Source organism: Herpailurus yagouaroundi, unplaced genomic scaffold (genome assembly GCF_014898765.1).
Source record: "Herpailurus yagouaroundi ecotype Mexico unplaced genomic scaffold, PumYag 253, whole genome shotgun sequence".
Classification (NCBI taxonomy): Eukaryota; Metazoa; Chordata; class Mammalia; order Carnivora; family Felidae; genus Herpailurus; species Herpailurus yagouaroundi.
This window is the reverse complement of record NW_024412470.1, coordinates 2,529,334-2,601,422: the sequence shown is the minus strand read 5'-3', so window position 1 is coordinate 2,601,422 and position 72,089 is coordinate 2,529,334. Positions and strand designations below refer to the sequence as shown.

At 38.2% G+C, this 72,089-nt stretch overlaps 2 long non-coding RNA genes across 4 annotated transcripts in view; both read left to right on the top strand.

The window, feature by feature from the left end:
• The window catches only part of LOC121020870 (uncharacterized), an 11,914-nt gene extending 4,405 nt beyond the window's left edge, over positions 1-7,509 (top strand). Inside the window, exons 3-4 of one of the 3 annotated variants that reach the window (XR_005786335.1) lie at positions 1-99; positions 4,740-7,509. The exon at positions 1-99 is cut by the window's left edge and continues 1,416 nt beyond it. This is a non-coding gene — a long non-coding RNA (uncharacterized LOC121020870). Of the gene's footprint in view, positions 1,393-4,739 lie in introns of those variants that run through there. The other 2 variants (XR_005786336.1, XR_005786337.1) reach the window with 2 other exon arrangements.
• A 26,495-nt stretch (positions 7,510-34,004) lies between these two features.
• LOC121020903 (uncharacterized) lies at positions 34,005-50,474 on the top strand. The gene is made up of 4 exons (XR_005786351.1): positions 34,005-34,152; positions 47,258-47,341; positions 47,810-48,002; positions 50,162-50,474. It is a non-coding gene; the product is annotated as an uncharacterized LOC121020903 (long non-coding RNA).
• Positions 50,475-72,089: the final 21,615 nt, after the last annotated feature.

The window sequence follows — 72,089 nt, the reverse complement described above, 5'->3', positions numbered from 1 at the left end:
ATTTCATTTCATCTCATTTCATTTTATTGAGGTGAGACTGGTGGTGTTTCCTGCTTTGGTGATATTACAAAATACCTCCTACTGTGCACTGATTAGCAGGTAAACTAGTAATTTGTCACAATCAGATGTATGCAGTCCCTACTACTTGGTAGCCTTCCTGAGGGGAGGGCACTAACCCCTGAGTTGTTCATAAGTCCAGCTTGCAACACAGTGGCAATTATCATTATGGTTTGGAAGGGTCAAGCACCAGGGAAGGCAATTTGCGCTTCACCTACAAATGCTGCTGCTGATTGTGGATAATCAATCCTCTGGGCCGACTCTCCCGCAGTTGTGCTCTGTAAACTCAGTCTAACATTAGGGCGTATTGAACTTTAATGGCCAAGTACCTGTGTGGGGAAATAGCATTCACCCTGAAGTCGGCTGGGGCCCCTGCCCCTTACTCTTCTAAGATAAACCTGAGCTGGATCTCAATCCATGGGCGTCCTTGGGTTTTTACTTCCTTGTGCTTCTCCCTCTGGGTCTGCCTCTCATGCTCCCTGCCTCCGTTGTCTTGAGAGAACCTGTGAATGTTATAGTTAGCCTTTTTACTGGCTTCCCCCAAACTCTGCTCACCTTCGCCATTTTGTTGTTTCAGTGACACACGGTGTGGCAGGGTCACATTGCTGAGCCCCCGACCTTTTGTTGGTCTCAGCCTTCATCCGTCTCTCTCTCCTCTTCACCTTTTTCAAAGGAGCAAGACTGTTTCTCTCTGTTTCGCCAAGGTCCCTCTCAGGTTTGGTTCTACCCCAAAGACTCATTCGAGTATTTCTCCAAACAAATATTTTCCTCTAAAAGGGAAGTCATGAATATTTTCACATCTAGTTGCAAAACAATAGGAATATGGTACTAAGTACAGTGAGTATTTGGCAAGTATTTGGTTGACCCCTCAACGTAGCCCGTCAAGCTACCCGTGGTAAGTCTTGCCTTCCTGACTGCGTGTCTTTCCAGACAGGACCAGAACCTACCTCACCACGTAACCACAACAGCAGCAACGACAATTTTTTATACTTTGGAGACTGCTTTACTGTGTATTATCTCTCAGGAACTTGTAGATGTAGAGTGGATACCGTGATACCAATTTCTCATAAATGAAATCGTTACTGAAAGAGAGATTAAATACCTTGTACAAAAACTCTGCCCTGCTAGCTTATGACAGAACCAAATTTAACATTTTTATCTGTTTCCAAGGCCAGTGTTTCTGGATTAACATGGCCCATGTGCTCTAACCATTGTTCAGGTCAATAAACATTGAACCTGTTATTTTTTATTAATGTTAAAATAATCTTAAGTAATTCATGCACATGACACAAGGAACAATACCAGTAATTATACATTAAAAAGTAGTTTTGGGGTGCCTGGGTGGCTCAGTCAGTTAAATACCTGACTTCAGCTCAGGTCATGTTCTCATGGCTTGTGGGCTCAAACCCCACATAGGGCTCTGTGCAGACAGCTTGGAGCCTGAGATTCAGCGTGGAGCCTGCTTCAGATTATGTGTCTCCTTCTCTCTCTGCCTCTACCCCACTTGCTCTCTGTCTCTCTGTCTCTCTGTCTCTCTCTCTCTCTCAAAAAAAGGAGCCTTTCCCTTTTCTCTGAATCGGACACCCCCTACAGAGACAATGTCAGAATCTTGTAGATCCTTCCAATGATATTATATTTCATGTAAGTTTGGGTATCTATCCTTTAAAAAATATTTGTAACATTCCCAGACATACTCCTTAACACCTGGATTTTGAACTTAACATCTTAGTAATTGATCTGTATCAGCACATATGAATCTACTTAATTTCTTTTCATGGTTATATATATTCTATCACATATAATTGTCAGAATGTATTTATTCCTTTGGTTCCATACAAGTGTTTTTTTTCCTATTATAAACAGTATTAAAATCTTTGTAATACATATTGGCATACAAATTCAAGTTTATCTAGAAGATTAAAAGGGAACCACTTCTGGTACTATTCCTGGCCATGTACTGGTTCCTCAGCTGGGCACCAACTTTCCCCATTGATCAGAAAGTAGACTTTTAAAAATTATCTATTGTATATTCCATTTTGCTTCCAGTTGATTGAACTTCATTCTGTCTTTCCAAACTAATCTATCTTTAGGTTAGATAGCCAGAATGAGTAATATAGCAAAACATTAGAAAGTTCACTGAGAAGCAGGATGTGGCCAAAGTAAAGCCAAGCCAGCATGGTCAAGGGGCTGGACTCTGGAATAATACAGACCTGGATTCAAGCGGTGGCCCTGCTGATGACTAGCTGTGCAGTGTGGACAGTGTACCTATGCCCTCAGCAGGCTTTTTGCATATTCTGTGTGGCTAATGACAGCACCAACCTCCACAGAATTATGGGGGAATGAAATTACATAATGCTTATAAGTGCACAGTTTCTAACTCATGGTAAGCAGTCAAAAAATCTATTATCACCTATGAGTGTTATCGAAGCTTTCCAGAATCATTGATTAGCTAGCTGAGTCAATATTACACAAAGTTTCATTGTCTATTTTTAATTTTAAAACTATTTACATCAAGCTATTATTTGACAGTTGAGGGTTACTTGGTCAGGGTGACAGCCAGAACAGCCTTTTTAACCTAAAACTGTTTAGAACCATATTATTATTATTATTATTATTATTATTATTATTATTATTGAGAGAGAGTGAGAGCGAGAGAGAGCATGAACAGGGGAGGGGGGCAGAAGGAGAGAGAGAGAGAGAGAGAGAGAGAGAGAGAGAGAGAGAGAGAGAGAATCCCAACCAGGCTCCACGCTCAGTGCAGAACCCAACTCAGGGCTTGACCCTGTGACCATGAAATCATGACCTGAGCCAAAACTAAGAGTTGGACACTCAAACAACCAAGCCATCAGGCACCCTAGAACCATATTATATGTAAGTGTGGCCCAAGATTTACCAACGCCTATATACACATTCTGTGTAAAAGTATCACTGTTAAAGTTAGTATTTTCAACTGAGACCTTTTTACTAAAATATTTTATAGGTGTGAATTCTAAACTGCTCTAAATTATTTTCTTTGCTGCTGGTTTGTCTTTATTTTAATCTTATATTGTTCATTGGAAATGAACATTGTATTATACGTTGGAAATTGCCCCTTCTTTATTTCTTTTACATAGTCAGGGGAAAGTAAAAGAATCAAGTTGCTTTTCTCCCTGATACCTAGCCTGGGTGTAGAGATCTGGAGTCCTTCCTCTAGAATTCTCTATAAGGATTACTCAGATCAAATGCCCTCTGGGATATTTGATTCCCACTTGGGTTGTATCAGCCCTCATCAGAATCTGCAACCTTGCCTCCGGATATTCTACCAATTGATATTTTGGTATAGTTTAGCACAGTGAAAAAAGTACTTGGATTTGGAGTCAGAGGACCTGAGTTTCTGTTTTACTCGGCAGCTTTGCACCCCGAAATGGGAATTGCTGAAGTCAACTTCTTCATCTGTCAGGTGTTATAAAAAAAAACTGACCCTACTTACCTCACAGGAACAAGTGAGGTGATGAAAGTTCTTTGTGAATAGCAGAGCTTGGGGCAAATGTTAGTAATTATTGTCATTATGATCATTACTGATACCGAAAATAATGTTCAGAGTCAGAAATCGTATCTGAGACCAGCAAAATAAGTTTTACCCTGTTGGTGCAGTATCCCTTTTGTGATAGTTCCCTTCTGTTTGGCAAACACCTTTTCAGTGTTTTCAGACCTCTTAGAGTTTTTCTTTTGGCAGAATTTCTCTCTTACTCCAGGGTCCAGCTTGAAGGTTTACGTGTGTGTGTGTGTGTGTGTGTGTGTGTGTGTGTGTGTGTGTGTGTTGACAACAACACTGAATGATTTCCTCACCTTTCTTACCACTCAGGTAGTGTACTTCTAGCTGGCCCAGTGTAAAAGTTTGGTTTCTTACTCTTTAAATCTTTCCATCTTCTCTCTCCTAGCCTGTCTCCCAGGGACCTCCAACAAATCACTGTGTATTCTGGAAATGCTAAATCATTGGAGCAAGAGCCATATCAAGGTGAAATGAGAAATGTAACTTGCTACAAGGAAATGCTATGAAGCTTATTCCTGTTTCAAAGCTAAATAGGTGTGCTTTCTAAATTGGCTGATGGCATGGAGTAGCTAAATTCATAGTCTCCTGTAATATGTTTGATAGTCAAGAGTTATAGGCGTCATTACTGGCTTAATTCTTTTTTTCTCTTAATCCTTCTAAAGCGCTCAGTTGTTTAGAATAATTTCTGACCAATAGATGCAGTCAGATAGTATTTCCATCTTTGCTCCCACCTTTCCTTCATAGCATAACTTGTCTTATGAAGACATCTGTAAATTAAGATTTTTAGTATGATTAGATATAGAGAATAACTATTTTTTAAATTTTTTAACATTTATTTATTTTTGAGAGAGAGAGCACCAGCAGGGGAGAAGCAGAGAGAGAGGGAGACACAGAATCCGAAGCAGGCTCCAGGCTCCGAGCTGTCAGCACAGAGCCAGACGCGGGGCTCAAACTCACAGACTGTGAGATCATGATCTAAGCTGAAGTCGGATGCTTAACCAACTGAGCCACTGAGGTGCTTCTAGAGAGTAACTGTTGAAACGGGTAGATCTTGGAACCCAGATGTCTATTTTGGAATCTGTTAACACCCCTACCGGTTGGTTACCATGTTCATCCATTAACCTGAAGTTAATCTGCTTTTTCTCTTCAGCCATATTGCTTGCCACTAGAGAAACAATAGTTTCAGAATATTTTCCAAAGGACGCAAATGATTACATGGCCCTCTTCTTATTGGCCAGTGTAATCTCAGCTATGAAAGCTTTTCTGTAAGTATCTGATACCTTAATGAGCAGATTTCCTTGTCTTTCTTATTGTTCTTCCGTGTTTCCTATATTTTCTTTCTTTCCTTGGCTTGGAATAAATTACTTAGTTGGACAGAATAACCTTACATTATTCCCAGTCAATACATGACTATATAAAGATAGGTGTTTTCATCTGTAAGGACAAACTCAAAGGATTCCAAGAATGAAAGTGTTGGTGTAGCTGTCTGAAGAGATTTGAAACATTCTTTTAACTTTATTGCAACCATCGCCCACATTGTGAGGAACACTCTTCCTGTTAACTGGAAGGAAAAGAAATTTCTCTAACGTATTTTCCACTCAGCCCTCTTTAAGATAATTCCTTTCATTGCTTTGGAAAGTCATTCACACTAACAGGTACCAGTTTTTCTGTGCCTGCCTTGGGCTAAGTAGAGCAGGTGACAAAAACCCTTTCAGGTTGTCAGATATTAATGTAAAATACCCCTAGACCTCACTACGTATTCATCTTCATCTAGTTGACTAATGCTTTTCCCACGTTCTTACATGTTGGTAAATTAAAGAAACCTTCCAGACAGTTCTGTCAACAGTTTACTGAAATGTACCTCATTAGTGAGGTTGACCTGTCACATGAGTGTAATTTAATCCTATTGAATTATCACTCAAAAATGCCTAAGTGCTGGGTTTTTATACACTGGATAGAAGGTTTGCTACTAACACTGTCATGTTTCCAGTTGATGAGAGAGGAAACAAGCAAAAAATATGCAGGGTCCTCTCTGCCTCCACCTCCCCACGCCCAAAATAGTGATACTTATGTCATCTCCTGAACAGAATATTACATTTCACTGTAGATCAAAAATATCCCTGTGGATCATTTTCTTTTCAAATCTAAAAGGGAAAGAGTGAATGTTGACTGCTACCCCCTTTATCTCCCTGTCCGGTAACAAAAGGAATCTCTGATACAAAGCCCGATCTGAATGAGGAGTTTCAGAATCTGCAGCGTTCTCTAATGTTAATGGGACTCTTTACTGTAAGATATTATTTATGATCTGCTGCGATATTGTGTTTTCTAAATGGCAAAGCAGCACATGAGATTAATTATTTTTCTTCAGTTGTTTCTGTACTGTGACTTTACACTATCCCAAGGTGAGCTGGGTAAGAACTGATTATAAGCAATGAACACAGAATGTGTGGAGCACGCTGGGAACATTTGGTTAATCTCTCCTTTTCAGAACCACACTTGTAACTATTTCCTCAGTTATTCAGATAATTTGATGCCATTGGTCAAGATGTGAGCTTTTTACTGTCGTGACTTGGCAAGTTGATTAGGCCAATCTATAGAAATTGAAGAGACTCTCTTTAGTAGCGAGAGATGAATAGCCAAAAAATACGTAGCTTGACCTAAAGAAATAAGGGAGACATATCAAAGACACACTGATGAAGTATCTGTCATAATCCTAAAGGCTAGTATTTAGTGTGTGCTTACTAGAGACCATGTTCTGTGCTATGCATTTTACATGGATTAGTCTCTTCGTTTCTCTTAACAACCCTAAGCATTTGGCTCTCTTCTGATCACCACGTTATAATTAAGGAAGCTGAAATGAGACATGTCAAAGTGAAGGTTATGGAGCTCACAGATGGCAGAATTTGAACCCACAGCCAATGCCCTTAAGAGCTATGTAGCACTGTGGTCACAACTGTGAAGTCACCGAATCAGAGTTTGATCATTAAGTTCTACAGATTCTAACTCATCATGGCTGTTCTCCAAAAGAATGTTGGCCCCCAGGCAATGTTGGTTCTGTGGTTTGCATTCAGCCTCCTTGTTACTGGGAAGTGAAGGTATACGATTTTGCTCTTGTTGTCCCATTCTGTCACAGTAGATTAGCTATGGTCCTAGAGTGAGATGTCTGTGCACTGCAGTGCAGGTCATGGGATAATGAAATGAGATCCTGTAGCTTTTGGAGGCCTGGCTGGTGCCTCTGTGACAGCATGCTCGACCTTACCTGCTTGCTGTGCTCTTAAGGGCATGAGGATTGTAAATTATGTGGTTGCTTTCTTAGCCTTCTTACCTTCCTCCGTCCTCCTCCACCGACCCTCCATGTACCTGTCAGGCTTCGCCAAAGATGCACTAAATTCTAAATGGTGGAAAACTGACTCTGCATGACGGGTGGGTGAAAAAGGTCATGGCGCTTCATATTCCGATTCAGATGGCAGCCTACTTGGCCTGAGAAATAAAAAGGGAAATGTCTGGGAGAAAAATCACAGAAAGAACGTATATTTTTATTCTCCTTTTTTTCCTCCAAAAGTAGAGCAAACGAACCCAGATCAGATTGGCGAACATGTTGTTTTTCCCGGTGGAATAAAACCTCTAAGCCATCTCTGAGATTGCTATAGACAAAGAACTCTCATTGACCTCAACAGCTATTTTATATGGGAGACACCAGGGCAGGACACCTTTTGGTGATTTTATAAGGTCTTGGAAACCTCATTTGGTAAGCATGAAAGAGGGAGAGGATTTGGGTCAGGAGTGCTGAATCCTCGTCTCACCACTGTTGACTTTCTGCGTAACATAATATTTGAGAGATTACATTGAAATGTCTCAGGATTTATTAATCCCATATGTTTTTTTAAGTTTATTTTTGAGAGAGAGAGAGAGAGAGAGAACGAGCAGGGGAGGGGTAGAGGGAGGGAGAGAGAGAATCCCAAGAAGGTTCCAAGCTGTCAGCGCAGAGCCCCGTGAGGGCTAATCTCAACCTGAGCCAAAATCAAGAGCTTAACCGATTGAACCGCTCAGACGCCCCTATCATGTAAGAAGTTTTAAGGCATTGTGACAGATGTTTTTTAGTTATGATTGATCCAGAACAAGACACTCTTCTGAGAACCTTATCTTTTTTCTGCATTAAAATTGTAACATTGTCTTTTCTTTAACATTTTGTTTCTTTAAAAAAAAAAGCTTAGTGTTTACTTATTTTTGCAAGAGAGACAGAGTGTGAGTGGGGGAGGGGCAGAGAGCTAAGGAGACATAGAATCTGAAGTAGGCTCTGGGCTCTGAGCTGTCAGCACAGAGCCAGATGCGGGTCTTGAACATAGGAACCATGAGATCATGACCGGAGCCAAAGTCAGTCACTTAACTGACTGAGCCACCCAGACACACCAACATTTTATTTTCAAAGAAATAGGAGGATAGCTTCAAAGGGGAATTTATGTTTCTGACATATTTTAATAGCTAAGCATAAGATGCAATTTAAAATTCATGTATGCCCATCAGCTGGCCCAGAAATATCTTTAATTTTCTAGAAAAGTATCACTGTGTCGACATTCCATCTTTGGACACGTCGCCACGTGCTTTTATACAGGAATAGGAATTGAGGGTGATAGGCCAAGTCTAGGAAAGACATTCTCAAGAGCCACACAGTGAAGAATAAGTTGCTGATGTTTCCAAAGCGTGGCTCAGAGTGGAGTCCACACCGAAACAGCAGCACTCATCTTCCTTGCTGCAAACCACATGGAGCCAAACCGCAATTAGTTTGAAAATGGTCATGATTTTCAGACTTTACATTCCCTCCACGCTTTTAATAAAAATGAGCACACTCTGTGACTTTTTAACAAAAAATAAAAACTGATGATACCATGTATTTTAAATAAGAGCGAATGCATCAGTTCTATTCCTTTCAATGTCTCTTCTTTGCCCTATTAGTTTTATTTTCTAAAGAATTTATTTATTTATTGATTGATTGATTGATTGATTGATTTATATTTTAGAGAGCATGAGCGGCAAAGAGCAGGAGAGAGAGAGAATCTCAAGCAGGCTCCACGCTCAGTGCAGAGCCCAACGGGGGGCTCAATACCTCGACCCTGAGATCATGACCTGACCCAAAATCAAGAGTCAGACTCTCAACTGACTAAGGCACCTGGGCACCCCTGTCCTATTATTTTTCTTGGTAAACCAAACAGACAAACTGCATACACATAGTCATTTAGTCATTCGTTCATTCGTTCATTCATTTACAGAGTGGTCACGCATGTTCCCTGTTCCAAACCTTTATCCCGTCGTGCCCGGACAATTATAACCATCTTTTGCTTGTTTTCTCACCTTCTCTTTCTCCATCTTGTGTGTTCACTTCTTCTTTTCCAATCCCATTGTCCTTCATCTGCCCTCAGGATCTTCCAGGTGTGTTGAATTACAAGTGAGAGCAGCCACTCTGCACATGGGTGGGAAGTGTTGGAAGAAAGTACAATTATAAGGTGGGTGGAAAGGAGAATCTGAGACTTTCTCTATTTGAGGTGTCCATGGGACAAATGTGTGGAAATTATTGTCGGTGAAGCTCTAGATCTGAGAAGAGAGATTTTATTTAATAAGGACACACAGATAGTTCAAAGTCAAGATGCTGATTCGATCACTAAAGAGAGAAAGTAAAAGAAAATGAGAACTGGGCATAGAGTGGGTGACAAATAAATATTTGCTGTTTGTGGTGTCTTACCTGGGAAATGTACTACCAGTATGTCTCCTTTGATGGTCATGACCTGTTCCTTTTAGGGTGTAAAACTCTTTCATTCCTGGTATTTATTATAGATTTGAACTCTCCACTTCAAAAGTCATTTTAAAGAGAGGTATTCATAGAAACTTGCTCTCAGATAACCAAATAGCAGTACAATGGACAAAAACCTTCCAAAAGAAATACTTAAAATAGACTTTAACACTTACTCACCTTGAGGTTAAGAAAAGAAGCTTGCTTTTTGTAAAAAGAATATTTAATATGAATCAGAATTAGAGAAGTAAGGCTAGAAGGAATTTCAGAGCATCGTAGCTGAAGCACATATTTGCTAGGAGAGTAAACTGAGGCAGAGAATGACTAAGAAGTTAACCCAAGCCTTCCTGCGTTAATTGGCAGAAATCTCAGCCCCTGTTATCTGAATGACAAATGTAGAGGAAGAATCTTTTCTAGAAATTCTGATAATGCTAGGAGTGCTCCCTGGACCCAAAGCATCAGAATAAAAACCTATTTTACAAATTAAAATGTTAAAATTTCAATTAAATCTCTATTTAGTTGAAAAAGGTAAAACCTAACTGCTTTACTTGGGTTTCATTGTTTCTTCAACTGTTGTTGGTTGTTTTGTTTTGTTTTGTTTTGTTTTGTTTTGTTGTTTTAAAGAAGGGGATGTGGTTTGGAGTGGATAATACTGGGCCACTTTCAGCTCCAAAAACATGGCATTCTATAATTTTTGAATCATAATATATTTGTAGAAGGAATAAGGGAAATGCCAGCAAATTAAATACTAATACTAATACTAATATTTCGTAATTATAAGAAATTCAAAATTCTTGGTCAACACAATAAGTTGTAAAGTGAAGCTTTATTCTGTTTTGTCAAATCATACCAAATAACTGTTTTTTAAATTGCTGTTCATTCTGATAATTTGTATACACAAGTCTTTTAAAAATTGGATTATAATAGATACGGGTGATTTCTACAGATTAAAAAGCCATATTATAACATCCACAAGTAAACTTCAGACTTTCTTTTATTTTAGAAGAGCAGGTACAAAGTAATCATTCCCTCTTTCTTTATACTGTATGCTTTTTTTTTTCTCCAGATAATGAATATTTTAAGTGTGAAAACCCAAACTTCCCAAATACCTATTCTTCTTTTAAAAAGAATTGATATTACCTTCTTCCTCACCACCACCCCCCACCCACACACATAAATTGGGGGCGGTTGGGAGTAGGGGGCTGAAGTTTAGAAATTGAAGAAATGATCATCTCTAATATTCTATTCCATTCTGCAGATGAATCATTGCAACCAATATCAGTGAAACATATTTTATTCGTAGTCAGAATTCAAGAAAATGCCAATTATTCATTCATCTGACATTGGTTCATTTATTTACTTATTCATTCATTCAACAGAAATTTTTGACCCTTGGTTTCTGTGCTAGGTAATCAAGTAAAAATGTGTATAATGTAAAACCAAACCATTGCCTTTGGTGAACATAGGGAAGAAACTCTTCTATCAGACAGTCGGGACTTTTCAAAGGCAATTTGGAACATGATATGAGGAGGCAGGCCACAAAAGGAAAAAGAGATAACACAGTTCTTCCATCATTTCCCATGTTAATCCATTTGTAAAATCACTGAGAATCCCTAAATCTTTTGCCAGATTCACAAGTATGCAAACTGATTCACAATTGTAAGATTAGACGAAGCTTACTATTCAGTAGGAACACAAAACAATGTTTTTATAAATTACAAAGATTTATTTGAATTCCTCCTCTTTCCCCCATATAACACATACAAATCACCCTTTTTTCTGAAAATTGGCCAATAATCAAAGTCACTCAAAGGTTTTGATGCCTTTATTTGCCATCCAGCCATTGTCCTGAGGCTGTAACAGAATAGAACAGTGTAGAATAGGAGCAGAATCCGTGGGGCAGAGCAACCCTAAGAGAAAATCTTGACCCACTGTCCTTCACATACTCAATGTGGTTGTATAGTAATCTATAATTCTAGAGTTATATCATAAGGATGCTTCTGGAATGAATGTTAAACCTTTAGAAAATTCAGAGTACCAACTCCTTAAAGGTGGAGATAATATAATATAGTATAGTATAAAATAGTATAGTATCGTATCTTCATATAGTGAAGAGAATATAGATAATATAGCAGAAGAAAGATTGTGGTTAAAAGACCCAGGCATAAATCCTTCTATAAATCTTAGTCTTCCCATTTTTAAAATAGGCATAATAATGCCTACCATGCAGAATTGTTACGAGAATAAATAGGTAACCAATAAATTGTTATTTATACCGGTAGTTCTAAACTGGAGATGATTTTGTGTCCCTTACTCACCCCCTTCCACCAAGGGGCATTTGGCAAAGGCTAGTGACATTTTTGGTTTACACAACTAGAGAAGAGGTCAAGATGCTGCTAGATAACCTATAATGCATAAAACATTCCTCACAACAAAGAATTATCTGGCCTAAGTGTCAACAGTGTGGAGGGTAGAAAACTTGAATATGTGCAGAGCACATAGCAGGTGGACAGGAGGTGATGGTTATTACTATTACCTGCAATGTTTCAAAACTAGATCTAATGTAAAAACATTGTGTGTGTAGAGTGAATAGACTAAATACTTCTCTAGCCTTTATAATGAATTAACTCCAAGATTTCCTTGGAGATTTGCATAATCAATTACATACTTAAAAACTATTCTCAATAGCTCCAGCGACATTCAAAATGGATCTAGGCTGAAACAGACTTCTGTGCATGCATAAAGGAATTTTCCTGTCAATATTATTGTATGTCAAACAGAAAACCCTTGATATGCAAGACAACTAGAGCAAGAAAGGCATAGTCTGAAAATAAAATTGAAAATAGTTTTCTAACCTTCATTTTCCAATATGTTCTGTTTTGGAGCTCTTATGGTCATCTGGATATTCTATTCCCCTCTTTCTTCCTTATGTTACCATGAACTGAGATCCTCACAAACTTTGGGTCTTGTCCTTCACACCTGTCTTCCCAGGACACTTTGGGGTCTGTGGGGCATTGCGTGCTATCAACAAAATACATTCTAAAGCCTGTGGACTCCTGAAAGTCTTCAATTTTTACTTCTGCGCATTCCTATAAACATAACATTCCTTTGTCTTCTCTATTATGGAATTGTCCCATGGTGTTCCTTTGTAGGAATTTTCTTCCATGATAACATTGAAAAATCACACAGTGCTTGGAATGCATTACAGCTGGAATATTTTTTTTGACATACCATTCAAAAACTCTTTAAAAGCTCAATCTATTAAATCAGATTCTGACATTAGTCTACACTAAATTTTATCTAAGTTTCTTGCTCATCATTTTAATGGTATATTTTAGATCTGACATCCTCATGTAAAACCTTTATTATTTTGCCCTGTGACAATTCAGAAAATCTTCTCTCTTATAACTTCTTTCCCAACTTGCCCCAACTGTCCACAAGACAGTTCAGTTCATCATTTCTGCCTCACAATAACCACTGTGCTTTCTGCATATTACGAAACTGCTCATGTACATTCTTTCATAATCAATGTCGAATATTTATTTACACTAGACTGAAGACAGTGGTTGTTTTAATAATCTTTGTATTTCTACAGCTTAGTGCAATGCAGACATACCATAAACCCCCCCAGTTAATGTTGATTCAATGGATAAAGATTGACACACATCAAACCAGATTATGCCATAGGTATTGCAGATTTCCAAAAATCTGCATTCTTTTTCTTATCAATGCTGCTTTTCTTATCAATGCTGCTTATCAGTTTTCTTATCAATGCTGCTTTGGTTCTTTCTGTTTAATGTTAGAAGCATCATGAACATGTCATAGGTGGAATATATCTTTAAATAACACCAGAACTTAGAGTGGATCTAAGTTTTGGAGCCATGGGGAGGATTCTGAGAATAAGTATTCTTAAGAGCTTGTGTTTGTCTTGAACCCTTAAAGTTCATGAATAAGATAGAACTTTATATCCTTGCTAAGTGTGAAAGAAGGGAGAAGAAATGAAGTTGGGCAAAATCTTAATTATAAATAAAGGAAGCCCCACACTGGTGGCATTTCATTTACTTCATAGTTGTATATGAAATGGCACTGGACTAAAACTTCTTTGCCAAATATTTAATTTTATAACATACTGTCCAAATGAAGGATTTTGGCATTCCAATCTGACTTTCAAATAAGTTATTAATTAAAGCTGAGAAAAAATTTCAGACTTGCCTTCAATTCAATAAATATTTGTTGAATATTTATTATGTATTAGACACTATTCTAGGTACTTGGGACATAGCAGTGACCAAAACTTCGGTTCTTAAAACTTACACTAAATCTATATTCATTTGCAGCTGGAGGAATAAGAACCAAGTAACAGTTTGCTTCCTAAATAAGTTAATAGTTTAATATACTGTTTGCATTTTTCTGATATGTTTATGTGATTATCCGGATTTCATAAGAAAGAAAGAATGCATGAGTTGCTTTTGTATTCATTCCAGGTAGCTGAGACTGAATAGTTTGAAAGCTGGTTCCTAGGAAGCTTCAGTGATGGTTTGGTGAATTCCCAGTTAGGACGATTTTCTACTGTGCTTTGTAATTTGCTGTTTGACTTTCCTAGAATCACTGTTCGTTGTCTTCTAGAAATATAATAACAAACAGTTTTATCTAGCTACCCATTTAGGTGATATGTTGAAGTTTTAACCTTTTATTTTAGGATCAACAAACACAGAGAGTTTGTTCAAGGATGGGGAGAAATAAGGAGAAAAAAACTTACTTCTGGTCGTTAGTGTAAATCCAGTTGTCTGTACATTATAGGGAATTAGTCGCTTTTTAGAAAGAGCTTTTAATTGCCTAATCTAAGTAATGTGGGCAATGGCATACGTGTTTTATTTTAGGGCCTATCTAGCCCACTCAGAAAATGTAATGGACCTAATTTTCATTTAGTATAGGTCTGTGCAGTTCCTAAAACATCTAAATGGCTATTAATTTAATCAGGTAATTTAACTATAGCTCTAGAAAAGGCCACCAGCTAGTTGTCACGCAATGATTATGAGGATGACATTTCTATCCCATGATGCCAGAGGCAGACTTTGATACATCATTTTCTTTTTGAAGGTTAAACTCAGATAACCTGCCTTTGGCATTTAATTAGCTACATATTAAACACTCTTTTAATAATAAAATGATTAAAAATTTTATTGCTTCTCAAATGAGGCCCTTTTAGATAGATTTAATGACTTGGTTCGAGCTCTGTAGTTTGTGAACCAAACCTTACTTAGGCCAGGGTGTAGTAATGATATGCTTTACAGCTTGCAAAATCTGTATTTTATTCAAATGATGGCCATAATCATTTTGGATAAAACTTATAATGCTTTCTTCTGTATTTTTAAGTCTAACTGTTAAATGTCATTGGAAACTAACCAGAAACCCATTGATTCAAAATTTCCAGAAATTGTCAAGTTCAAGATTCATAAAGAGACCATGAAGTCTGCTTAATGTGCTGAATCTTATATACTAATTGTTTACCCTTTGAAAAATCATTTGTCGTCATTGAATGCCTGCAAGAAAAAAAAAAAACTATTATAGAAATGACAGAGAAGTGTGAGTGGCCTACAAATGCCCATCCATATTTTCAGCTAATATTAGCTGTTTAGTGAAAATGGTCATCAAGAGACCATTCGCTGTTCATCCTCAGCATGACTTGGTGGGGGTAAGGGGCAGTTACAATGTCTGTGAAATAGGTGAAAGAGACAGAATGCTGTCACACAAGAACATGGATAACTAGAGTCTGAATAAAGGTGACCATTTTACTTTTATTCCTTTTAAAAGTTTTTACTTAATTTTGAATTTATGTTATTTATGTTATTTATTTTGTTGTATATGCAGCACCTTTTAGCACTCAGTTCAATGAGATTCGACAGAAATGTACACCCATGTAACCACCGTCTCGGTCAGGCAATTAGCTGTCAGACTTCCACATGCTTTCTTTCCCACAACTTCCTTCTGCTTGTTTTACAACATCATGTAGATGTAACCATACAGCTTCTTTCGCTTATCACATTATTTTTTATATTTACTTGGGTGTTTGCACTTGACAGTTTGCAGATTTTTAGAGTTGTACTATTCCATTGTGTGAAGGACCAGTCACCTGTTGATGGAGGTTTGGGTTGTTTCTAGTTCTTTATTCTATTACTCAAGCTATGAACATGCTTTTGTCATTCTTTGTTGAATACATGGTCTCATTACTATTGAGTAAATATCTAAGAGTGGCATCATTGGGTCATTATAATACTTGCCTGTTTCACTTGAGGAGAAACAGCCAATATCTTCACTTTCAGTGTAGTTGTGAATGAGCTAGCATCCACTTCTGTTAGCTTGGAGAGATAAAAGTATTCAGTGGATAATATTCAATGTAATGAACGCTGCAAGTGTGTTTAGAATTGTAATGGTGATTTTCTTCTCTCTGTAGATGTAGAACTTTTCATTTTGGTGATTTGACAGAGAAGTCCCTTCCTCCCCGTTCAAAATCAACAGATTATTGCTTTTATTTCACGTGTAGGTAAATGTGAATCAATATGGTTCTTTGGGGTTTGGCTTGTTAGAGAAAATAAGGGAAAAACCCACCAACACACAAACTGGCAATCAAATTAAGATGAAGAGGCCACCTGTGACTTTGTACCTTAAGGAAATATGTATGTGGCAGAGGGCGATAATTCTGATCATTAGCACCCGGAGTCTGCAACAAATTACCAAGCAGCGTTAGAAAATATTGTTTCTCTTTGCTTTAGAATACAAGATAGCTGGTCCAAATGATGAAGATCCCAGATCTTCCTTTAACTTTTTCAGCATAGTTGATTGCAATTAAGTAAGGTCCCAGGGGGGGAAAAAAAAATTTCCCACACCAGATTTGTTATTGTAAACTTCTTCTGACTTGGGGGTGTGAATTCCTGAGATCCTTGAGTCTAGGGAGAGTACTTTCTATTAACAATTGACTTACTAATATTTTATGGGCATTTCTTCTAAATCCTATGCTAGTTTTTTCCTTGATAAATTGTACATTTGGGTTTCTTAGGCCAAGAGAGATTGTTTTAAAAGGATAATCAATAGATAAATGTATCTTTTTATGTTAAAAGTTAACTGATTTTGTTTTATTAGAGAATAGGTATTTATTGCAGAAAAATTAGAAAATGCAAATATGCAAAAAAGAAAAACTAGTTGTAATTCTGCCACACACAGTCATTAATATCACAGTGAATATCCTTTCAGGTTTTTTATGCATATGTGTATACATGTATATACTTTTTAAAAACAGTAACCTGTTTACAAAAGAATCTATTTATTACCAAAATATAAAAATGTCTCAGTAGTCAGTATTATCTACAAAATAATTTTAAATATTTGACCAATACTATATTGTGTCATATTTATGTAACTGACCTCATACTGTTGGGCATTTAGATTGCTTACAATTGTATTTTCTTATACACAGTGATGAAGTAAACTTCCCTATAGACAGATAATTTTATACATTTTAAATTTTTCCCTTAGGATAACTTTCTGTAAATAGAATTGTACAATTAATAGGTATCCATAATAAAGGTTTTTGCTTGGCAAATTATTTTTATACAGGGAGCAAGCAAACTTGAACATACTATTCTACAATTAATTCTTGTTACTCAGTTGTAACTTTTTATGGAACATTTGTTATTTATAGTACAAAAATACTGAAAAGTTTTGTGGTCTACAGAAATATCCTTGACCTTGGACCTTGTGAAAAAAAACTTTCATTATAGTTAGACTCCATCAGCTGAGAGTAGATTCCTGTTTACATAGAACCTTTATCTTTAGTGTAAGTGTATAACTCCAGTTATACAGGTCTCTCACTAGAAACTAACCAGTTTTGAGTCAAATGAAATTGGTTTCTCTTCAGAAGGCACTTTATTTTAACTTACTCTTAATGATCTGCAGCCCCTTTCTGATGATCTCGACCTATACTGCCCAATAAGATAGCCATCAGCCACCTGAAAGATGGCTGGTCAGAATTGAGATTTAATATAAAAAAATGTAAAGTACCCTATTAATAACTTTCATATTGATTACAAAATGAAATTATAATATTGGAGATACATGGAGTTCAATAAAATATAATATTAAAGTGAATTTTACCTGTTTCTTCTTAGTTTTTTCAACATGGTTGTTGGAAAACGTTTAATTACCCTATGTGGCTCCCATTTTATTTCTATTGGACAGAGTGCATCTACATGTGTATTCCCCTGATACGGAAAATATAAAACAAGTATCTCCACATGTTAATTATGTTTTCATGGCTATGAAAACCATAGTCAAGGGAAGGGGGTTTCAGTAGGCCTACAAAGGCCCCTTCAATGTGATGTCTGATAAGTGAGGAAATCACTGAGAGGAGAAATCTCACACTTGCCTTGAGCACCAGGATTCTACAGATGGCAGACCAGTTCTTCTTAGCAGCGTTACAGACCCTCTCTCTGCTGAAGCTCTGAATTGTTGAAAAGGATGATGTGTTCTCACAAGGGGAATGGATAAAGCGAACAGCATTCCATTCCAAATTCTCTCTGTTTCCAATCTTGATGATCACTTCACATATGCCTAATTTTCATTTATCCTCATGCAGTCTCAACACAAAAGACGTGAGTAAGCTCAAGTGAAGAACCGAACTACCCCCAGACAGCTAGAGACATGAAGTTTGGAAATAGAACTCCATGTGAATTTTTGTTGAGGTACTGCCTATAACTTCAGAATGCAGTGGAGAATTGAGGCATATACCCTTCTCCAAAAAGAATGAACAACAATAACAACAAAAGCTGATAGATAAGTGACTGAATAATTCAGATTAGGCAATTGACTTGAAGCTCTCATATAATTGTCCCCTTGTGTGTATAGACCCTGCCAACTGTGGAAGACCATCCAAATAGAGAAGGGTAATGCTAATGCTGCAACACAAGTCGTGTGGTTTGGAGCCTGCACTCCTGATCACTAAATTATCCTGCAGTAAATGTCTTCTGAATGAATGAAAGGATGAATACATGCATTATGCAGGACAGATTTGCCATAATATTTTCAAGGATTTGCTATCATATTATTATTGCTAAAGCTCCCTTCAAATAAAGCTACTGATCTTCAGGAAAAGATTTTTCTGGAGGAAATCTTGGGATATGATAGAATAAATATGCATATGGTGTTGGTTTAACATACATAGGTGATTTAAAAAAATCTTAACGCTTTATTTATTTTTGAGACAGAGAGAGACAGACCATGAACAGTGGGGGCCGGGGCGGGGGGAGAGAAGGGCAGAGAGAGAGAGAGATTGAGACACAGAATCCAAAGCAGGATCCCGGCTCTGAGCTGTCAGCACAGAGCCCCATTTGGGGCTTGAACTCCTGGACCAGGAGATCATGACCTGAGCAGAAGTCAGACACTCAACCAACTGAACCACCCAGGTGCCCCACACATAGGCAATTTTGAACATGACATGCACTGTGCCTCCAGGGAAGGGTGAGGTTGAAATACACAGTAATCCCATCGAGGGATGAAGGTGAAATGGAAGCCTTGTCTTGGAGAAGAATGGCTCATGCTCTGGAAAGTCAGGCTAGCAGAGAATATGCACATCGATTCAGGCACCAGACTTCCAGCTATCTCTGACCCCTATGACACGTAAGGCAAGCCACTAACTTTTTTGAGCTTCAGTTTCTTCTTCCGAAAAATGATGATGATATTAGTCCTTACTTCCTGGGTTGTTGTGAGAACCAAATGAGATAGATGCGCGTGAAGCACGAAGTATAGTGCCTGACCCACAGCGAGTCAATTAGTGTCTGATGTGTCATTGGTGCTGCGGCTCTAAATCTCCTGCCTATACTCTGCTGAGGCATACTGTCCTCCTATTTTTGGTTTTATCTCTAAAGAATTGTTAGGGAGCCCTCATGTTTTAGTCAGTCTTGAAGAAGAGGTTTATTATAAAAACAGATGTTCATCATCAGGCCGGTTCCATAGGTCACTTGCTTCTTTCTCAAGGCAGGGGTTGGCCAGAAGGCCAATCAGCATTTCCTCCAACTTTCTCTTGGCTTGGGTCAAGTTGCTTCAGTATACCAGCATCTCTCCCTTTGAATCCAATTCTCCTTGCCTCCAACCTATAAATTGGCTTCGGAAAATATTTTTTTCTACAAGTCCATAGAAAGAGAAAAAATAGACTTAGTTTTCCTCAAAGTCCCAGGAGTGTCTCTCTCTGGGACAAAGACAGGTTACTTGTTTTCCAGAGCAATAGGAGGGCCATTAGTGCAACTGTATTGATATACTTCCCTAGTCAACAAACATCCCCAGCCAGGGACCTGGGTAGTGGTAAGATACAAGCCAAATGTGTATTTAATGACTGAGTCCATAATTTTAGTTTCCAATATGACATCTATAAATTGAAGATTTTTTTCTATTAAAGTCAACACGAAATCTTTTTCTGTTGAAGTCTGATGATTGACTTGATTTGTATATGGCAAATAAACAAAATGTAGCTACTTTTTAATGTGAACATCAGGATTGGTTAAAGAAATTGTAATATAGCTATACAATAGAATATGTGCCAGCCATTGATAAAGCTGTCTTGGGAATATATTTATAGACATGTAAAGCTGTTCACCGTGTTCTTAAGTGAAAAAAGGGCGAATTTGTGAAGCAGTATGGTTCCAGGTTTTCAGAAAAACGTCTGAATGTCTAGGAACAAAAGTATTAATGATTGTTAATTTTAAGGTGGTAGGAGGGGCCGCCGGGTGGCTCAGTCAGTTAAGCGTCTGACTTCGACTCAGGTCATGACCTCACAGCTTGGTGAGTTTGAGCCTCACCAAGAGCCGGGCTCTGTGCTGACAGCTGGGAGCCTGGAGCCTGCTTCCGATGGATTCTGTGTCTCCCTCTCTCTCTACCCCTCACCCGCTTACACTCTGTCTCTCTCTGTCCTTCAAAAATAAATAAACATTAAGAAAAAAAAATTAAGTTGGTAGGAAATGGGAAATTTTTATTTTGTGTGTTTTTAACAATGTCCTCATTTCTATGAAGTGAAAACAACATATCTCTCATTTATGAAAGACGTGCTGAATCAAGCTATAATACATAAATGCAATGAACACTGTCATGAGCCACTGAAAATTTTAGTGGATTATTTGTGAACATTTTGTTCTCTTTAAAAAATAGAATGAGAATTAATAGGAAAGAATCATTCAACAAGTATTGCAATTTCTTGAGTGCCTATTGCCTGTGAGGTGCTAAGTGAATAATATTAACACTTACAGGGTAAGTTTACTATATCCATTTTAGTGTTAAGAAACGTGAAATCAGGGAACCTGATTTGCACAAGTCCACAATGATAGAACAAGGACTCAAAGTTGGGTCCCATTCTACCACTGCAACGTCCTTCTCAAAATGAAGACCAGAGGAATCAAATCATTTTTTCACTGTCTCAGCTAACATATCGCAGATCTGTGAACTGAACCTGGGTCTTGCTGACCCCAAAGCCCAAGTTTTGTTTACTACACTGCTCTTGTCCTCATGTTTGCTCGTGTCTTACTGGCCAAAGCAAGTCATGGCCAAGTCTAGAGACAACATAGAAAGGGACTAACACAGGTCTGGGTGTTGGGAGGTGTGATTCATTGGGGGTCATTCATATATAATCTACAAAACTGAACGAGCATCAGAGTAACTAAAATGGTTGAAGACATGAGATGGGAGGAAAGTACCTGTAATAAGAGTGTTAAAATTTCTCCTCTGAAAAGGAACTTGAAGACAAGAATGTGGGTAAATAAATCTGACCATCTTTATAAATCCAGAAATACTGTAAAGAGAAGCCACCATTTGAAACCAAGTCTAAATAAACTTCAAACAAATTTTTTAAATTATGATTTATAATTTCAGTTACCTAATAGTTAATTCGGGGGATTCAGTATTCTATGAGGAAGCCCTGGAATGAAATACAAATTGATCAAGAAAGAATGTAAAAAACTCATGTATGTTAGAACTATAAATGGGATTAAGATGAGCAATGGTTTCCAAAAATCATCAAAATCATTTGGGGAACTTTGAAGCATATATATCGTGGGCTCCAAACCCAGGGATTTTACTGTCTAAGTGTTTAGAACACTTCAGGTCCCAACCTTCTCAGATGATGGTTTTGCACTAAAACCCCCAAATTCCAACCTTCTCTAGATTTCAAAAAATGGTGTGATTTTTCAGAAAAGGACTAGACCTTCAATACTTTTTAAAGCATAAAACTTTATCAGAAGAGGGACTAGCTGTGTCAACTTTGGGTAAGGTAATACATTCTTCTCAAGCAACTCCCCACTGTTACTCCATCCTTCATCTGGAAAATGCAGACAAAAATACCACCTTCATAGGGGTTTTGGTAAGGATTAAATGAAACAACCCATAAAAGTCCTTAGCAAGCCCTATATACACTGAGGGCTCAATAAATGGCAACAATTAGCACTATTACTAACAATTTGTTGATAGCGTTTTTTGGAGATAGACTACTTGAATGGATGGGCCCTAGTTTTGGCTGAGTATGACCCTTCCTGTTTCTATGATCTCCCTGTGTTGAAACTGATAAGAAAAGAAGATGATTTACTCTTGAGGTAATAGAATTACCCTTGTGCTTGAAACCTGTATCAAAGTAGAACTATCAGTACACAACTGGAAGGTAGCTAACAGGACATAGGGTATGTCAGAGAAATAATGATGGCAATGATAATAATGATTCTTGCTGTCATTTACTGAGATCCCACTATGTTGCAAGCACTGTTCTAGCCATTTACGTCCAGTATCTGGCTTCAGTACCATGGCAGTCTATTAAAAATATTCTATTTTCTGGGGCACCTGGGTGGCTCAGTTGGTTAAGCATCCAACTTTGGCTCAGGTCCTAATCTCATGGTTCATGAATTTGAGCCCTGCATGGGGCTGGCTGTCTGTTGTCAGCATGGAGCCTGCTTCAGATCCTCTGTGTCCGTCTCCCCCCTGCCCTTCCCTGACTCACACACACGCACACGCGCGCGCGCGCGCGTGTGTGTGTGTGTGTGTGTGTGTGTGTGTCTGGGTCTGTGTCTGTGTTCTCTCTCTCTCTCTCAAAAATGATTGGACATTAAAAAAATATTCTATTATTTTCATTTTACAGATGAGGAAGCTGAGACTTGAAGAGATTAAGTCCTTGTCCACAGTCGGCCCAGTGTTCCAGCCTTCTGCCGTCCGAGTCAGATAGAGACTTGACAATCCTGTTAAAGATAGGAATTTTACATTCATTATTATCGCTGTCTCCTCAAGTTTTTATTGAGGGAATGAATGGCACAGTTTGGAAGTGTGCAGTTTGGAAACTTCCTTCTCTAAGAGATTTTGTTTTATCCTTCTCTCTCAAATAGGCTTACTTTTCAAAGAGCTTGCTTGTTCTTGAAGCCCATTTCTCAACATTACTATGGTATGAATGGAGAACCGTGGGCAGTTTGGGAAAAACCATGTTTGAGTGGTTTGTGGTAATGAAGAGGAGATGGTCATTTCACATTGTCTATATCTATTCTTTTTTCTCTAGACTTCTGGGTGAGTCATAGCTTTGTCCAAGGAGGCAACTGGTATTTGCAACCTTAGTTTGTCAATGACACCTGTTGTATTCAAACCTTCAAACTTAACTTCAACTGAAAAAGCACATAGCATTTTACTCCTTTAATATTGCTGTAGAATTGTCCTATTTTTCTTGCCTCTGGCTGTTTCTTTTGTGACATTCTCATCTAACAAGATTTATTCAAGTAGCATAGTCACACTACTCTTACCCAAGCCCGTTTTCTTTCTTCCTTTTAATCCCCTCTGTAGATGCCTTCTCTTCATGCCAGTGTTATGATTTGGGGAGGAGTTTTGGTTCTTTATAAATCTCTGCACACTCTGAGGGACTCCAGGGGGGCAGGGCAAAGGCTCCTGAGTCTATCCATAAATCTCAGTTTGAGGGAAAAGCTAGAGATAGAGAGCAAAGGGGAGCGTTTCTACTCTTCTGTGATTTTACAGGGTCCATCTCTGTACTCTGTGGAATAGGGTGGAAGCTTCCACATGCTAACACAGATCAACAGATCAGTTTTATTTTTTGTTTTTTTGTTTTTTTCTTCAGATCACATACTCACTAGAGGAGAGTGACATCCTGGCAAAAACATCCCCAAACACAAAGCTCTTCTGTTGGGATTATACTACCAGTGGTCATTCCCCTCCAATCTCAAATGCTCCCAGCCCCAGAGCAAAGCGCCCCTCTGCACGAGGGTTGAAATTGCTTCCCAGCTGTGGCCGTAACAGGGGCATCGATCCTCATCTGTTCCCCACCACTGAATTCTCCACTGTGCACTAGAAACAGGAATCACACCCTCCGACACCAGTGGGACCTGACTTTTAGAAGTAAGATTGAATAGCTATTAGAAGGGGTGACGGGTATAACCTAACACTGTACTGAGAAACCATGGTAATGAAGTAACAGAATCGTAGGGTAGTAGACGCGGAGGGCTCCTTAGGCGTCATACTGGCCAACCCCTTCACTTTACAGGTGAAAAAACCTAGGTCCAAAGAGGTTAATTGACTTATCCAAGGTCATGTTGTGAATTATCGTCCTTTTGTTGCTCCAGGTCACTCTTACACAAAATCTTTTCTCAAGGTTTCTTAGAGTTCAGAGTTCATAACCCGTCAGTTATAATAGTTTGAAATGCTTCCCTTTAGAACTCATTGCATTTGGCGGTATATGATGGGAACCCACAATGAATGTACTCCACACTTATAAGTGATTTAAAAAAGGTGCCTGCACTTAAATATCTTACATCTTAATTGGAGATTTAAGAAGTATAAATATCAACAGGAGAAATGAAATGCCTGATGTATGTACGTAAATGCTGAATGTGAAGAGAATTCTAGTGAATGGACATCTTAAGCTTTATTTTAAAGAAATTCATGGCCAGGGATTTGTATACATATGTGGAGGGCCATCAATGTATTAGGTATTGTGAGATAAAAGTGTGAAATAAGATTTGATACCTTATGATCTACACCACTGAAGTTTTCTGGATAGTTCAGTGGCCATTCACATCATTGAGAATATGCTTAGGACCCAGGAACAAAATCCATTTGAATCTCGGCTCTTTGAAGCACAGCTTCCCCTTGATCCCGGTTCCCTCCTCTCTGATATAAAGTGGTCAGATCAGATGATCTTTAAGGTCACTACACGTTTTCACCTTCTATGCTCCCTTGATTAATGAATGACCAAAAACAAAGCAAAACACTCCAGATGTTCTAGCAGATTTACATTTGGATCTGAGAAAAGTCTGGATGCACCTCAGTCTTTTTAAATTATTGTCTGAGTGGTGAAATACCGCTGAGAATTTTCTATGAAATTCTCCCGCTAGACTCACTGCTTTTGGAGCCGTGCACTGTCGACCTTGTACTTCCAGGACAGATTCGGGTTAATTATCATGAAGCCCGCTGGGTAGAACCGTATTTTAGGATCAGAACAATCAAACTCAAGTTACACATGCATAGCAGTTTAACAGATGTAACACATATTTGACGATTCTTATCAGACTGTTGAGACCCTTTTGTCTGCCTCAGCATAATTGTCAAAGGTAAATAAGCATGCGGTGTCCCTGTAAACTATCCTGTGTTTGCTGCTACAAAATTGTTACTAAGGACGCAGTAGCATTAGTCACCACTGGTAGCCCCAAGCCAACAGTAATCGTTTAACTAGTTCTTGTGAATGCTAGATCTCATATGTACAGGTATTAGATACCAGTGTCTCAAATACATTCAAACAACCTTGGCCAAGGCAGCTGCTGCCCAGTGGTGTGAACCAATACTGTTTGAATGCCAACTGTGGACCAGGAACTATACTAAGTGTTTTGCACGTATTATCTCATTTAATACCCTCAATAATCATATGAGGTAGGTATTGTTATTATCTACATTATTCAGATAAAGAAACTGGAGATTAGAAAGGTAAGTAGGTTGGGGTGCCTGGGTGGCTCACTGGATTAAGCGTCTGTCTCTTGATTTCGGCTCAGATCATGATCTCACAGTATGTGAGTTTGAGCCCTGTGTCAGGCTCTGTGTTGATGGCATAGAGCAGGTTGGGATTCTGTTTCCCTCTCTCTTTGTCCCTCCTGTGCTTTCTCTCTCTCTCTCTCTCTCTCTCTCTCTCTCTCTCTCAAAATAAATAAAAATAAACTTAAAAAAAAAGAAGAAAATTAAGTAGTTTGCCTAAGACACATCTAGAAAACAATAAAACTGAGGTTTGAAACCAGTTAGTTTGACCTCAGGGGCAATACACTGATTGCTATACAGTATCGCCTTCTGGCTTGCAACATTCTACAAAAAAGATTATTTTTAAGTTGCTTTGATAAATACACTTCATGTAGCAGGATGCTGTGTGTGCAGGTTCGGGGCTGTGCGTGACGGTGGGGGCGGGGGGGGCGGGGGTGAGGGGCGAATGGTTAATTTTTATTGACTTTAGCTAATTGTACTTCATTTGAATCTTTCCCTGACTTTGGCCGAGTGCACAGTTTGCTGGTCTGCAGTATCCCTGGAAACAGAGGAGTTGATGCAACACTTAGTATGCACCCTTCCTTCAGAACCTTCACTAACAGACACGTACATGCATCATCCAACCCAGGTCCGAACAGTGAGTTCAGAAGCCATTTCCATTATTTAAATTTCTGATCTGCAGTGTTGTATGAAATACCGTTAGGAACTCTGTGCTTTAGGGTCTGTGGAATATCGACACACTTCCAAGCCTAAATCTAAAGCGATGGTGCTTAATAATTTATATGACCGCATTTCCCCCACTCCGCCCCCGCCCCCAGTGTTGTTAAAAATAATGAAATAGAGGACCGACGCTCTCAGAGAATGTAACAGGCCAATTTATGATTCTAATTCTCTGTTTGGTCATCTGAAATATACTATTTTAGCAGCTTTATACCTTTCACAGGTATTTCTTCAAAGCAATTCCTACTTGCATTACTATTCCGTAAATGTTTTGGCTTGAAAGAGAAAATGTGTCCTTCAAACAAGTTTATTTCTTTCAGGGCTACTTCTGTATGTGAAGTCCTCGTGGTGGCTACCCCGTGTTTTCTGTTATCATCTTCTCCGGGTTCAATTCATTACCCCTGTTCATTATTCAATTTGTTGGGCTTTGAGCACCTGAATAATTGAAAGCTATGCAAGTATTATAAATTATATTGTCCACACTCATAATCCCCATTTTAGAGTTTATAGCTTCACTGTAAAAATTCACTGTGTTGGAACCTTACATACAAGGTCTTATATTGAAAACAAATTAATTTATAAATACATTTTTTTCTTCCCCAAACTCAATATTTATCAAATCTTATATTTTTCAGTTATGGTTTTTATGGCTTTTACTGCCACAGCAAGACCAATGAAAAGAATGTTTTACACGTTCACTATTTCATTCTTTTTTGCAGCAGATATTTATGGAATGACTATTCTTTTGACAGGAGAAGGCTGGGGCGAGGTCAGCCTGTTCTCTTCCAGAAGAATTCAAGGCAAAGCAGCCCTTTCAATGATGGCCTCTACCTCCTGATGGCCCGCCAAAAGCAAGACAAGTAACAACAAAACCCAAAACAAATCCTCAGTGGCCCCGTCTCTGTACAGGTTTTGACCCTTGACTCTCCCTGGTCCACTCAGGGCCATGAGATTGGAAGGTTCTCTTGCCTCCCGTGGGCAGGTAGCGTTTCTTTTTTGTTTTTTGTTTTTTGCCCTGCAAATGAACAATGACATACATGTTTCAATGAGAGTAACAGACCTGTGCTTTAAAACTTTAAAAAGATGGGGTGCCTGGGTGGCTCAGTCAGTTAAGCAACCGACTTCAGCTCAGGTCATGATCTTGCAGACTGTGGGTTCAAGCCCCGCATAGGGCTCTGTGCTGGCAGCTCGGAGCCTGGAGCCTGCTTCTGATTCTGGGTCTCCCTCTCTTTCTGCCCCTCCCCTGCTTCACTCTGTCTCTCTCTCTCTGTCTCTCTCTCTCTCTCTCTCTCTCTCTCAAATAAATAAATAAATAAATAAATAAATAAACATTTAAAAAAATTTAAAAAGAAACTTTAAAAAGAAAAGAGTATGTGGGGGAATAATGTGGGGGTAGGGAATAATGCTCCTACCTGGAAAGTGCCAGAGCAGGAAAAAAAGCTGTAAGAAAGTCTTGTGGATGCAAATCTAGTAGGGGTTTAAATTTCATCAAGACTGCCTCTGCATTGCTAGATTGATTAATCGATTAATCGGTTAGCCACAATAAAATAGCTTTACTATTCTCCCGCCCACGCCCCCCACCCCCCCCCCCCCCGCCCATTGCAGTACTCACCATTCTTCTTGTAAAAGCTGAAACAATGGATGAAGGCATAGAGTAGGAAGTGAAAATCACTTCCAAATGAGTTTATTGGGCATTATTTCCGAGCACATATTCCATAGCACTCGGGCCTGGGTAAACAGTGGTGACCAGTACAGATGTGGTTCCTACACTTGGCCGGCATAAAATCGGTCAAAGACACAAATAATAAACAAGAAAGCAAACAAATGAGTATATATTACACTCTTATGAAGGCTGAGAACAGAGAATCATGGTGGAAAATCAACAGAAGAGGCATTACCTAGGTCAGGCTGCTAAAGACAGTCTCTCTGAGGGAGCGAGCGGCCTTGCAAGAGAGAGCAAGAGACTTCTAAACTGTTTGCAATGTTTGTGTTCAGACATTTTTATTTTTTACAAAACTATAGACACATACTGTTTTACAACTTGCCTCCTCAATATAACACTGTTAATGTAAATCTTCCAGGTAAATAAATACGGATTGTGAATATTATACAGTGTGAAGACATTATAATTTTTACAACTCAATCTCCTTTTGATGGATTTGACTTTTTTTTTCTTTCACATGCATTGCTGAGGTGTGCTTCCTTTGATAATCCATTGCTGCATTTTACCATGCTTTCTTAGCACAAACATATAGAAATATAATTTCTACATTTCTCAACACTAAATGTTTTGATACATATTTCAAAATACCACGTGAAAATCTGTACCAGTATATACTCTCTGCAACCTCAAGTTCAAGTGCGGAGCAGAACAGAAGAATAGTATCAGAGGGCTGGCTTTGGAGTTTGGTCAAAACTCAGGTCCAGCACTCACGAGCTACGTGACTGTGGACAAGTTGCATTACCTCCCAACATCTGTTTTCTCATCTAGAATGTGGGCATGATCATCTACGGGGTTGTTTTGAAGATTAAATGACATAAGCTATATTAAACATTTAACACATGGCATTTAAATGCACAATAAATATTAGGTATTACTATATTTACCCCATCCATTGGTCAGTACTGCGTATTATCACTTTTCTAAATTTTTAATATTTTTATTATATTATATGGATTATATATATGCATTATTTTATATTATATTTTATATTATATTATATTTTATATATTATATATATTATATTTTTTATATTATATTATATTTTATATTATAAAAATAATGCATATATATAGGAAAGAAAGTCTCAAACTATGTCAATGGATATGGACATGATTATTCCTCCTTCGTCTGCTATTCCAGTCTGCAGAGATAACCACTTAACACTTTTAAAACTGTCACCATAACTCTGAGTTCAATGCCTTCACATGCCATTCCCAAATGTCAATTTTAGACAGAATCTCCAGACAGGCCACCATGAAAGAGAACGATTTCTCTTCCCTTCTCTCTAGGTCCATCTGGATTTTGTTAGCTTATTTTCCAGTTTATCTAAAAATAGCACTTCAAATCAAGTGTCTATGTTGTTAGAAACCTAGTCTAGCAACACTGCCTCTTTTCCACAGTTGCCTCTGTAGAATTCGCTCACGTAGGTAAACCTGCTGGTCAGTGTGCCTCTTCAGCCCAGTTTGCCCAGGATAGTTCTGGTTTACATGTTTTGTCCCAGTGTAGTCTTTAACAGTGTCCCTAGTTATTTTCAAACTATGTTATTTGGATGATGCTCCGTGTTCCCCCAATTTATAGAAGGAATGTGAGCACAGGGGGTCTTTCTCAAGAGGGAGATCGCTGGCAGAACTGGCATCTGATGGCTTCTTGACCACGATGGTCTCTATTCATATTATTCTTGAGTGACTCAAGAGAGTGGCTTCCTTTGTTTTCTGTGGTTTTCTCTCTCTTCTTCCGGGTTCCGTATTTGAGGTTCGCATCTCTTTGCCAAGCATGATCTGAAAGGTGCCCCTCATGTCAACACGCCATTCTATTCAAGGTGGTATTATCCTTCACAATTTGGGGATGGTAAGAAGAATCTAATTAAGATGTTTATCCCATGGAAGAGTAACTACTATCTTGTTAATGTTATTTTCTTCTTCCTTTGAAAACCATTACAGAGCTACTGAAAGGTGAAGAGAATAAGAGTAGTTAAAAATCTCATTTTCTTACCACCCAGCTTAAAAAGTAAAACGTCACTGGGGCGCCTGGATGGCTCAGTCGGTTAAGCATCTGACTTCGGCTCAGGTCATGATCTTGCAGTTCACGGGTTCAAGCCCCACATTGGGCTCTGTGCTGACAGCTCAGAGCCTGGAGCCTGCTTCGGATTCTGTGTCTCCCTCTCTGTCTGCCCCTTCCCTACTCACACTCTGTCTCTCTCTCTCTCAAAAATAAATAAACATTAAAAAAAAAAAAAAGTAAAATGCTACAAATACATTTGGACTCCCCAGTGTCCTGGGTTCCTGAAGCTCTCCATGACTGCAGTATCCTTCCTTGTGCCAAGGCAACCATTTTGCAGGACGCAGTGCTTTTTTACCTCTATGCATTTATTTATTTTTTTTAAATATTTTTAACATTTATTTATTTTTGAGACAGAGAGAGACAGAGAATGAGCAGGGGAGGGGCAGAGAGAGAGGGAGACACAGAATCCCAAAGAGGCTCCAGGCTCTGAGCGGTCAGCACAGAGCCCGACACGGGGCTCCAACTCACGGACCGCGAGATCATGACCTGAGCGGAAGTCGGACGCTTAACCAACCAAGCCACCGAGGCGCCCCTACCTCTATGCATTTAAAATAAATAATTATAACATGTAGTATATAATATAGTATAGTATTGCTTTCATGCTTCAAAACTTTACATAATTAATGATGTACAATTTGGTTTTGTTTTCTCAACATCTTATTTGGGAGAGTCATTCACGATAAACTGTGCAGGGGTAACTGATACTTTTCCACTGTCGTATGACCTTGTCTTATAGGAATATACTACTCTTTATCCATCCTTCCGTTTTTGTTCTCAGGAACTATACTGCTATGAACGTTCTTGACCGGAAGTATGAAAAACAGGTTGCCATTCAGATGGTTGTACCAATTCATGTTTCCACCAGCTGTGAAGAAGAGGTTTTAAATCACTGTAAAACTACTTATTTAACTCAGAAAATCAGGCAAACAAATAATACTTATTGAACACCTACTGTGAATAAAGTGCCTGTTCTAGGCATTGATAATAGGTGCAAAGAAATAGTAATAGAATATGTATGCACGATGGGATTCTTTATGGGGAAATACATTAACTGAGTAACTACTACCTGCTAGGTACTGTGCCAGGCAGTAGGATTACCAAAATGGTTAAGAAGGCAAAATTTGACCAGAAAGATGAGAACAGAGGTAGGTAATAATCAAAAACATCCCAGGAAGAAACGCTGTGTGTGACCTGAATAGTCCCTTTGCTATTTCTATTGTCCCTTCTATACAATGGTGAATATGTACCACGTTCATAAGTGGTAATAAATGGCTTGATTACTTAAGATTTTTTATTATTATTGGCAAGTTCCAATATCTGAGATAAAATGTAGATTTAGGTAAATAACTCTCGATTATTCTAGTGCACTTTGGAAAATTCCAGGTCTCCATGGATATTTCTACATCCAGACTTTTGTTTGCTGGAGAACAAGAATTGTTATAAGATATAAAAGCTACTTATTCTTTATGGGACTTCTGCATAAATCTTACATCTCTAATGTGATCTAGTGACATAAATTTTAGCAGCTTGTTTCTGTTTTCACCCACTGTGGAGCCAGTGCTGTCCTACAGCAATATCCAGGAGTGGAATTGAGCTATTTGCTGGTGTCATAAATAAGAAAGGATGTCATGGCTGTTTTCATTTGACTGAGCAGTAATGGAGTTAATTATACTTTCCGTCTCTTTGTTTTTGATCTGTGTTTCCAAAGTCATCTAAGCTTTTGGGAGTTCTCATATTTTAACTCTTCCCTTGTCGATTGGATTCGGTAGCTTTTGGGATTTCACAGCTATCGATTATTGCTTTCTTTCAACTTCCACCTTTCATTTGTAACTGTGCAAGTTGTATTTCACATTAACTCTTCTTCAAAGAAATAGGAGAATTGACAGCCTCATTTTGTACCTGATATATAATTTTTACTTTGAGGATTTTATACAAGTTATCTACAGAGAAGGAAAGATTTTGGCCCAGTTTTGTAGTTGAGACAGACACAGGAAAGATAAGTGACTTCTGAAGTGTAAATTAGCAATCCGGTGAGATAGTCAGGAGGAGATTTAAAATTTCCTTGAGTATTTTTGTTGAGATTAGGAACCATAGTTGAAATGCAAAAGGTTTCATGATATTTTTGCCAGGCCATTATTTATTGATTGAGTTGAGATATTATATAAATACATAAATACAAATATGTATATATACACAAATATTTGGAGACATTAAATTAATTTTCCATCTTTGTTGATAATATTTATATCTACAGAGCCTGAAATACTCAGATTATTAAATCCGTATGTATACTTTAGCTTTAATTAATTATCCTCTTAACTTTTACTTTATGTAGATACTCTCTCATTTAACTGGCAACTAAGCTCCTAAAGAAAAAAATGAGAAAAAAATTATTTGCATGTTTTATTATTATAACAATAAACATTAAAATATAAGGAAATAAGGACATTTTTAATTTTTTGTTTTTATTAATTGCTGTGTAATTTATAGAACTGAGACATAAGAAAGCAGTATAAGTGGGAGAACTGGGTGGCTTAGTCAGTTAAGCCTCTGACTTTGGCCCACTGTTGGTGAGTTCGAGCCCAGCGTCTGGATCCTTGCTGACAGCTCAGAGCCTGGAGCCTGCTTCGGATTCTGTGTCTCCCTCTTTCTCTGCCCTTCCCCCACTCTCTCTCTCTCTCTCTCTCTCTCTCTCTCTCAAAAATAAATAAAAACATAAAAAATTTTAAAAAAGAAGCAGCATATGTTATTCCCATATATACATACTCACATACCCATACCTTAATATACAGTAAAAATAATAAAACAACCTTATAATTTTGTGCTTTAATTTGATTTAAAATGTGATTTTGCTTTTTAATTGACTCAGCTCCTCTTTGGGAATGTTCCCTAGCTCATGAACACCTTTACGGAAAAGCTTTCTGATCCACCTTCAGGTGTGGATTTGTTTTCAAAAATGATTTAAACAATTCCCAAGCTGCTTATTTTCAGTCAAATTAACAACACTTAAGAAATCCTGACATAAAATCATGTCATCTTGCGTTTGTTTCCTGCAATGACTTTTACCATTAATCATGCTGTTATGATTGCTATCGTATTAATGAAGACCCAATGAGTTGGGGTGTTTTTTTTTCCCCATGAAGAGAAACAAGTTAAATACAGGAGACATACACTAAAAATAGAGCTAGGAATCATGGAAGGATTATGTTGAAATCTGGGTGAGATGCTGAGTTAGAGTCCACTAATGGGTACAAATAGATCCTTTAATTTGGGGCCCGAGATTTTTTTTTCCATAAAGCATTCATGGAATTCTTTTTGTAGGCAGGATATATGTGTAGAGAGGTTGGGATGGCATTAGTTGTCAAGGATTTTCGACAGAGCAGCAGAGGATAACTTTCTATTCATGATTACTGAAGTATGACTCCCATGGACTTCTTTTATCTTTTAGGATTTTGGTTGGTGACTGTTAGGTTAACCCTGAACTCACCATAACAGACCCTAGCTAGTGCTGCTATGGCAAAATTGCTTTGCAAACAGATAGAAAAGTAATCTGGGTGAGATTCTGCACCTTGGCATAGGAAATACGCATTCAGTGAAAACCTTCGAACATTACAAAAAGAAAAAGGTGGGGGCAGAGAGAATCAGCATTTTTGTACTAATGTAATAGCTTGGTTCCAACACGTTCATGATTGAATTGGACCTGTTGTTCAAAAGTAAAGAGAGAAAATACACCTAGAACACCTCCAAAGGAGCGGATTTGTAAAGGAAAAACAAGCCTATCGACCCCTGGCCCTTCAGTAGCTGTTAAGTTTCAGCCTCGACATTATGTGCATTAATGTGTAGGAGAGACATGTGTCCCTAGCTCTTTAACAGGACACGTGTTTCAACCATGGGCTTCAACATGAATCACTGTGAAATTTGAAACATCTTCGGTATTTAAGAAAACTGCACAAACAAGAATCCCCGCTTTTAATTTTCTCAGTCATTTAGGGAGTGGCTTCCAGGGAAAATAGACATTCTTCATGTGTTTTAGGAATGCTACAGAAATTCCATACTTAGAAGTGAATTGCACTGAGCAACAGCCTTTCTCTAAGGAAGGTCAAATTTTCTTCTCTTTGAAGCCTTTCAGGCTCCCAAGCCAGTTTGCATACTGAGCTTCCCAGAACTATTTTCAACTACCTGGAGCAGTTGAGCATGAAGAACACCATTCTCGATGTCTTTAGCTACAAATTGGTAAGCAAATGGGCTCCAGAGGCCTGAGGAGGAGGGGTACACCCCTGAAATCCAGTCTGTTTATTACTAAGGAAGTTCTGATCAAGTTTATGGTGTTAAAGACTCCAACATATCAACTCCATTGAAGAGCAGGACAAGCCATTGTAAATATGAACCATCAAAGCATTAGCCATTTCAATGAAATGAAGCAAATCAATTGTTTTTTAGAAAGGTGCCTTTCAGATCTCCTTTCTCAGGCTCTGAGTTTCTGTATCAAGTTCACATTAAAACAACTTGTGCTAACGGGATTTTAGCTCAGGATCTTGGAAGGTCAGTGACTTGGCCAATAAACCATGATTTCCCTAATCTGTGGCAAAACAATCACCTTGCTTCGGTAAGGCCATTTAAAACAATTCAGTGACATTAGGTTTAGGGTAAAAATGAAATATCTAAAATAATTGCAGTTACTCAGGTTGTGAATTCGCTTCTATCAGTTACCTTTTATTTAATTTGGCATTAATTGCTTCCCCCCCGACCCAATGTGTTATGATTTATTAAAATTGTTACATATGTCAGGTGTAGGCAGACTTAGAGATATTATTTTTTTTAAATCAAGACCTCTTTAGTAAATCTATTGGAATTTTGTGTTCTGTAAAATAATTTCAGCTGCAAAGAGTATGCTAAATGTGATTTCTGTATAAACCAATAAGGTGGTAATTACTATATCATATTCTGATTATTTCTTTCAACAAATTGATCGAGTACTTTCTATGTAGCAAAAACACTTAACTGGAGACTCTATGTTGCCTCCCTGAACGTGAACATTATCAGCCTTCATACGCTGTGAGCTTCTGGAGTTCAGAGATCTTGCTTTATAAATCTATCCTTGGGACTAGTAAAGTGCTTCCATGTGATAGGTCTTCAAAATCTTTCTGTTAGACAAATATAAATATAGGTAGTTAGCTTTAAAAAAAATTAACTTCTAAAAAATTTTAATTAAAAATTATCATTTAACTTTTGGGCAGAGAATTTGAATTCCAAAGTATTTAATACTTTGGAGAAGGCAAAAACAAAGGAATAACCTACAGAATTTTTTTCCTCATGTGGTCACACCAAAATTTTTTTTTTTTTTTAATTTTTTTTTTCAACTTTTTTTTTAAATTTTATTTTTGGGACAGAGAGAGACAGAGCATGAACAGGGGAGGGGCAGAGAGAGAGGGAGACACAGAATCAGAAACAGGATCCAGGCTCCGAGCCATCAGCCCAGAGCCTGACGCAGGGCTTGAACTCCCGGACCGCGAGATCGTGACCTGGCTGAAGTCGGACGCTTAACCGACTGCGCCACCCAGGCGCCCCTGGTCACACCAACATTCTATAGTGTTTTAGAAGTAGGCAGTATTTTTAAATTGGGAAGGGGTTGAGATGAGAGGAATACATTTTGCCTAAAGATTACATTTGTAGCTGGGGCGCCTGGGTGGCGCAGTCGGTTAAGCGTCCGACTTCAGCCAGGTCACGATCTCGCGGTCCGGGAGTTCGAGCCCCGCGTCGGGCTCTGGGCTGATGGCTCAGAGCCTGGAGCCTGTTTCCGATTCTGTGTCTCCCTCTCTCTCTGCTCCTCGCCCGTTCATGCTCTGTCTCTCTCTGTCCCAAAAATAAATAAACGTTGAAAAAAAAAATTAAAAAAAAGATTACATTTGTAGTAAAGTGTTATTTAGTATAAAAATTAACCAGCAGTTAGGTAGAAGGTTTGGGGAATTTCTTTGAGGTGAGCTATAAATGAACTAAAACTAGAAAAACGGAATACTTTACCCATGGTCAAATAATTAACTGTCTTTAAATTGGTTAGTTTTTGTGTTCAATTGACCAGTTAGATATGTTGGTAGGCACATACATGCATATAAAGAAGTTTGTTTTGTTTTGTTTTGTTTTGTTTTGTTTTGTTTTGTTTTAATTAGGAGCCAGGCACCAAGCTAGGTACTGCAAAGTATAACACAGAATTTGAAGATAAATTTTCTGCCATCAGTGCATTCACAACCTCCTCAGTCTGGAAGCAGACAGTAAACACTTCTTTTAATTCATGTCAAGTAGATGAGAGAGGAGTGAACTGGAGGCGGGGGGTGGGGGTGGGGGTTGTACAATCCAGTCATAAGAACTCTAAAGACAAAAGCCTAATCTAGGGGCCCCTGGGCGGCTCAGTCAATTAAGCGTCTGACTCTTCATTTCAGCTCAGGTCACGATCTTGCTGTCATGAGTTCGAGCCCTGCATCAGGCTCGCGCTGCTGACAGTGCGGAGCCTGTTTGGGATTCTCTTTCTGTCTCTCTTTCTCTGCCCCTCCCATGCTCATGCTTTCGCTAAATAAATAAATAAATAAATGCCTGTATCTGTTAAGTTTGAGGAGTCTCTGAGACACTCAAGTGAAAATAGTAGTTTCTAGATTAGAAACAAAATTTGGAATAGAGAAAGAAATTGGAAACCATTGGGCATGCTCTGAAGCCTGACTCTGGTAGTACATGTTCTTTTTCAGTTCCAAAATGTTCTGTGAAATGTAAGTCATCTAAGAAGTCTTTATCTACATCTAAATCTGTATCTCTTAGTTGTCTATGTTTCAGAATATAGCTTTCTTAGAGTATTGCAATTTGCAATTTTTTAAGGTATTGCTTTATAGAAAAAATTATTGTGGCCATGATCAGCAGTTGTAATCAGGCACTTCTGAGTTTGAATTCCAACTTTCTTACTCTCTAGCTGTGTGACCTTGGCAGCCTGACCCTCCTAGTTTCCCTACCTGTGAAGTGAGGATATCATTATCTCATTTGAAGCGTTGTCATGAGATTAGATGATACAGTACATGAAGTGGTTGACAGAAGAGACGACGTGTTATAATAGCTTAATAAATGACTATATTAAAGACTTTTTAAATGTTTCTTTATTTATGTTGAGAGAGAGATAGAGAGAGAGAGAGGGAAAGGGCATGTGAGCAGGGGAGGGGTAGAGAGAGAAAGAGGAAGAGAGAAAATCCCAAGCAGGCTCTGTGCTATCAGTGTGGAGCCCCACACGGGGCTCGATCCCACGAAATATGAGGTCATGCTCTTAACCAAAGTCAAGAGTTGGACGCTTAGCCAACTAAGTCGCCCAGATGCCCCGGCTATATTAATGTTAAAAGGATAAACAACATTGACTGATAGTACAAGTAAGCATCATAATCGATATTTCTACTAAATTGTTCTCTATTATAGTTCACAAACATCCTGGAATCCTACCAGGATTGAAGGAAGCTCGGTAATCAATAAACAGTTGTAGACCCAGGGTCTGAAACCAGATTTTAAAATTCTTATTTCTGATGTTTTATTAGCTCTCTTACATCTTCCAGAGATTATGGAGATTATGACAAATGTTCTTGTCTATTTCCAAGGAGCCTCCAGCTTTGTACTGTAGAGAAAGATACTCTATATCTTACACTGTATTATATACTATATGTATATATATTATATATATTATACTGTAATATAGATGAACAGTTTCAGGACAACACAAAATATTTATTGAGTCTCTAATATATGATAGGCACTGTAATATGCTCTGAGAATACAAATAATTCTTGCTTCACTCCTGGTATCTTGACACAAAAACATTTTTACAGGTAACTACCATCCAGTGGGGTATGTACTCAACCAGAGATAGAAGGAAATAAAAGAAAGAAAAACATAGCACAGTGAAGGGGGGAACAACTTATTTTATCATTAGGTTGGGAAAGGAAGTGAAATAAAGCCCCCCAAATATTCTCAAAGGTGGCGAAATCTGAACGTAGCCTATTTTGGAAAATTTGATACAGTACGTAAATAATTTTTATCCATGTTTCTATTAAATTGGAGGGCCATAGTTGATTATGTTAGATATCTCTTCTCACAGTTTACCCAAATACTAGAAATAACACTGTATTAGGTAGTTAATAATAATTGATGAGATTCTCTTATAAAAATAATCTGCCTACATCCAAAGATTTAGATTTTTGTAAATTCAGATTTAATGGACAAACAGTATTTTTAAAAATCAGATGACTACTCTGATGGCCTGAATTACTTGATTATGTAATCTTAGGAAGTTATTTAACTTTTCTGTCATTCAGTTTTTCTATTTGTAAAATAAGATTGTTGTAAAAACTTAGGAAGAGACAGTGTAATGGTAAAGGCTCAGACTTTGTAGTAAGCCTGCCTGAGTTTGAGTCCTACACCTATTATTGCCTCCAAACTGTTTGACTATGGGCACCTTACCTAACCTCTCTGTGCTCCAGTTTCCTCATTGGTAAAATGAGGATAATGACAACCTGCTTTAATTGTGCCAGAAAATTTTAATGAATAGTCTGCCATTTCTTCACTGATTCAAAAATATCACCTTTATCATATATTAAACTCCAACATAAATTAGGTAGATTTGGGACTTTCTAATGTATTCATTGTTTTGTCTCTTAACCGTTGAACTGATAATGATATTTTATTAAATGTTTTAGCTTTATAAAAATTTTTTTTTACATTTATTCATTTTTGAGGGACAGAAAGAGACAGAGCACAAGCAGGGGAAGGGCAGGAAGAGAGGGAGACACAGAATCTGAAGCAGGCTCCAGGCTCCCAGCACAGAGCCCACCGCAGGGCTTGAACTAACAAACTGAGAGATCACGACCTGAGCTGAAGTCGGATGCACAACCGACTGAGCCACCCAGGCGCCCCTAAATGTTGTAGCTTTATAACACATAACCTGAAATACATAAAAATTCAACTCTCCCCTCATCATTCTCTCTCTATACTACAGCTGATCCTTGAACAACTCAATTTGAACTGCCTGGGTTCAGTTGTATGCAGATTTTTTACAGTATAATGCTATAGACATATTTTCTCTTCATTATGGTTTTCTTAATAACATTTTCTTCTCTTTAGCTTACTTGATTGTGAAAGTACAGAGTACAGTACACATAACATACAAAATATGCATTAATCGACTGTCTTATTGGTGAGGGTTCTGGTCAACAGGAGGTATTTGTAGTTAAGTTTTGGGAGAGTCAATAGTTATACGTGGATTTTTGACTGCGTGGGGGTCGGCATCCCACATTGTTCAAAGTTCAACTGCATATACACACACGGTGTGTATGTACATGTGCATACAGAGGCTTATAGTTCCTTGTGGTGAACATGGAATCGTTTTATAAAGGCAAAAAATAAAATCCCATTGAATTCTGAAAGAATGTATATTAACTCACAAACTAATTTAGGAGAAATTGGCCGTTAGATCTTACGAGCTAGAAATAAGTCCATTATTTTCAAGTCTTCTTTCGTATCCCATAGGAAAATGTTCTGATTTGTTTTGTGAAAGAAAGCCTGTACCTTGCTTGTATTTACGTCTTACTCATCTACATTTATTTGTTGTTAATGCCAATGGAATCGTAATGTTCCCATTGACTTTTCTGATTAGTGCTAGTCTATCGAAATGTTGCTGGTTTTGAGATTTATTTTGCAACCAGTCACCTTTCTGAATTATCTTGTTACATCTGATAGGTTTTTGGTGGAGGATTTCTGACTAACAACTGCACTTTGCAAGATAACTTTCCGAGAACTGAAATTATGTTTATAATGTCTATGGACCATTGCTTAAAAATGTAGTTAAATTCCTCCAAGGCAGAGAGGTTAAAAAAATAAAAGCGAAGAAATATGATCCTCCCTCAAAGCTTCAGGAGTTCGTATTAAAATGTTGAAGTGAGAAAATTTATATTTAACATTTTTAGGAAATGCAATTCTACTCTTTCTTATAACTGAATGTTTCCCACTTAATAATGCACCTTTTTCCTAAAATCTGGAACACTATAATTCTTTATCTGCCATATTTTGCTCCTTTTAGCTCCCTAAATTACAGGGAAATTAGAAGTCCATTAAATGCTGTACATTAACGCCTACCGTTATAGGGTTAGCTATGGACAGCCAGGAGCTGCACTGCTTGTCAAGTTTGATCACTTTGAAGTCCAAAAACAGGATTCTTTTAACGGCACTCATTTATTTGTACAAAGAAATAATACTGATCTATGAAACGGTTTGTTTTGAAACAGGTGAATGGCAGGAATGTTACGCTGTTTCCACAAGCAGTGTGAAAAATGACATCTGTTCCTAGAGGACAGAATCCATTCAAACTGAAAATATAGCATTTTTTATTAGCTAAGGAAAAAATTGAACATCCTGTTTCTCTATTGTTGCTACGTCCAGTCTGAATATTACTTTGCTAGCAAATTAAACTGGACTTTGTGAGATAGTTCTCTTTGGAAAACTGTTTGTTACTTTGGGATTTCACTAACCCAAATTATGACCGAACATTAAGAAAATATCAATAATGTTTATTCTTGTAGGCTTGGACAATAGAGGTATCAACGAAGCATCCACTGAATATCTAAGTGCTAGCATTATAAGATTTGGGATTGTGTATATACAAGTGGACGAACCAGGCAATTTTTATTTATATACATATAAGGAAAAGGGTTATTTTATTTCTGCTAACAGGTTCCAAAGAACTGAGTAAATTTTCATTATGTGAAAAAAGGCAAAGGCAGGAAAGATTTTCAATACTAAAGGAGAACTAGATTTTAAAAACTGAAGAAGGCATCAGAATTTCTGATATTGATGCTATCGGAAAGCCATCCTGTCATTAAAACATAAAAAGACACTTGTGAATTAAACCAGCTATAGCGACTAAACTTTATTTGGAAAGGCATTTTCTTAATTTTTATATTTCCTAAATCTTTGAAACTCTACCATCATAGAATATCAAAATAGCACATTCTTGTATGAAGCAAAACAGTACTTTTTAGGTTATAAATATTTTTGATAATGTATTACATAGGAAATTAATTTTTAAGACAGTGCATAATTAAGTAATCATACAAGAAGCTCTATTATTCTACCAGAGAAAAAGCCTAGCTCATTGTTTTTGTTTTTGTTTCTTTGGTGTGATATATCCTATTTACTTTGATGTTTCCATCATCGAGGATAAGCGGTGTGAGAACACTTCTGTATACTCAGTTACTTGTCACAGTGTTTTACTTCTAAAACTCAGTGAATAAATATTTTCAATTCAAAGTATGATTCTTCCAGTGGACACTTGTAAGATCTTAGACATTCTAAAATTGAAAATCTAGTTTTCAACTTAAATTACATGAATTGAGGCCAACATTGTCCATGTACATTAAAAAGATGTAATTAAACAGTTTGTTATAACTGTCATAGCATTCTGAGATTTTTTTACTAAATGATACATATGCCAACCACTATTATGGCCAGGGCATATGCTACTTAATACTACTTCTAAGAAGGGAAAGTGTTTTAAAAATGTATTTTGGGGTGCACCTGGGTGGCTCAGTTGAGTAAATGTCCAACTCTTGATTTTGGGTCAGGTCACGATCCCAGGGTCCTGAGATGGAGCTCTGCGTTGGGCTCTGTGCCGAGCGTGGGGACTGCTTGGGATTCTCTCTCTCTCTCTCTCTCTCTCTCTCTCTCTCTCTCTCTCCCCCTGCTCACCTGTCTGTCTCTCTCAAATAAAAACTACATATAAAAATAATAAAAAATAAATAAAATAAAATAAATAAAAATAAGAATATAATCTTTTATACCTCATTGTATTCTACATTATATTTAAAATGAGACTATCATCTTGTGATAAAATGTAAATAAACTCATCTGTAAAAATATAGAAAGCCCCAGGAAAAAGGGCTGTGCAACCCTAAGACCTATTAATTTTTTGGCTTTTTTAGCACAACATCGTGTATTATTTATTAAAGCTAATTCCTGTTTCTTTTTTTTTTAATGTTTTTAAATTTATTTTGAGAGAGAGGGAGAGAGAGAGAGAGAGAGAGAGAGAGAGAGACAGCATGTGTGCCCTAGCAGGGGAGGGGCAGAGAGAGAGAGAGAGAGAGAGAGAGAGAGAGGGAGAGAGAGAGAGAATCCAAAGCAGGCTCCACATTCATCTCAGAGCCCCATGCGATGCTCTGTCCCCAACCTCAAGATCTCGACCTGAGCTGAAATCAAGAGTCAGACACTCAACCAGTGGAGCCACCCTGGCACCCCAAAACTGAGTCCTGTTTCTGATCTTGTTTGCTAGTACATACCTAAGTCACTAATGCAGCCCATCTTAAATTGTTTCCTTATCTAGATGGTAGAATTGGAAAATATAACAGGAGGAACAAATGAAAAATGATGTTTTCGAAAAACCATGTTATATATCTATCTATATATCAAGTTGGTACTTGGAACGATGCAAATGAAATTTTAGTGGCCAGTATAAAAGGATGAAGGTCTTTAAATGTATATCTATTCTTTTTAAAAAGTCAGTGATGTTAAAATATATCTATTCTCTCTTTCTTCCTGAAGGAGATGTGAAAAAATGAGTCCAAGTAATTTCTGACTACATAAATGTAAAAAAAAAAAAAAAAAAAAAAAAGACTTAGAGACATGGCTCCTTGCCAGTAAATCATTCTTCTCCATTATTGGCTACTGTCTATTTTATGAGCTTTGACTAAGCCACAAATACTCTAACAGCATAAAGCCCTAATTCAGTAGAAGATGCTAATGAGAAAAATGTCTCCTACATTCTATAGGTAATGAAATACCCTTTCAGGTAACATTATTATGGTGTTTGCATTTTTTTTTTTTTGATTTTCACTAATATCCAATCATCCTGAATGAATTAATTGAGATCCAAGAGTAGTAAATGTACAATTATCTGACACACATACACAGCTAACAAGTATAAAATATTTGCACTATGCGCCATCCATCAGATTTATGCTATTTTCCACGTTCATTATGATTGCAGGCTCAAATGGCAATGGCATTAAACCGGTGAAGACACTGGTGTGCAAGCAGTTGTGTGATGATGAAAGCTTTCAGGTACAGCAGGTTTCGAAATAGTAATGGAGAATTTAAAATACGGTTACTTTAAAAGATACACGTTGTATGTCAATTGTCCTTCAATAGTAAAAACTGAAAAAAAAATAATTAAAACTTTAAAAATACATGAATCATTCTTATCACTAAGAATGTAAGAATCAAGGATTGTAACAGAAGAATGTTGCATCTGGGGACTGGATTGGGTAAGAATACACTGTGTCTAGTTCTAGCTGAGCAGTGCTTCCTACCGGAAAGACTTTCCTGAACATTCCTGCTTGACCAATGGCCCCTCCTCTTTCATAACCTATAATCCTTTGTAAGGCTGTTCTCAGTCTGATTAATTTTACAGAAATATCTATTTCTTTTAGCTCAGTGGCCTGTTTTTTTGTTTTTTTTTTTTTAATGTTTATTTATTTTGAGAGAGAAGGTGAGCAGGGGAGGAGCAGAGAGAGGGAGAGAGAGAATCCCAAGCAGGCTCCACACTCAGGACTCTTGGGCTCGATCTCAGGACTGTGAGGCAAAACTCGAGGCAGACGCTCAACCAGCTGAGCCACTGAGGCGCCCCTCAGTGGCCTGTTTTTATTATCTTTGTATGTTCTGTGTCTCAAAAAATACTTGATGCATAATACTCAACAACTCTTTATTAAACTAACTAGAGAGATCACTTTTACATTTAATGTCTATTAAACTAATGTTATTTGAACATATGTAATATTAAATAAGCTTTTTAGAATCTTTAAGATGTAAGTGTGTCTAATCCATTTCCCCAGGACATTATTTTGGTAATGTTATGATTAAAAATTTAAAATGCCATATTGCAGGTATCAGTAATCTTTTCCTGTGAAGGGTCAGATAGTGAGTATTTTCAGATGTCTGAATTTTCATACAATCTGACCAGCCTCTACCACAATGAATCAACTCTGTTTCTGTGACATAAAAGCAGCCATAGAACAAACACAGATTACTGAGCATGGCTGTGTGCCAATAAAACTTTATTTTGGCATACAAAGTTCGAATTTCATGCAATTTTCATGTGTCATGAAATATTATTTTTCTTCTGTTTTTATTTTTCCAACCACATAAAAACATGAAATTCATTCATAGGACAATGGGCTGTACAAAAACAGGTGACTGACCCCTGCTTTACAGCATGTAATTTTACATTGCTATCACCCTTATCTAGTCGTTAACATAACAGCTGTTCCCTCTATACTGTATATTGTAAATAAACATTTGCTGTCAATAAATATTTGTGAAATGAATGAATGAACATAAGCCTCTGCTGTGTGGTAGCTGAATCTGCGAGGTTAATACTAGAAGCAGGAGGTTTTGTAATAATCCTCATGAGACAGACTAATGGCCTGAACAAGAAGGAAGGGCAAATAAGAATTAGAGCCCAGAGATATTCAGGAAATTTGGACCCTGAGCCTTTATAATCCATTGTTGGGGGAGGAGTCAAGGGTAAGCTCTAACTTTGGGGGTTTTGTGGATGTGGTACCACGAAGACTAGGAACATGGGAGAAGGACATGCAGGTTGGTGGAAGGATGGGTACTGAGCTTTAGGTGCTTGAGTAAAGTGGCACCTGGGTGTCTCAGTCAGTTAAGCATCCGACTTCGGCTCAGGTCAGGATCTCATGGTTTGTGGGTTCAAGCCCCATATCCGGCTCCGTGCAGACATCTCTCTCTCTCCCTCTCTCTCTCTCTGCCTCTCCCCCACTTGCACGTTCTATGTCTCTCTCAAAATAAATAAATAAACCTAAAAAAAAAAAGGTAACTTAGTGCTCTCCAAACTTTAGGTGCTTGAGTAAAACCTAGACTGAGCTATCCCACAGAGGGTTTGAATAAATGAGCCTGACCCTGAAGAGAGGTATGATCTCAGGGTGTGAATCTGTTAGTCCTCTGCATACAAATGGTTGCCGAAACCATAAGCAGTAGTGGGTCAATCTAATCTCTCAGGAAAAAACATATAAACAAGTTAGTAAAGTCTTGGGAGAAATGTAGGAACATTTAAAAGTGGGAGAAAGCAGAGGAACGCTTGAGTAAGAAAGAGTGAAGGAAATGGCCAGAGATGTGGGAACGGCCAGCAGAATGGAGAGTTCGGAGGCTAAAAAAATAGATGTAGGTGTCAAATACCAGACAGAAAAATGATAAAGTGTCAATCTGGATTTGGCAATCGGAAGGTGACTGACATTTCGGCAAGTGCAGCCAGGAAACAGAAGTCCAATACGCAGTGGGTCGACGTGCACTGAGAATATGAAATTAATAAAACGACACGTTAGAGGAACGTTAATACAAAGGGAGAGCTGGCCTGAAGCTAGAGAGCTATGAGGCGAAAGCCAGGTCTTTTTGGTCTGGGAGACACTGGGCTCTGCTTCCAAGTTGGGGACAATGAATTAGCAGAGAGAGGAGGGGAAGAGCCATTGAACATTCAACAGAGAACGTGAGAGGAGATGATTGAGGGGCAAAGTCACGGTGTTGGCAGGTAAAGGAATTAAGGACACAGACCGGGCTGGAGTCAGTGCGGATCTCCTTTTCTCTAAGATTGAAAGGAAGGAAGTTAGGAATGAGCATGAATAGAAAGACACCATTAAACCGGTGGTAGCATTTGAGAGATAATGCCTTAATTCTATGTATGAAACAGGAGGCTTCCTGTGTCTTGACGACTGGGAGGACGCAGGAGTTGAAAAGAGAGTTTGAGGACAATGATGAAGATCTGAAGTATGTTAAGGGCGATGAGAGTAGGTTAAGGGTCAGCAGAGATCTGAAATTACATTCTTCCAGGGGTTTCATGACTGCTTGATTTTTCTTAAACATTATGCAGGTACCTGGATCGAGTGATGGGTTGGGTGGTAGATGCTAGACATACCAATAAAAAAAGGAAATTGGGTCCAAGTTGGGTTCAACAGGAAGAGAGAGCAGGAAGAATTTAAGACTTCCAGGGTTCTGGACCTGCTGGAAGAAAAACAAAACAAAATAAAACAAAACAAAACAAAACAAAAAACCAGCTTCATAGAGTGGCCATAGGAACTTATAATTAAAGAGGAGGCTGGGTGAAGGTCATTGACAATTGGAGGTAGTAATGGATGAACCAGTCTGTAGAATAAGGAGTGAGTAACATAGAGGCAGGTTGAGGGATGATCAGTATTAGTGTGGAATATACAGGATGACAGAATATCAAAGCAGGATGGGAAAGATATACGTATCCTTTAAGATACCTGAAGGGATTCTATGACCGTGGGCTTCATAAAAGCATTAGCAAATATCACGAAGCATGAATGGACCTGTGCCCCACCCCCAGAACTACAAACACAATGTATGAGAGATCAACTAACAACTCCTAGTGCCTTTATATTTACCAACTGGTGTAACCCTAATCTAGAAGTAAATGAGAGAAAAAGGTGTCTGGGCTGATCTTACATGAATCTTCTTTTCCTTCTTCCTCTTCTTCCTCTTCTGCTCCTCCTCACCTTGACTCTGCATTTTCTTTTTTTTTTTAATTTTAATTTTTAATTTTAATTTTTTTATTTAGTTTTGAGACTGAGAGACACAGAACATGAGCAGGGGAGGGGCAGAGAGAGAGAGAGAGAGAGAGAGACAGAATCCGAAACAGGCTCCAGGCTCTGAGCTGGCAGCACAGAGTCCAACGTGGGGCTCAAACCCACAAACTGTGAGATCATGACCTGAGCCAAAGTCGGAGGCTTAACCGACTCAGTCACCCAGACGCCCCTGTCTTTTAATATATTTGAACGGAGGAAGATTTTAGAAATACCAGGAGTGTGAGTGGATTTTCCCTATTTCTTTGTAGTTGTTTCCCTTCCAAATAGGCTTTATCTGAGAAAGGTGTGGCTGAGCACAGAGCTGCTTCAATGATGAACGGTGGTAGAAATCTAAAACCAGGTGTGCAGGAGAAGCGCAGTTCTCAAACTATTTTTTTTTTTTTAATTTTTTTTTTCAACGTTTATTTATTTTTGGGACAGAGAGTGAACGGGGGAGGGGCAGAGAGAGAGGGAGACACAGAATCGGAAACAGGCTCCAGGCTCTGAGCCATCAGCCCAGAGCCCGACGCGGGGCTCGAACTCCCGGACCGCGAGATCGTGACCTGGCTGAAGTCGGACGCTTAACCGACTGCGCCACCCAGGCGCCCCTCTCAAACTTTAATGTATATGCATATTACCTGAGGAATCTTGTTAAAATGCAGATTCTAATTTAGCAGGTCCGAGGCGGAGCGTGAGATCCAGCGTCGCCGTCAAGCTCCCAGATGTCTTCTCCAACTGCTCGCAAGGGCACACTTCCAGTAAGTAGTATGGCCTTAGCAATTCTCTAGCTTCCAGCTTCTTTCTTACCGTTGAGGATTTCCTTACAACAATTCTGCCCAGGCATGTGAGTTGTGGGATCTACTTATTTCAATGTATGTTTAATTTTTATTTTTCTTAATGCTTATTCATTTTTGAAAGACAGAGCATGAGTGGGGGAGGGGCAGAGAGAGAGGGAGACACAGAATCCAAAGCAGGCTCCAGCCTCCCAGCTGTCAGCACAGAGCCCAGTACAGAGCCCGACGTGGGGGCTCAAACTCACAAACCGTGAGATCGTGACCTGAGCCAAAGTCAGATGCTTAATCAACTGAGCCACCCAGGCACCCCGTATTTCAGAATGTGGGGATTATTTGGGATTATACTTGGGTATATTCCACATGAATAGCCTAATGATGGTTGTGGCATCACGTAATAGACTCTAAGGGAAAAACAAAATTGTTTTAAATCAGCAGGTATGTATTACGGCAACATTTGCTTGGATGTGGATATGAAGCTTGATGGGTGCTGTTCCTGAAGCTGGAAAACTGGTTGACAGAATAATAAAGGAGCAGCTTTTGTTACAGCGAAAGCCAGCAATGTCTGCATTCATTGGGAGACCCACTTTTTTTTGGTAGAAGAAGAACAGGAGTGTGCCCGACACACGTATATGGAAAAATCAGAGAGCGTGTTACTATAGGGTTAAAACTGAGTATGTGGGCAGCTAAAGTACATGCCACTTTTGAGAATAAAAATAGTGTGTACCTTATTAAAAGCCGCCTGACAGGGTCAGCAGCCCAGTCACAGAATACCTACCAAGAACAATTTCAATTTTAATAGGTTTTACTATGTATTTCATAAGCATGCCCATTGAAATTGAGTCATCAAAGCCTCCCAGTTCCTTCCAGACAGATTTTAGCCTGAGAGCTTGGAGTAATTATCCCACTGGATGTTAGCCTGTGTAGCTATTTCAGCCTCGTTCATCATTTCAAACAGCTACATACTCTGCCTGCTAATTTCTTCCGATGGATTAGCTGCTCTCACTTGTCTATCTTTTTTTATTTCTGGGGGGTGAAATATTGCCTTCTTCCCATGTTTTAATAAGCTGAGCAGGCATGCGCCACTGCACAGCTCCTGACTCCTATTTCTTTCAGCTCAAAGAATGATCTTCTGGGGGAAGAGCTGGGTGTAATGTGAAGGTGAAAACTTGGCCGTTACTACCTGCAGCCTGAAACCCGCTGCTTCACACAAGAGCTGAAAACACAGTTCTGAGCTGGTCTGCACTTATCTGTTTATAGTACATCCTAAGCTATTCGTCTTCCGCCGTATTACTGGATTATTTCTGCTTCTTTTAGACTCTGATCTTTATTTCCAACAGCCCTCCCCACCCCCCATATTTCACCTCTGCTCTGCCTGTGTGCCTCCCATTAGAAAACCACAATGCACAGAACTATTCATTGCAGGATATAACTTCCTCCGTTCTTCACAATAATGACCCTGGTTGAGCTTTTGAATTCAGGGGTTCAGTGATTTCTTTATTCTCTGACCACCCAGTGAGAACACACAATTTCACATGCTAGAATATCATTCCTTCTTAAGTACGTGGTTAAAAAAGCAAGGATCCTGGGAAAAAAACCAACTCAGGATTTAATCCTGTCTCTGCCATTTAGAAACTTTGTGACCCAGGGTTAGTTGTTCAACCTCTCTGAGCCTAATTTGGACTGACCTACCATAGCACAGGTGCCTCAGCACAGGGAACTTAGGTTTCCTTTATGCTGGTCATTTAACCAGGAGGCTTTGCCCCTTGCACTTGCTGTTAGTGTCAATCCGCTGTTAGGGCTCCTACAGCTTTGCAAAGGGTCCTAAAATACCAGATGGAATAAAAGCAGAAGCTGAGAGGGCTCACTCACTCAACTCATGAGTCTGGAAGTCTGGTGTAAAGTGTACAGCAATCCTCACTGAACAGGCTTCTGAAGCCCCATGGCACCAGTCTGGGTGACTCCATTTTATACTCTCCCAAGATCCCATTGGCGCGTCTTGACACGGGTTGGGAAGACAGGGATTTTCCCTTGACCCGAACCGGAAAAGTGACCCTGTCCCCCTAGGTAAAGAGGACATTGTATGGACTGCTTCCTCAGATAAAGTCTTCAAACTGATGAAGGCCAAGGTAACAGGGGCTACATCTTCTAACCAGTAGAAAAGGCAAGTCTCCAGAGAGCTGGCAATCTAAGGAAAAGCTTCTTTTACTCTCGGCCACAGAACTATAATGTATCTGCTGATAAATTGGAGATGGGTAATTTTTATCCAGCTCCGGAGGAAATGCAAGACAGTAATTGGTAATTCTTAGAGAGAGTGGCACAGCCCTCAAGTCACTCTAAGGAGATATTTTTGGAAATGTGATACCATTTGGAATTATATTAATGGGAGCACTGCCTGGGATCAGAAACTTGGAATTGGTAGAAGTGGGTTTTTTTTTTTCCTTCAGAAACATAAAGCATCCATATTCTTCATTTACACATAAATTATGTAAGTGGATAAAATCCTCATCATTAGAGAATGACCTTGATGTTAGGACACATGGATATTATAGGTGATATTCTTCTTTGAAATTTTGCAAATTTTTGACATTAGTTATGGTTCAGTGAGAGTATCAAGATCATTAGTGTTGAGTCAAATACTTTTGTACTCACAAGGTAGTAATTAACATGACGTTTCCAACTATTTATATATATTTCATCCAATGAGATTACATATAAAGTATATTTCATCCTCAATTTGTCACTCTTGTGCTCTCTTATTTCCTTCCCCCATTTTTTTGGCAATAGGTGAAGTGAAATGGAGAATGTGTACGAACCTGGCAAAGAAAGGACTTGATCCAAAGGCCTCGCTTGAGCAACTCACCCATCCTATGGACACTTTGTTCACCCGTTTGGGAAGATTCCCAAAATATGTGTTGCTTTCTTTTATTTATTTTTTTCTCGTTCCCTGTCACTCTCCACCCCAACCAGTGGAACACTCTCAAAACAATGTCATTATCTTAAGTGAAGAAATAAAACCAAGTGTCAGAGAAAATCTCCTTTTAATAAGATGGTAACTTTGCTTATTTGATAGAGCCTGAATTCTATAGAAGAAAAAGATGGTACATACATGTACTTTATTGTCAAGGTTAATTATTTGATAACTTAAATAAGAACCTAGCCATAGAATAAAATTATCTCACAAAATATTGACTCTGTATCTCATCATGTTAACACATATGAGATGTTATTATAAATGATGGAGATTTTTAAGGTTAGCCCCATGTGTGTTATCCTTAAAAATGGTTTCTGATGCAGGATTCCTACAAAAGGCAGGCTCCACAGACATTTGGAACATCAGTATATTTGATTCAAGAGGATAAGAGAAGGTTGGAGGGAGGCTACCATACGCACATCTTGAAATGTGAAGTAAATGAGTCACATTAACTCAATACCTTGTAAACTCAATGTTAAAGTCCACAATCCTACACCGACAAACATTATTTCTCAAAGTGAGGCTGAAAATGTGAGTTCGTCCACATGGTGAGAGATTAAGAAGAAGAACCAGAGTTGAAGTGAAGGACTATGCTTATTGTTCTTCCCTGATTCAGATGTCATGGCTTGTCTTCTAAATAGGTGTTATCATAATGAAAGAAATAAGCATAATACAGAAAAATTTGAAGAGAAGGTAAATAAGTAAAAAGTTCACCCATTATTGAACACAAAAATAGCATAACAATTAGCGTTTGCAAGTTTTCTTCTAATATTTTGTGTGCATATACATTTGTACTTATTTAACAATTTTAATTAAACTTTGCATGCCATTTGATGATTGTTTTTTCCAGTTAAGCATTCTCCTTGTTTTTACCTAATTATCATGGTCCTTGGTGTAAATTCATGCACTACCTTCTCTTTGGAGATGTCGCACATAACTTGTAATCCTTTTTGTTCATGGGCATCACAGATATATTTTTTTCATTTTTTAAGATTATAAATTATTCTGTGATAAGTTTCTTAGTACATAATTTTTCCCACAAATTCAGTATTAGTTCTTAGAATAAATTTTGACAAAACATGTTACTTCCTAATGAGAAAAAAAAATCTTAATTTTTGAGAGATTTTTAACCCATTCTAGTTGTAGAAAACCTTGAAAATACAGAAAAGTATGAAGATGAAAATAATAATTAAGCACAATCCTACAAAATAGAGAAATAGTTACTGATATGTTTATACCAATGGTCTTTTTCCTATGCATGCATAGACACACACACACACACACACACACACACACTCAATATATGATTTATAAAATTGAAACCTTGTGTATACAAATTAGAATTCTGCTTTTCTTTAAATTTCGTATTGAGTAATAAGCATTTTTTCAGGTTATTAGTTTTCAAATATGATTTTTAATGGGTATACGATTACTCATTAGTCATTTCTTTGTTGTTGAATTTTAGGCTGTTTCCAAAATTTTACTGTTACTGTAATAAAACTCTGATTTTTTTTTTTTTAAGATAGAGTTCCAGAACCCATATTACAGGGTGTAGGGCTGTACCTTTTTAGATCATATTGCCCATTTGCTTTCCAGATCAGTCATGTCAAAGTCTTCCTAGCAGTGTATGAAGATCCCTATCTCATTGAACCCTCATAATATTTAATAATATTATCAGATTTTACTATTTTTAATTTATGGAAGTGAAGACAGCCCATTTTTAAAGTTTTCACTCATTTTAATCCTAGCCAAGTTTTCTTTACTATGTGCTTAGTTTCCCAAATTGTTTGGAAAATTACGATTTTTCACAAAAGATACATGCCTTTTAGAAGAAATCTCATTACAAAGACAAAAATAACTATTGCTAAAATATTTCACCATTCAGATATAATATTATATTAAGTGATCATCACTCCATCATTAGGAAATTTTAAATACACAATACAGTATTGTTAGCGATATGTACTATGGTATATAGTAGATTTCCAGAACTTATTTATCTTGCATAACTGAAACTTTGTACCTTCTGTCCATTACCTCCTGATTTCCTCTCCTCTAAGCTCCTGGAAGCCACCATTTTACTCTCTGCTCCTATGAGTTTGACTATTTTAGATTCCACATTCGTTGATTAAATATCATTGTGCAGAAGTGTTTGTTCTAAAGTCATAGACAAGGGTGGGCCCCCGAAATTGGAAGAACCCTTGGGTTACAAACCACCACTCTCGTTCATGAACATGGCTTCCTGCAGTACCAAGATCCTCCCAAGCTTCCTCCATGGTAGTCCTTCTATTCCCATTCTGGAGATGTTGCCCTGAAAGCATGAGATATTCCTGTGCGTACATATTAAGCATGGACATGAAGTATGCAATATGCTAGGTCTGAAGCACTGTAATGTCCCTCTATGAAAACTTTCCCATCTGGAGTAGAGACTTGCATCATTTCCCCATATCCCATCCTTTTGAAACATGGAGTAGTTTAACATACAGGTTTTCCCCTAAGTTCACATTGATTTATATAATTATAATAACATCTACCATTTGTATAGAGGTTTAAAACAATTTCACTTCTGTTGTCTCATTTTCTATTTCCAATATAATATCACTGCCTTGATTTAAGATGGCTTCATCAATTGTCCAAGGTCATACAAACATCCCTCTTTTGTCCTAATTTTGAACCTATGCTATAATACATCAACCCATTTTGATTCTAATAGTATTTTGTTTCCTATATATGTTCTATAACTTTAATATAGGTTGCAAACTCCTTACAGATTTTGTTTACTGTGTTAGTATTGTACTGTATCTTAGAGGATTCATAAGGATTTATATATACAATATTTTGTTATATTAACAGTAGTGACAGAATTGCTTTGAGTCTGATAAAGTAGGCACATTTCTGAATTATTTTTTAAATCTCAGAATATGGTAGAAATCAAGGCATATATGTTGCTTTATATTGAAAGATAGTGCTTTTGCAGTATCACGTCACAATTCATAGATCTTTAAGCTAGAAATAGAAAAGAAAGGGAAGGGAAGGGACTGAGATTGACATTGACATTGAAGTTAAAAGAGAGGTTTTTTTTTTTTTTTTCATTTCTTTTTCACTTAAAATATAACATATGGGGTACCCGGGTGGCTCAGTTGGTTGAGTGTCTGACTCTTGGTTTTGGCTCAGGTCATGATCTCACAGCCCGTGAGTTCGAGCCCCGCGTCGGGCTCTGTGCTGACAGCTCAGAGCCTGGAGCCTGTTTCAGATTCTTTGTCTCCCTCTCTCTCTGACACTCCCCCATTCATGCTCTGTCTCTCTCTGTCTCAAAAATAAATAAACGTTAAAAAAAGTTAAAAAAAAATATAACATATAACAGTGCCTAAAGAGAAGCATACTATAAGTTCATGGATACACTCATTCTGTTTACTTGCAAACTACTTCCTTTTTATTTCAGAACTTCTGAGGTTCTTTCATTGCTACAGGCATTAAGACTCAAACAGTAGCATGTATCAAATGAATGCCATATAAAATATCCTATACTTGAAAACTTTAATATTATTTTCAGACAAGAACCCAATTCAACTATAGCTTTGAAAGAGCTTTGATCTTGGATTGAGAATATAAAATTGTTGCTTAATTATTATGAAGTAAACCGCAGAAAGGTAAGAACAATACTATTCTGAGTATTTCTAAAACATCTGCAGTGCTTTGGGGCTATCCTAAATATTTTCAGAATTTCGTCATATCATTTTCACTTAAATACACCTATGTTTTGTGAACAAGTACATATACTTTGGTATGTATATACAAACATGAGCATAAATATCTCTAGCCAAGTGAACTTGGTAATAGCTAGTAGGTACAGCCAATGCCAAATTGTTTTGAGTTAAATGTTAATTTACTGATAGGAAATGGAATAAAAAAGAAAAATAATACTAAGGACTGTGAAGAAGAAAAACATAATAATATTAGGTTTAGGGCTTCAATATTTTTTGGTCAAGATCTTTTGCCAACATTAGTTAATCAGTATTCACGGTACCTTAGGAGGTAAATATTATCATTTTAATTTTAAATAAAATTGAAAAATAAAGGTTAAGTGGTTTCCCTCAGGCAACAGAGGAATTAGATTTTATTTTTTACAAGGAAAATGAAAATGACTATTTAATAGCGATGTTAAATAAGATAGAGAACATAGAAGTCCCTATTTATAACACTAGACACATAGTAGGCTTGAAATAAATGTGTGTTGAATTTTTTAATCATTATACTAGTTAAGGAGAAAAAGTTCAATATATCTGCTTCTGTTAACCTGGAGATATATATGTATGCACATATAGTAACAATTTTTACGTATGTATTTAGTTACTGATTAGAAGAACTAGAAAAATTTTGGTTTTTTAATTTTTTTTAATGTTTATTTATTTATTTTAATATTTAAACGTTTTTTTGTATTTGAAAACTTTTTTTAATGATTATTCATTTTTTTTTGACAGAGACAGAGCACAAGTCAGGGAGAGGCAGAGTGAGAGGTAGATACAAAATCCGAAGCAGGCTCCAGGCTCTGAGCTGTCAGCACAAAGCCTGACTTGGGGCTTGAACTCACAAACTGTGAGATCATGACCTCTGCCGAAGTCAACCCCTTAATCCACTGAGCCACCCACACGCCACTAATGTTTATTTTTGAGAGAGAGAGAGACAGAGTGTGAGTGGGGAAGGGGCAGAGGGAGAGGGAGACACAGAATCTGAAGCAGGCTCCAGGGTCCGAGCTGTCAGCACAGAGCCTGATGTGGGGCTCGAACTCACCAACCGTGAGATCATGACCTGAGCCGAAGTCAGTCACTTAACCGATTAAGCCACCCAGGTGCCCCTAGAAGAACAAGAAAAAACTGAATGCATCAATGTTGTTTATTGTTTTCTCTTTCAAAAGAGCCTCTTTCTTTGAGACAGGAGGGCAGGTGTTACATTTTTCAACATCTCCATGGAATGAGATTATAGATTCTCTTTAGTACTTAATGACACCCATGTTGATATCAAACTGTGTGGTAAATTTAATCAGGTCAATAAAGAATTCAGTAAATCATTAACAGGCTTTCTAGATCTAATACCACCATGTAAATGGCTTGGTTGGTTTTTTTCTTCTTAATCCAATTGGCTGAAATTTGATCAAAATTTATTATGGATTCTAGCATCATGTTGAAATATTCTCCATGTCAGGTTGTTCTTCCTTACAGCCAACATAAGTTCTTTACAATATTCTTTTTGACTATCAAAAGATCCTTGCATTTTCTGGTCACTGTTGGACACACACCCAGGAACAAGACTCACTTTCCTGCCTTTTTTCATAGTAAACAAAGATTATTCCAGTTGTGTTGTATGAAAGAAGCAAAAAGTTATAACAATTCTACTCCACCGCCCCCCCCCCCCACACACACAAAGAAGCTCAGTGGTCTCTGGTAATTAAATTGAACTTTTCCAGATAATTTTATAAATCCAGCCACAATATTAATGATAAATACATTCAAAGAGAAAGCTGAATGAATTCTTTGGTAAAAATTATTTCATCAAACTCAACTGTTGAATATTGCTTAATCTCAATGCCATACTTTGCAGTTATTAAGACTGTCAGATATTTCAGTTTAACGTTGAATAAAACTACTCTCAGGCACATATGACGTATAGAATGACCGAAAAGAGAATTATTTTTTTCTCCGATTATTAGTGAAAGCTCACGTTGGAGACTTTGGCTTTTAGTTGGTAATTTTGTGAGCCCTCATGTTCATCCATTCATGAAAAGATGAATTGGCATCAGAACTGACAGAACAGCTCTCTCTAGTGTTTTAGTTACTATTGCTGCATAACAATCTTTCCCAAAACATAGAGGCTTAAAACAACAGCCAGTCAATTATGTTGCATAGGTTAGAATTCAGCTGGGCAATCTTCCGGTCTTTATCTTAGTGACAAAGATCGTGTAGTGATACTTAATTGGTAGATGGGCTAGCCCAGAAGACCCACAAAGGCCTCATTCCCAATCCAGGCACCTTGGTGGGGTGGCTGGGAGACTATCAGCCATAGTACCCCCCTTGGCCTCTATAGCGTGACATTCTTGAGGTACTAAGACAAGACAACTGGATTCTCCCAGAGCGATTGTCCCAAGAGACTCAGGGGACACTCCACGGCCTTTCTGATTTAGCCTTCAAAATCGTATGGTTTCACATCCACCCATCGCATTGGCTACAAGCAAGTGCTGTTTAGCCCAGATTCAAGGACAGGGCATTTAGACCTCAACTCTGGATGAGAAAGCTGTGAATGAATCCACGGCCATTTTTTAAAAACTGCTGTAAACAGGAAAAGACAATGCGGAGAATACTAGAGGTTATCGTTTCATGCAAATCCACACTCCATTTTATTTACACAGAACAGATAGAAATAAACAATATACTCCCTGATCTTAATTTAAAATGAAAGAAACAGGGAAAACTGAGACTATAGTTAGTTTGCAGTCACTAAGTGAGTAGAAGGGGAAAAAATACACCTCACCTCCTCCATATAAACATACCTGGGCTCTACAAAGGAAGGTGCTTACAGGAGATTTTGTGATCTGGTAAAAGAGAAAACATTTTCTTCATGACATCATTGATACCATCAGAGTTTGTCCTGTGATTTCTTTTTTTTTTTTTAAATGTTTATTTATTTCTGAGACAGAGAGAGACAGAGAGTGAATCGGGGAGGGGCAGAGAGAGAGGGAGACACAGAATCCGAAGCAGGTTCCAGGCTCCGAGCTGTCAGCACAGAGCCGGACGCGGGGCTCAAACTCACAAACCGTGAGATCATGGCCTGAGCTGCAGTCGGTCGCTCAACCGACTGAGCCACGCAGGCACCCCCCATGTCCTATGATTTCAAATGGCCTGTTACCATCATATGTTGGGTATCTCCAGCTGCCTGAACTTATTACTTTAGGGGTGAACTATTACAGTTTTTACAGTTCCGGAAAACAGGTCAAATACCAAGATTGTAACTCTTTTCCAACATTGATTTTTGTTACTTGGGAGAAAAGAAATCAATGATATATTCTTGAATTTATTTTTTCAACATATTATTACAAAAGTAATCTGCAGGTATTCAAACATGCAGACAAGTTTAAAGAATTGTACAGTAAAAAATAGGTAGGTGGATATATGTACTTTCTACCTAGATTCTACAAGTAACATTTGACCACATTCACCTTTTTCTTTAGAAGCATTTCAGAGTAAGTTGTAGATGTTTATACATGTTGCCTTATTGGGATTTTTTTTAAATGCACACCTTGGTGCAGGAACAAACTATACAAACATTATTTCCACAATTGAATGTAACCAAAAGGAGGTTTAGGATTTTACTGGTGATATCTCTCATGGTAAAACATTACCCCTTCCAGTTTTTGAATACAATATGCATGTTCACTTTGTATCTGACAGAACATCAAAAATAATTTACATTGAGAATTTACACCGTTATTTTTTAGCTCAAGTTAATGGTGATATTCACATTGATCTGATAAAGTCACTTGTTTCAATTTCCAATGATCTATAACTATTAGTTAAAATTTTCTAGTTTAGAAAGGAAAAGAGTACACTTTTTTTTTTTAATTAAAAAATGGAACCAACTGGTTATGGAGCCCGACCTGTGGTGCAAGCCTCTGTTGCATTCCAGCACAGAGAAATTGGTCGAACGTTGCAAGCAGTATCATAGTTCCAAATGCTATGAAACTATTACTCACTTAAAAAAATTTTTTTAATGTTTATTTTTATTTTTGAGACAGAGAGAGAGACAGAGCGTGAGTGGGCAAGGGGCAGAGAGAGAGGGAGATACAGAATCCAAAGCAGGTTCCAGGCTCTGAGCTGTCAGCACAGAGCCCGATGCGGGACTTGAACCCCCGAACCATGAGATCATGACCTGAGCTGAAGTCGGACGCTTAACTCAGGTGCCCCATGAAACTATTACTCACTTTTAATTATGCTTTTAGGTTTTTGTATTTTCACACTTGTAATGAATTTTTAAATCAATCCCTTAAAAACAGTGAGGTATGTGCTACATGTCCTTACGTCCTTGGATGCAGCTTGTATTACACCTAAGTCTTTAAAGAACAGAACATTTGACATAATTGCTTAAGAGTTAGTAATTCACAAAAGTGGTAGGAATATGGTACCACTGACATATGGGCTCGTATTCCACATTTGCAATTGTACATATCAGGATATCTCATCATCACAAAACCAGCTTTTAGGGAATAATGGAGGCTTGCAAATGTGCACATCTGCTGCTTTATTTTATGCTTGCAGAAGAGAATATTTAGAGAAATGAAGGAGAAATAGTCTTTCTCCTCTCTCTCTCCCTCCCTCTTTCTAACAATAAAAAGCATTTTCTATGGACTTTTCTACCCTGGTGGTTGAATGGAGTCATAGAAATAATTATCCAATTATACCTAAGTACCCAAAATGCCCACACTCAATCAGAATATTTTAAAAATTCTTAGCTAATAATCTGATCTCACCATCTTGACAAAATGGTCTATTAAGTAAACTAGGTTAAAAAATTGAGAATAAACTATATACATGTAAGTCATATATACATATATAAATATCTGTTTAATCTATAACATCTTTATATATATATATAAAGATGTATATATGTATCTCATGAAATCAATGCTATGTTCAAAATAATTGAGGCAAAGTTTCAGTGTTTTAAATATTATGAATAGGTGTTTCAACTTTGCTTCATTTTTGCTAGGGTAGACTTAGCAATATGGTCAGGTCGCTTAACGCTGAGTAGGTGACCCTGAAAGATTCACTCACATGACTGTTTTAGTAATATGTTAAGCATTTTTACCAATTGGAAGACGAATGATGGAATTAGAGAAGATGGAGTGAAGGGCGAGAGAAACATTTAATTGCTATGGGTAAAGTCTGTTGCCATAAGCGTTCATGTTCTTTTTAGAGAGCTATCTAGAATTCACCCTCAAGCATTTCATTTCTTGATCAGTATGGATCACAGGCAAACTGGAAAGCATTCGGGCCAAATTTTCTCTTTCTTAAAAAAAAAAAAAAAAAGCTACGTATTCTGTCTTTTAGTGCCAGCACGTAGATATCTTAATAACCCTAAAATCATCAAATTCTGCCAACATTTAATTTATTTTGAACACGAATATCAATTCTGACTTAAAAGAGTAATATTACATAATACAAATTTATATTAATCTGTGTACAAAGAAAAACGTTGAATAGGAACTGTGGTTTTTGCATAAAGAGTACTCCAAGGGTTAAATTAATAGCACGGTGGCTTCAAATCCTTGCTTAAAATATGCCCCTTCTTAAGGGAAAAAAAAAAAAAAGAAAAATGATGGGTATTCACATGATTGACAACCTTTCCAAATAGAAGTGTTGCTATAATTAAGCAATAATGTATGAGTGAGTGTACATTATGACAAATTGGAAGCTTGGTTGATTAGATTGAGCATATAAGCTGTCAGTATAATTATCATATTTTAATCATTTTTCTCCATTTTTTATAACAGCATTGTCTTCAGCCTCACTTGGTGCTTATTAGATTGATATTCTAAGAGGAATTGTACAACATAAAACATGTCCTTAAACAGGATGAACTTTAGATAAGGCTTTAGTTATGTCTATAAACATTTATAATGATTGCTGTTATGTTTCTGTTTCTATCTACTGTTCTACTTTGTGTGAAAATGAAAACTTCTTTTTCAAGATAAAATGGATAAACTTGAGCATATATGTCTCTGTGAAATACCACTATATTTCAATAGAAGCATATAAAATATTTATTAAAACTGCCTTCAAAATGTAGATTTTTTTTCCTTTCCATTGCCTGTTCTATCAGAGACAGATCATGTAAATGGCTACCTCAACCCTTAAGGCTGAATATTTTGCTTCTATTATTTGGTTTGACTCTCTTTAATCACAAATGTTGAATCTGCTAGCCACACAGGCAAGGAATTTAGGGGGAGGAAGGAGATGGAGGTAATGGGTCAGTTTCTGCTTACTAAAGGTTGCTCATGCAACCAATGAGGAGGGATTATTAAGGGGAAAGCAAGACATCACTTAGTATCCAAGTTTTGAATAGAAAGCCTGTAAACTGATTATTCTGATGTTCTGATGTGGAAATTTAGGAACGATGTTGATGGACTTGAATATTAATGGTTATTTCTCTTCCCCAAATCAGGATGCTCACTGGACAGTTCCAGCCATGCATCTTCTTAACATGGAAAGAAGGTACTCAGCAGGCTCTCAGGTCTGTAGTTCTGTCTTTGTGAGACACAAGTTAGAGTAGTCTGAAACACAGGAGTGTAGAACAACATGCACACCTAGAACCTGGTGTCACTTCTTTCCTCTAGTTTTTCAGGGTTTTTTATTTTTTATTTTTTTTTTAACGTTTATTTATTTTTTTGGGACAGAGAGAGACAGAGCATGAACGGGGGAGGGGCAGAGAGAGAGGGAGACACAGAATCGGAAACAGGCTCCAGGCTCCGAGCCATCAGCCCAGAGCCAGACGCGGGGCTCGAACTCACGGACCGAGAGATCGTGACCTGAGCTGAAGTCGGACGCTTAACCGACTGCGCCACCCAAGCGCCCCAAGTTTTTCAGGGTTTTAAGAGAGATGCCAGAGCTTTGAATACAATCCTCCAACGAGGTATGCCCTTACCTCAAGGGGGTGAGAGTTACAATATTTCCCCATTTATTCATAAACTTTTACTGGGGCCCTCAAAATGGACCCTGTTAAAGATATTGGTTGCATGGAAGTAAATGATATGATGGGAACCCCATAGCTACTTTGTGTCAAGAGCAGTCCAAACATTAATGAGTCAGTTGACATACTAATGAATCCAGAGTCTCAGGCAATCAGTGGAGAGTAGACCACTCTTCTGGATGTCCTGATATCTGTATTCACAAGCGATCTCGCTGTTGTACAGAAGCACAGTTTTAAGAAAGACTTTGAAGTTATATTGAGAGATTTTATATATATGTTGATTACAGACTATACTTTTGCTATAGTCTTAGGCAAGCAGGAAACCATGGCATGTTATTTGGCACCTATAAGCTAAATTAATTATTAATCACACTCAGGAGGAAATTAATGTGGGTGCATAGGTTACTGTGCACAATTGGTAATATTCTTACACAGGCATGGGTAAACTCACAAATCTGAAACTGAAGAGCAGAAATATAACTCAGAACAAAGGCATATGAGGAAGAAAGAATGAGTAACAGGAATAATTATTGACTTGATATTCTTTTGATGTCTGTTATGAACTGAATGTCTGTGTCCCACTGAAATTCATGTGTCGAAATCCTAACCCCCAAAGTGAAAGTATTAAGGGGCGGGCGCAGTGGGAGGTAATTTGGTCATGAGGGTAGAGCCTTCATGAACGGGATTACTGCCCTTATAAGGGATCGGAGACAGATTTCTCTCTCTCTGCTCCCTTCCTTTCCACCATGCGAGGTTACAATAAAGATGGCCATCTGCAAACCAGGAAGAAGGCCCTAATCAGACACCAGAGCTTAGACTTTCTGGCTTCCAGAACTCCAAGAAATAAATGTTGCTTCAGCCACCAAGTCTATGGTATTCTGTTATGGCAGCTTGAACTAAAACAATGCCTTTGTTTAAACTTGTGATTCCAGTATAAATATTGTTCTCCATTTTCTATAGAGTATCCAAAAAGTTAAATTCAGGAGTAACTTCTGATTTACCTTTTTTTTTAACCACCTGAATAAGTTTGACTTCTTTAGCAAAAGCTTTCCAATGATTACATTTTTCCTTTTTTTTTCAGATCTAAGTCCAGGATCTTAAGATAGGAGAGGGTCTTGAAAACGTGTATCTCCACGTTAATCTGTTGGAGACTTAGTTTTTCCATCTCTAAAATGGGGACGCTATTATCCTACCTCATTGTCTATAATCCATGCAAAGTATAGCACAGTCCCAGTCTTGTCACACAATAGCCATTCAAAAAATGTTAGCACCCTTTCCTCTCATTTAACATTTAAGGAAACTGAGACCAAGAGAGTTTAAATGGTTTGAGTAGGATCCAATAGAGCTAGAACTCTATTCCTTTGTGGCCTCTAACCAAATTCTAGACTTGCTTCTCTCTCGTACTTCAGTGATGTTTTAGAGGTGAAAAAAATCATGTTTCTTCCATTACTAGCTGTTTTGTGCACATTACTTACCTACCTATACCTTTGTTTCCTCATCTGTAAAGTGGGTATAATTATAGAGCCCCCTCTAGGGTTTGCTGCAAGGATTACATGAGATAATCCACGCAAAGCATGTGACACATTACCTGCTACATAGTCAACTCTCTATAAACGTTATGTGTTTTGTGAACCTTTACTACGTGCTTGACTCCATAGTCATCACTGAAGACACAGAAATAACACCATTTGTGCTCTTTGCTAATGCATCATCTCCTGGAGAGAGTTGGTTCTCACAGTGACACACACAGTGCATTGCACAGTGAGACAAGTGTGATCAGGGGCCCTGGAGCACAACGGGTGGCTTGGAACTCAGGCTAAGGGTCAGGGAAAGCCTCAGGGAAAGAGAGACCCGTGTGCACAGACTCGAGGAATCAGGAGGCAGATACAGGTGACTTGAGCAGGCAGAAAATAGAATGGATAAGGTGAGGCCTGGGAGCACATGAGAAGGTGGGCAGTCCAGCCAAGACTTTAGGAAGTCAGAGGCGAGCCACGTGATTCGAGATGTGGGAAAGTGTCACTGCATGTTGGCCTGATATATCAGGCCAAGGAAGTTTTTTTTGATTATTATTCTTTTTTAAATTTCAGCATGGGAGCCATTGTTTTGAAGGCCTTTAAGAAGGATTACTGATTAAGTTTGAGTTTTAGAAAGATTACTCCGACAGTTTTAGAAATACCATTCTGTTCTGGAACAAGACCGAAATAGAAAATCACCAGAGGTAAGTTAATGTTGCATATTTATGAAGCCTCTTTTAGGGTGTGTAATACATATATTAGTTTGCTCATCAGACTAGGGTTTGCCTCACTGAATGTTCAATAATGAATGAATGAACGGAATAGCTCACATAAACAACAGATATTTAATGAGCACATAGTAAATGTTAAGTATGCCAAGGGTTTGGCTGCAACGTAGAGTAAGTCCTCAACGATCTTTCTATTTATTTACATGAAAGGCCAACTCACATAGAGCGGTCAGAAACACAAATGGCTTCTCTGTTATACAAATTAACCTAGAAATCCAGGTACCACAAAAGCTCTTATCCAGGACTATTATTTGAGTCTGAAATAAGTTAGTTTTGCAATCTGAAAGCTGTTAGTTACCCACAAATACTTCTTTTCTAGGTGGTTGAGCTTGATGTTTTTCAATGTCAAAGAATCTTTTTCCATTTTTACCTAATGCGTGCTTATGGCAGAAACCATCAGTTCATAGTATGCACCCTGTTAGACTTGCATAAGGTGTGGATTACACAGGTGTGCAAATGGACCGAGTACGCTACGGATAACCACGAAATCCCTGAATACTTAGACAAAGATCACACTGAAAAACTTAGAAAGTACATCTGCTGATATTAAACAGAGCTTGGTCTCACAATTACGTTAGCTTTCGCAGGAGCCCAAAATACAAGAAAGGAAATTAACTCTTCACTAGGCGTTTGTGCTTGCTCAGGAACATCCCCCAAGTCCACGGAGGTTGACTATGCCAGCATGAGGGTGAATGAGGCCAATTATTTAGGTTAAACAGTCGAAAGCATTGCTTAAACATCCTGTCTCCAATTTCCATGTTGCATAAAGACATACAAACTCGTTCATAACAAAAATCAAACCAAACCACAGGCTTTCTACACTTTCTAGTATACCGTGAGCTTTCTCTATGGTTGTCACACGCCAGTGCGAGGTCTTCCGGTGCTGCTGTTCCCCTTCATTAGTGAATCGGAATCTTCTAGGCTCCCAGCTTGAGAGATTCTGATTCAGTTAGTCTGGAATAGAGTACAATAATCTGTGTGTGTAAAAAAAAAAAAAAATAATCTGTGTGTGTGTGTGTGTTTAAGTTTATTTATTTATTTCGAGAGAGAGAGAGCATGTGCACGAGCAGGGGAGGGGCAGAGAGAGGTCAAGAGAGGATCCCAAGCAGGCTCCGTGCTGTCAGTGCAAAGCCCAATGAGGGGCTTGAACCCCTGAACCTTGAGATCATGACCTGAGCTGAAATCAAAAGTCTGACGCTTAACCAGCTGAGCCACTGAGGCACCCCAATAATCTGTGTTCTTAACAAACAGCATCCCAGATAAATCTGATGCCAGGTGTGGTAACCTCTGCTATATTTTATGTACAAAAATACCCCTGTAAAGGACCCTGTCGAATGCAAACATAATTAGAAAGAATCAGATCATGTCCTCAGAGCTCACATGAATGTAAGCGGGACCAGGACCTCCTAAAAGGGAAAGATTGTATCAGTGCTTCTGACCCCTCAAAATAGTATTGTTAGAATAGTTTACCATTTGATCATATAAGTTACTGTCTGGTCACATGCGAAAGGAGAAGAGAGAGAAGAAAAGTATTATCATGGGGTTAAATAGTCCATTATTGGAATATGGAAGGTCCTTAAAGAGCTCAAAGCATTACACAATCGGATTTTAAATTGAATAACTTTCCGGTTGCAGACATTTCAAACCTTGAAGTAATAGTAAGAGAGAAAACAACCATTTACTGAGTGTCTATGATGTGGTGGCTGTACCTCTAGGTGCTTGGTGTTGTGGGTTTGTTTTTTTTTTTTTAAGTTTTAAAATGTTTATTTATTTTTAGAGAGACAGAGAGACAACGTGCGAGTGAGGCAGGGGCCAAGAGAGAGGGAGACATAGGCTCCAGGTTGTCAGCACAAAGCCAGAGGCGGGGCTTGAACTCATAAACCTCAACATCGTGACCTGAGCTGAAGCCCCCTACGTGCTTGACATTGTATTAATCCTCACATCTGAGATAGGCTTAATCATCCCTGTTTTACAAATACCGAAATGAGTGGCTGGATCAAGGACACACAAGTAGCAATTGGAAGAAGGAGCCAATATTCCAACCAGGTCTGCTTGATGCCTAAGTCCACATGATCGTTTCTGTTCAGAAACAGTTGCAAGTGAAATGAAGTCTTACTGGCAAAGGAAGGTAATAGCCATTTCACATGCTTAGTCACTCTTCATATTAATAATAATAATAGCTGTTATTATAAAAAATGCAAGAGAATTCATTATAACATCTAGAAAAAATAAGCAAACTGGAAGTGATGGGTATGTTCCTTGTCCCGATTGTGGTGATAGATATAGGTACAGATATAGATATACATAGATAGAGGTATATGTCAAAATATAGCAAATTATGCGCTTTATGCACAATTTATCGTATGTCAACTATGCTCCATTAAAGCAATTAAAAAAAAAAACCCCACGATTACACGCTGGTTAGGTCAGTCGCTTAGATGGCAGGAACAATAAGGTCACAATTCTAGTTTAAACTCCTGCAGAGTCCCGATGACCTCAGACTTACCAACTCTTTGTCCTCATACACATCTATCTTCTCCTAAACAAAGGTCAGTAGGTGAGGCTACGGATAGATAAGAAAAATAATTCACAGGGCACACCTGTGCCTGGCTGCACGTCTCCCGCTCACTTCTGACTCCTCAGGTCACTTTTCCCATGTGCACGACGATGTTGCTGCTATAGGCTGCCTCCACTCTTCCACCTTAAAGCTTTCTCCAGAGTCTGCTTAGAGCGCAGCAGAGAAGTGCAAATCAGTTACCTCGATCCCTGGGAGATTTTCAACTTTTGCTGGACAGGAATCTGTGGATTAATGCTCCAGCTCTCCATCTTTGAGAGGGACCGTTCTGAGGCACAACCTACATGTCCATGTGGACATGTCCATGGGATCCATGAGGGTCCCCGTGGGATGAAGCCCAGTTGCCCCCAGTGAGAGCTAAGAGGACAGCCTGGCTGGGGCTTCCTACTCTCCTGACTCCCCTTGCTTTCTTACTCATGCTTCCTACGGTCACTTCCTACGTAGATCAGCTGCCCGCATGCCCTGGCTCCGGGGCTGATCTCAGGACAACCAAAGCCAACACTCTGCTCTGACCCTCTTCCGTATGTTGTAAAATTACCTGTCATTTCTATCAAACCATAGCTCATGTTTATATTTGTCGTCCCGAGGTTATGAGGTGACACTGAGACAAACATGGGCAATATTAGGAGCTTCGTCTGTTGGGAGTGTGTGTCACATGTTGCACACAATTGTAACAGTGCTCAGTTCACCTTGGCTGAGAATCCTGTGGCTCACTCTTCATGTAGTTCACCAAGCCCTTGCTGGACAGCAGATTAACGCGTACTCTTTAATAGTCATCAGTTTGGTGTTCTAATCTCCTTCTGATTAAGTAGACGATTAAAAAAATGAAGAAGACCCAAAATTGTTAACGTGAATGTCATCAAACTATTTTCCTAACCATGTGATTGTTGACAACACAATTGACTGAATGAAGGACTTTGTGGTTTGGGGCTTAAATCTTGTCTACATAAAAGAGGATACCAAATATATAAGTCTATAAGTATATAATAGAGCTTGGGCTGCGGAGTCATATTACAGCTCACCATATACTTCATCCAATTTGCTTAGCTTGTTTAGCTCAGTTTCCTAATCTATAAAATGGGCATCATAATATTACTTCATAGGAATTTTGAGAATATGAAATGAGGTAATACCCATAAAGCACTTGCCTGACATGTTTTTAGAGTTCAGCAAATGTTGATTAATAGAGCACACCATTTACCTTGGAAAGCCTAAAAATCCTATCCAAAATTCTAATATCAAAGATTTATAGGATTTTGAAAATGTATTCTCTACAATCAAACATCATGACTATTAGCTTATTTTGAAGCTGGACTATGTTGGTGTTTGAGGTTGTGCAGACACTAAATTAGGTTAAAGTTGAGGCAGTCTTTTTGTATGCCTTGAAAGGTCTGTCCTTGAAACAACTTGAATTTCAAAATATCGCAAAGTATCATATTGCTAATGGGACTTGACTCGCACCAGAATTTAGAACACATATGCATTAACATGCATTGTAGTTATTTTTATTATGGGCCACATGAATATTTTTTCATCTTATAGACTTAAGCAAAGGATTTTACGTTTTGTTCCTGGGTAAATGAGGTGCAGACTTGCTCATGCATGTGTATATTCAATTTTTGTTGATTTCACTATATCTTAATTTCGTATTTATATCTGATTTTTTACTTCCATCTGTGTAAAATAGTGGTATTTTACTGAAATAGGAAAGGTTATATTCTGTAGTTATTTTATGGCTTTGAGGTATAGAATCGACATTTCTAATTTATCAACAACTTCAGGTGTTCACAGAAAGAGGGCCACTGGCACTAACAGGTGGCAAATCTTCATGTTAAGTGACCAGAATCCAGTCTCCTTCTGCCATTAAAATGGCATCCTAATTTTCTTGGCTGTATAATACCACATGGTAAGGAGTCTCATTTTGTACTTACATACCTCTTAGGTATGTAAGTACATACCTTTCCCACCTAGGTTTTCCCACTTAGGTTTTCCAGAATTTGGATACAGATTCTCGGTTCAAGCAATTTCCCTCGTCCTCCTATAACATTATTCCACAGATTTGCTAGTGAAATGAAATACTGCAGTGACCTTTTTAATTCCCCTGACTTTTTACAATCTTGGAAATTTAACACAACAGTAGGAGTTTAATCATATTCACTGATGTAAAAGACAAAATAAGGCACCTTTAAATTCAGAGGGAGATGTGACCTCCAAGGTATCAGAGCTCAGAGGCTCCCCAGCTGTCTCTAGGAGGCACTGCAGCCACGCTCACTGTATTTCTCACGATGCATCGCCACAACTTGGGCTGACACACCTAGGCAGTGCTTACCCTTGAACTAATAGGTTACGTACACCTGCATCTGCCTCCCATGTCGAAACTTCCTTACCAGCACTACGATATTCTGTGTGCACCTCTTCTTTTCCAAGAATGTACTTTTTGATTTATTCCAAGATTTCAAAGTCTTTGGTTTAATTTTGAAAATATATCCCGTTACATTGGACATTTAAAGTCTTTGCAAGACCAGAGCCTATAGCCAGATGATGCATGATGGCAAACATTCATTTGTTTACATGAGTATATAACAACCGGGGGACTGATTCTGTAAATCAAACTGAATGGTTAGCCTGATTCCTTGTGGGTTTAGTGGTGCCCAATCATTTAACCAAGTGTCATTATATGTGTTTTTTAGCTTTGGGTCTCAATTGTTGTGCAGCTCGGTTGATGGATGAGATAGCCTAAAGAAAAGTAAGAAAGAAAAAAAGAACAATGTTCTTCACATAGCCCAAAGTGACAGGGCAGATCAGCTCTCCTAAATTCCCTGTCCATACAGCCATTGTGATCAAGGTGATTGATGAAGAATCCTACCGGCTCTGAGTTGTCGAGGTGTCAAACTGATAGGAGAGAGCAGGACTCACTGTGTTCCTGCAAACAGCTTTGAGAGGTCAGCAGCGAACACATCCGTGTGACCAGATGTGGGCTTCCTTCCTCTAGATGCAAGTGCTTAGCAACTGATGCTGGTCACGGGAGTTTGTTTCCTGGGTAGTCACCTTTAAATTTTTTTTTAAAGGTTTATTTATTTTTGAGACAGAGAGAGACAAAGCATGAACGGGGGAGGGTCAGAGAGAGGGAGACACAGAATCTGAAACAGGCTCCAGGCTCTGAGATGTCAGCACAGAGCCCGACGCGGGGCTAGAACTCACGGACCGCGAGATCATGACCTGAGCTGAAGTCGGCCACTGAACCGACTCAGCCACCCAGGCGCCCCGGTAGTCAGCTTTAAAAAGCAGATCGCTGCATGCTCATCCTCCATAACTACTTTTTCGAAATCTTAAATGGAGCTCTGCTAGTGAATACAGATGTGTTAGTGCAACGAGAAATTGTGATTTCTTCTTCTTCTTCTTCTTCTTTTTTTTGCTTGCAAACTCTTCTTACTGAGTGTATTTTGTGAATTGTCCTACTCACAGTGGTAGAAAGCAGGCTTGCTGCCTTTCCATTGCATACCCTTCCTTCCCAAGAGAATGTGTGTCTCCAAACAGCCTGGAAGTGGTCATATTTAGCCCCTCAAACATGAGTCCTAATGAAAATTGAAACCAAAGAGTAATGGAAAGGATAGATAGATGGACTATATCTGATTTATTTTTAGGCCTGATGTTAGTAGGCTCCAGGCATATCATGATATAGATGCTTGAAGAAATGGTTTTTATTCCTCTTTATACTCGAAAAACAGACTTTCCAGGGAATCGTTAACTAGTTCAAACAGAAGATACGTTAACATTAACCAAAACCAAGTATGGTTGTAAGAATATATATATGTAGTGAATTTATAATCATCTCAATCTTTGGTAAATATTTAAAGTCTAAAATGTTATATATTCCTGATCATTGACCTAAAGATTCTTGGCAAGAGAGTTCTTTCTCTATTTAAAATTGCTTGTTTCTCGGTTGAGCTGGGAGTGCCGAAGAAAAATAAAAAAGATGTCATTACTATGATCTGAGACTGGGAAACTTCAGGCTCCATAAATTTGTTTTATTTGATTTAGATTAGGCAGTAGATAATGTCACTGGACACAGTTGACAAGAAATTACTTTTTATTTAAAGAACTATTTAAAGAGGAACAAGCTCATTAAAGAAAATTTAGGGGGAAAGTGGAAACATAAATAGAACGTGCAAATATGCAAATAGTTCTATCACCGGAACTACAGGCAATATGTTGCTAGCATTTTAGTATTGCTATTTGGTCTTTTTGAATATGCCAAGATCTTTAAAAATATAGTACCAATCATTTTATATACACATTTAAAAATTCTGATTGGGGCGCCTGGGTGGCTCAGTCAGTTAAGCCTCAGACGTCGACTCAGGTCGTGATCTCACGATTCATGGGTTCGAACCCTGCAATGGCCTCTGTGCTGACAGCTCAGAGCGTGGAGCCTGCTTCAGATTCTGGGTCTCCCCCCTCTCTCTGCCCCTCCCCCATTCATGCTCTGTCTGCATCCTTCTCTCTCTCTTTCTCTCTCTCTCTCTTTCTCAAAAATAAATAAAACATTAAAAAATGAAAATAAAAATCCTGATTATTTAAGCTAACAGGTAACAAGACACTTTTACATTATCACACAGTCCTCACAAATTGAAAACTATATATATATATATATAAATGTTTATTTTTGAGAGAGAGAGAGAGAGAGAGAGAGAGAGAGAAACAGAGCACAAGCAGCAGAGGGACAGAGAGAAAGACACAGAACCCTAAGCAGGCTCCGGGATCTGAGCTGTCAGCACAGAACCCAATGCCGGGCTCAAAGTCAGGAGACCTGAGATCATGACGTCAGCTGAAGTTGGGATGCTTAAGCTACTGAGCCACCTAGGTGCCCCGAATAACAATATATTCTTATAAGTTCTGTTTATAGACAGTGTTCACTGCTTACTGAATATCCTTTCCTCCATTGTACCCTTGGTAGAAAAGCCCCAAGTGGTACAAGTGATTAGGGGAGAATGATGTTTTTCCTGATATACCTTGGATTAGATTTCAACCATTCACAGTGGTTGGTGGGAGGTCTACTGTTTTCCTAGGAGCATGACAAGCATTTCAAGCACTTAGGCTACTGCCTGGCATTTAGCAGGTGCTGAATAAATAATTGCTGATTGAACAAAATGTAAATGTAAAAGAGTTTTTCCTTCAAAGCAAGAATTCACTGGAAGAGATTGTTCTTTCTGGACATTGCTGTGTCTGGGTGTAATGGAGGAACCACTGTAGCCATCTTGCTACTGATATAAGGATGAAGTCAACCCATGGATGAGGCAGACACGAGAGACTCCAGGAGGCAGAGTACAAGCCATCATTGCAGATCCCTGATTTCCTAATTTCTTGAGACAATAAATGTCCTTCTTGTGTAAACCAGTTTGAAGTAAGGGTTTCTATCATTTCTTGCTGAAATAGTCTGAACACACTATTTTATATCAGGATTTAACACATGTGAAAAGTAATACATTTAAAAGACCTTGATTTGGCATCTACCCTTACAGAACATAATAAAAAAAATCTCCCGCTAGATTTAATAAAGACGTGGAAGCTGATTTTAAGAGATTATACTAATGTGATGCATATTTTATTAAGTTCAATAACATTTAACAAATTATGGTAAAACATAATGATAGATATTGCTGTATTACAAATACCACCAGCTGCTGGAAATTCTAGAGGACCAGAAAATTCTGAATCTCATACACTGCTTTTGAAGTTGTGCATAGAACAAGATTATCCTTCATTATCTTAATTTCAGCACCAAGTTTCTGAAAGCCATGGTGGTTATCTATGGCTGCATAGCAAATGACCCTCAAATTTCGTGACTTAAACCAACGGCATTCATTTTATTATCCTTCATAGCTCTACGGATCAGGTGTTTGGGAAGGGCTTAGATGAGTAGTCCTGGCTATGGGACTCTACAGTCAGATGGCGGCTCGAGCTGAAACAGTGGCAAGGGTGGGGTCAGAGTAGCACTCAGCCAGGGGCTGGTGGGGCATCTGGTTCTCTCCATGTGGTCTCGGGGCCTCTCCATCTGATCTCTGCTCATGGACTAGTTTGGGCTTCCTCTCACACGATGGCCTCCGCATAGTCAGACTGCTTACATGGC